Below are 72,089 nucleotides of genomic sequence, written 5' to 3'. Positions count from 1 at the left end.
TTCCTGTAATCTATACAAACCCTCCAACCGGTGGTGGTTCGTATAGGTATTAATTCACCTTCGTCATTCCATACAACATTGATACCTCCCTTTTTGGGTACACAATGGATTGGACTAACCCATTCGCTATCCGAAATAGGATAAATGATTCCATTGTCTAGAAGTTTAGTAATCTCATTTTTTACTACTTCTTTCATGTTCGGATTTAAGCATCTTTGCCTATCCGCTTTAGGTGGCTTATCTTTTTCTAAGTGAATTTTGTGCATTACAATACTAGGATTAATTCCTTTTAAGTCTGAAATTTGCCATCCCATACTTCCTATTCTATTTCTAACAACATCTTTTAATTTTTCTTCTTGAACCTGTGTTAGTTTGTTAGAGATAATTATAGGTAGAGAATCGCCTTCGCCTAAGAAAGCGTACCTCAAATGGTTTGGTAATTCTTTAAGTTCTAATTTAGGTGGAATTATAATTGAAGGCGGAACTGGTCCATCTTCTCGAATCAAAGGCTCTGGGTCCTTATCTTCTAATTCTTCACTCATTATAGGTTCTATTATTTCTTCTTTTTGAACAATGTCATTTACACATTCTTCAACTAAATCAAGTTTCATACAAGTGAAATCCTCCATAGGATATTTCATTGCTTGGTTCATATCAAACTCGATCTTATCGTCTCCTATTCTTAAAACTACTTTCCCTTCTGACACATCAACTAGAGCACGTCACGTGTTCATGAACGGTCTACCAAAGATTAGCGGACAATTAACGTCATACGCAAAATCTAATATAACGAAATCGGTAGGAAAAATTAATTTGTCAACTTTAACTAAAACATGCTCAATTATACCATATGGTCTTTTAGTGGTTTGGTCCGCTAATTGCAAAACCACATTGGTACGTTTGATATCTCCTTCTAAGCCTAACTTATTAAAAATTGATAATGGCATCAAGTTTATACTAGCTCCTAAATCACAAAGATAATTTGGGAATTCAATATCTCCCAACTTACACGGAATGGTAAAACATCCGGGATCTTTGAGTTTAGTGGGCAAATTACTTGACACAATTGAACTACAATCTTCAGTTAGTGAAATGGATGAAATTCCTTCCCAACTGACTTTCTTTGAAATTAAATCTTTTAGGAATTTACCATAATTGGGAATTTACGTAATCGCATCCATAAACGTTAAATTAATATGCAAATTTTTAAGTTTGTCTAAATATGTTAAAAGCTGTTTGTCATAGTCCTTATTTCGGACTTTGTGTGGAAAAGGTGGTTTGGGTACAAAAGTTTTTATACTCGAGTCAATTGGTGTATCTTTTTGGTTTAATGTATCTTCTTTGGATTTTGGTAAATCAGTTACTGGTAAGGTTGAATTTCCGGGCATTTCCGGACCTAAGTAATTTTTCCCTGAACGAAGAGTGATAGCCTTTACATGCTCTTTCGGATTTTCTTCCGTATGGCTGGGAAGACTTCCCTCTTTGCGGGATGGAATTGATTTAGCGAGTTGTCCAATTTGAACCAGAGAATGGTTAGCTTCCAATTTGATAAAACTGCTTGGGCTAATTGCTCCCAAGTTTCAAATATTGCGGCTGGCATAGAAGTTAACCATTCTTTGGCTCGATCCTTCAAAGTAAAAGGAAAAAGGCGAAGGTTGATTGCTTCCGCAGTCATATTTGGTATTTTAAAAGTGTCACAAATTTCTAAGAAATTTGTCAAATGGGTGTTAGGATTTTCGTTAGGTAACCCGTAAAATGTTACATTATTTTGCAACATATTAAACAATGCTGGCTTAATTTCAAATTGGTTTGCATTTATTTAGGGTCTAACTATGTTGTTTGTTACACCGGCCACTCCTGGCCTAGCGTAATCCATGAGTGTAGCCATAATTTCTGGCTCGGTAACTCTAGTTTTTATTGGAGTCTTGTTTTTGTTTTTGTTTTTCTTGTCTTTCTTGTTCTTTTTAAGAGTCCTTTCAATTTCTGGGTCAATAGGGTCTGGTGGCATGCCCGAACTTCGAGAACTGCGCATGAACCTGAAATTTTGCACGAACCGAAACTACCTTCGAAACAGAATTTGAAAAAATAAATAAATATGTTAGTAACTTAAAATAAATAAAATATAAAATTTTGAATAAGTATGAATAAACCTAAATTCGAAATAAAATACGAAAAATCTAAATTTTTGTAATAAAATTGGACGTTCCCCGGCAACGGCGCCAAAAACTTGTTGAGCGATTTCCGCAAATGCACGGTATACGCTTGTAGTAATAAAAGATATCGATCCCACAGGGAACGCTTTTTAACAAAAACTTATTTTGAATCAGTTAGATTTACTTTTAAAGTTTATAATATGTAAAATCGTTTAATTGGATTTGGTTTTGAAATTGCTAGAATAAGAATTAGATTATAGTATAACAAATGTTAGAAAATACTTCTGATTTACGGATAAATTTACAAAACAGGAACGTTTAGTTCTTTTAGAAAAGTAAACAAATGTATTCGTTTGCATTAAGCAAAGAAAACAACTTTAAACTTTGCATAAATTAAAACAATGAAATAAATGACGGTTCTTCTAATTTTAGGGCTTTGAACTGCAGTCAATCCTCCTACGGTCGAGTTAGATCGCTACCTTAACTAAATTGATACTCTACTGATGATATCAAATTGCCTAAGTGTTCAACAAAGTTTCCTTGTAAAGATTTGAATTTAACTACGTTTTAATGAAAACACCAGCATCCACTTCGGATCCTTTACCAAAGTGCTGCATAAAAATCTATCGAATGGAACAGACTTTATTAGATGAAATATAAATTTGATACAAGTTTACAGAGAACAAGGAGCATGAAAACATTCGACGGCGTGCAAGTGAACGGGTTGTCAATCCTTTCCTTGGGTTTCGTTTAGAGTTTGTCAGACTCAGGGGCGGATTCTCTACTTAATCTTCTCGCTGTAACTTCGTAATAGAGATGCGGTCGGCCTCTACCAAAATGGAAACTAATATGAACAAATCTAAACGCTACTGTGTTTGTAATTATTGAATAAACAATGTGTGTACATCATATTGCTTTTTACAGAAATGAAATCTAAATTCTGAATCACTTGACTCGGAATTTCTGCATTAATTCTATACTAATCTCTTTCTTCTATATCTCTCCAACTCTCCATCAACTCTTTATTTATAGATGTTGAAGAGTCGTGATTGAAGTGTCGTGTCCGTTGTGAAGAGACGTATCCTCTGCGAAGGGACGTTTCTGTCCACCCGAACGAATGCGTTTTGTTGAAAACGAAAGTGTGTGAATGGCTCTCCAGGTTTTGCTGAACTTACCGAGAATAATTAATTCTCGACCGAGAATGGGGGAGCAATTAATTGGTCTTCAAACGAAAGGAAGGGGCGCTGGACAACGCGTGTCGCGATCGAGAATTAGAGATTCTCGGTCGCAGCTTCACAAATTCTCTACCGAGAATTTGGTTTCCTCAACCGAGAATTTGGCATGTTTCTCTGTTTCTGACTTCGTCTTTGTCCTTGTTTTGGTGTAATTGATCTTCGTCGTTTTTTACTCCTTTTGTAGGGCTTTTTATTCTGTTTTTAACCTCTTTCGTTCCTATTTGGATTTTACCAAATATTTAGTTACGTTATAAGAAAGAAACATATTCAAATGTAAAAGTATTCTAAACAGGTATAAATAGCACAAATTCGTAACAAAACTGATGTAAATACTAATGATATTTTAGGTATATTTTGGCATTAACACAATATTAAGCAATTGAGAGTAATTGCAGAGGATATGCATATGCAATCTTGATTGTTTGATTCCTACAGACGTATTGATAGGGAAATGTTGTCATTGGATTCCTTAGAAGACAGCTGACCTATAATTTAGGCAAGTTGCATCCACTTGTTTTAAACTTTCTTGATTCTAGGCGAATCTGACAGGATATAGTCCGAGTTGGACTTGGAAATCTTCTTATTAGTCCACGTGTCAAAGGAGAGGCGGTATCCTTGTTTATTTGAATCTAATAGCTTCCAGTGCTCTAAATGTTTCTAGATGTCTAAGATGGTGATATGTGTACTGATACTAATCCCCATGTTATCAGGTGCCCCCTTGGACTCCAGAAGCTCTTTTAGGGCTTCATCCGTTTGGAAGTGTCCATAAGCCCCATTCAGTTTTCCCTAATGGGAGAAATGAAAATGATATTGTGTTTGTGTGTGATATGTAAATTTCCAATGATGGATCGTTAGACGAGATGACATCACAGTTGTAAGTAGGCGTGCAACCACCTCCCTAATAAGCATCATTATAGTCACCCTCTTATCCACTTAAAGCTTGACACATGTAATTGCAACGCTTCAGGAAAAGTAAGAGTAGGCAGAAGGATTTGTTGATTTCCAAGGTGCGGCGACGTAGATAATTATCATTGATGGCAACCTTTCCTTGTCTGAATGCCTTTAAACATGATTTTTATGGGTGTCCAGTTTTATTTTTTAGATTTCTGTCATTTCCTTTTGAGTGAATAACTTCAGCCATTTACAGCAATAGTAAATTATTTTCTTCTTCCATTTCTTCTTTTTTATTTCATGGAATCTCTGACACGGAAGAATTCTCGTAAACGGGGAAATCTGTCTCTTCTTTTTCTTCAAGTGATTATGAGAAAAAGGTTCCTCGAAAGCACAGTAAAGGAGGATCATATAAGGGGAAGAAGATACATGGTGAAAATAAATAGAACCCTAAAGCCTAGGACGAAGAATTCGAGTCTAACGGCAACCCAATTGCAGGATATATCAGTGGTATGTCCATTTTTTAGGTTTTAGCATGACATCTTCTTATCCCTAGATAATATATTAATGACGATCTCTATAAGGATGATGAGGCTTTTGTTGGTATTTACACTCAACACTTGTCTTATGGGATGGTTATCTCCAACTGTCTGGCTGGAGCTATTGGCCATTCACAAATTTTGTTCAGAGTTAGGTCTTATTTGAAATGGGCTTGTTTGCCGCCAAATATGGAGGCTCGTTATTCGATAGAAATCCTTTAGTGGGCGCATAAAAAAATCCTATGTTGGCGAATATAGAAATGGAAAGTTTTTTCCAAAGAAATATAAGGTCTTTAAGTCTTTAAAAGGAGGAATGGGAAGTTTTTCCAAGTGTAAGCAAAGTAAAAACACTTTGAATCATATGAGATGTATGAAAAAGAGATATAGATGTAAATATAAGGCTAACAATCTATACATACATTGAAATGGATCACAAAAACAAACATTGAAATGGATCACAATAAATTATGAAGGTCTTATTCGAGATCCAAACTGGCATCCATTTAAGATGATTACTCGTAAGGACGGGAAAGTTGAGGTATATATATACATTCCTACACCCTACATTTTAATTATTAGATTCGTGTATTATATTATGTTGTTACAATAAGTATGTAGGAGATAATCAATGAAGAAGATGAGAAGTTGAAAGAAGTGAAGAGTGAGAATGGAAATGAAGTCTACGAAGCAGTGAAAACAACGTTGATGGAATTGAAGGAGTATAATGCAAGTGGGAGATTCCTTGTGATGGAACTATGGAATTTCCTGGAGAACAGAAGAGCAACATTACAGGAGGCAATTCTAGCCATGAAACCTGATGATGAGCCAGATAAATGAGTCAAAACCTAATTGTTTTGTTTTATTAGGATGCTTTCAACTAATTTCTAGTGTTTTTTGTGATCCATTTCAATGTTATGTTCCCATCTACGACTTCTGCCAAAGGTTTATTGGCGAATATGAACTCCAAGGCCTCTTCGTATCTCTAATATTCTCTTGGGACTGATTAGAGAATCTTTATGGAATCCTCCTCAACAGCATTCGGAGTGTAGGATATTGGATGTTTGTACTTGGGATTCCCATTCTATGAACAAGGAAACCCGAGGGGCTCATTCTTAATCTTCCTTATGTAGAAGAACTCCCTTATCCGATCCTGGATGTTTGAATCCTTCTTATAAAAGGGTCTGTATCCAGATCCAGGTTTTTGGGTGAATGTACATCTTCTACTGCCCTCTGCATTAGCAAATGTAGAGCACAGAAAACCCTAGGTCCAAAGGGGACCTTAAGGTTATCCACTAGATACGAGTTATGGAGCAGATCTAACCATCCATTGGGATGAATTTGACCCACTGGGATCTCGTAAGAATGAAGAATTTCACATATCACCTTTGAAAGAAGATATCGAAACTGCTATGGATATGGCTAATGTATATGACAAATCATTCGGCAGGCGGATGTGATGGTCATTGGTTAGGGTTAAGTGCTACACATCCTAAATTCCTTAACCATGGATACACCTCCTTTAGCGTATCAATCATCTTTTGGGTCACTATAGACCCAGTAAAAGCCATCATAAGGGTCTGTGTTCCATTTTTCTTAGAGATAGAGGAGTTGGTATCCTCTATTTCACTAGAAGGTGAATCAAGGGCTTGGTCGGAGGTAGAAGAGGCAGGGGAACTAGACGGTTAGAATGGGTATTTTCAGATCCGTCACCAAACAATTCTCTGGTATCATCTTGACTCATACTAAATAAAGTAAAAATGCAAAGTAAACAGAAAGCAAAGAAGGAAAGAAGAATCTAAAAGAATTTAAATACACTTTCATTGGTGTGTAGAAGAGGGGAAGTTATCATCGCCGAAATTTGCAAAGAGGAGAAGTATTTCGTCAGAATTTCCTAGAAGAGAGAGAAATAGTAGAAAATATGTTGGGAAGTTCATATGTGTTGCCAAAATTCCTTTTAAAAGAGAGGAGCCATGATAGGGGTCAAAACCCCCTATCTTTGGGTACGGTTTTAGGACGATTTTTAGTGTTATTTCATGAATAAGCGAGCAATTCTCGCATTTATATGCTTTTGTGTGAGTTAGTTAGGAATTGGAAATGTTTTATCAACTTTTCATTGTTTAGGCTCGTTTTCTGATCATTTTAGGCAAATAAGGCCAAAATGGCATGTATGTTATAATTCCGTTATCTTTTATAGCTAATTGATCCGCCAAAAGTCGCACCAAACGGAGCGTTTGCTCAAAATGAGCGATTGGCGGGTCAATTTAGCCTTGAGACTAATGCTATTTGGAGTTTTCATGCATTCGCAGGGATAAGTTCGGGTGAAAATTACATCATGGGACTGGCCATGCGGGAATTGGTCAAAAATATCATTTTTTCCCCCACAACTCCACGACCGGTCCCACGACTTCCCACCTGCATAAGGACACGAAATAGGTCAAAAAGAGGGCTCGAGCTACATCTATAAATAGAACTTTTCCATTGTAAATTAGATATCTTTTATCTTTGTAATTTTCTTAGCTTTCACCTTGAGAAATCCTCTCCACCTCCTCCATATCCTTCAAACCTCCATTGAAGACACCTCCGAAGCTCCGCTCACCGAGGATTGCTCAAGCTCCATCCTTAAGTCCTAGGAAGACTCCTGCATTGGTAGACAGGTTCCCTGAAATGGATTTTTCTTCTTTTATATTCTGTCTAGCCTCTGATCCATGCTATGAATCCTAGGCTCATTGTATCTTCGTGACAATACTTTCCATCTTTGATATATATTATAGTCTTGTTTATTCAATTGTTTTATTGCTTTAATCTTTGTCTTACGCTTTGTCTGATTGGTTTAACTCATTCGATAATCCCAAAATTAAGTTGGCACATATTGCGAGCTGAATCTGACCTAGTCAGTGCCTATAGGATTGACGACCCTGTAGAAGATTAAGCCCAAATTGCTGAGCCTTAGAGCTAGTTTCGGCCTTATAAGGGAATCACGAACTAGGGACCTCAGGAGGATAGGTAGGGTTAATCGCCTCGGACACAAGTGACTTAGATTAGGTTTTAATTCCGTTGTCTAAACAATCTATTTTCATTATCATCGTATCCCTTCATATTCCTTCGGATAATTACATTGGTAAAAGATCACCTAGGAGTAGTTTAACTTAATTAGGGGTAGAGTAACTTAATTATGCGTAGAATAACTTAGTTAGAATTAGATAACTTAGCTAGGAGTAGTATAATTCAACCTAGGAGTAGATTAACTTAAGCAAAACCAAACTCAAAACCCCCAAAGCCTAGATAACACCTGAAACCAAGTAGCTTGATACTTGCAGAAATAAATCCTGTGGACGATACCTGGACTTTTCCAGAATTTTATTACTTGATAACGACGGGGTACACTTATCCCTTAGTGAGTCTTCTATGAAGGCGCATCAGGCCACGACGCTTTTAAAACTGGAAAACCTTGGTGATGTGTCCAAACCTGACTCGCATGAAGAATTGTTCCTGAAAAAGAGTAATAAATGCCCAACATATGCCTAACGAGATGAAAAACACACCTAAAAGGTGAACATTCCTAAAGAGCTTTTTAGTCTTTTAAGGGAGGCTTCTGATAATATCCAGATTCGGAAAAGATGTCACCAGCCATCAACAGATAGACAAGTACATGGAAGATAAGAAACAAAAGGAACATACAAATAGGACAAAAAAATCTGCATGAGGGATTCACCCCATAAGCCTTAACACGCTATACTCGCCATCTTGAGAGATGCGTCAAGTTATGCACATCCAGATCATTGTGAAAGTTTTTCTAAAGGATTCGCCATGAAACAATGACAAGAAGGAGCAGATGTACATTGCCACGATCATACACGAGTTAAGCAGTTATGAAGAATCCCAAAGAAAGTCTATATTCATTATAGAGAAGAATAATTACCATTAATAGGAGTAATGGCTATTAATGAAAGTAATGGTGCAACGACCAAATTAAACCCAATTAAGGCAAGTATATAATAAAATGGAGTATATATACCCCTTTAGGACATCTTTACAAGTAAGTTAACTACACTTTCCTAAGTACTTTTCAATATCCATTTATTCTCTAATATTATGCTCACTTTACGATCGGAATGCCCATGGCCGAACCCAACGATGCCTCCTAGAGAAGGAACAACTATCAATGAAGAAAGTGCAGTTATCAATATATTTATAAATATGGACAACACAAAATAATTAGGGGCTTAATGGAACTCCTTCTCCCATATACATATTAAGACAAGGGCGGAGGGGGCCTAGGCTCCCCGGCTACTGGAACCACCCTTATTATGAATGGTTTCACCACCCTGTTGGTCCCTTGTAAGGTTGCAAGTATAGTTCCAAGGGGGGGGGGGGGTTAGGAACTATTTTACCTTTTAAAATGATTAGGGCAGATTTCTTTTGTTTTAGAAAAGATTATATGACAGTGGCGCTGATCAATCGACAAGACACTGGCTTAGTCAACTAGTGACAAGGTCAGTTTCGTTGCTTAGATCAGGAAATAGCACTTAGAGTCTATTCCTGACTTAATTCGTTGGCAGCGCACAACTCAGCTTGACCTCTTTTACTTGGTCAGTTTTAGTTTGTTTTAAGCAAGCAATATAAATAAGGAGTTAAGGTTTAGAAATACTTCACTCAGCAGATTTATCCAGGTTCGGCTTCTTCTAAGCCTACGTCCTGTCCCCGGAACACTTCCGAGATTTCAAATCCTCTACTGAGCTCTTTAAAGGTAGAGCCTCAAACCTTTTACAATATCAGCAATTGAGTATGACAAGAGTACCTTCCTCTATACTTCTACTCAATCCTAATCTCTCCGCTGAGTACTTAAAACCGAGTACTCATCCTCTCCTTTCTATTCCTAGAAATGATTAAGATTTGTCCTAAACAACAATTGCTAGAACACCTTAGATGATTGAGAATCAATCACTCTAGACTTTTACACAAATGAATAAGCTTGTAGTGTAAGAATTTGCTTTGCTTTTGATGGAGAACTTTTGTACACGTTTGATCAGCGTAACGGCTTTTGCTCAAAGTTCTCTATGGAATGTGGATTATGAATGCTCTATTTATAGAGAGCTGTGAGAGCTTCTGGTTATTTCGAATTTCGAAATAACTGTTAGAGGGAAATGGCTACAGGTCGTTTTCACTCAGTCTGTCAGCAGTTCTCTTAGCCAATCAGATTCCAGCATCTTCTGTTCTTCGGTCAGTGTGACAGTATGTTCCTCCATTTTAGGTAACGTCAACCAGACAGCTTGCTGTGTCTTCTGATCTTTACTCGAAGAGGAAATACTTTGTCTGGAAGCTGTCTTGTGGTCAGTGGCTGTCTTGTACGTTTTGTCGAGACAGCTCAGCAGCTTCATACCGAAGTTGTCTACGTGGATCTTCTCGATCCTTCATTGGTGAGCTCTGTTTCAATACTCAACGGCATCGTTTTGAAATATGCGGGCTGAGTGATCTTGGGCTCGTTTGACTTGGGCCTTGACTTCCATATAGGGCTTGGGCCTTATGATCTTTATGTCTTATAACAATTATAAACTCAACATTGAACAAACACATTAGTAACAATAAATCAAAGCATTTAAACTTAATGTGTTATAGAATATTTAATTTCACTTAATTAATTTTATCAAATCAAAATCCTGTGAAAAGGTGTTTCAACAAACTCCCCCATTTTGATGTTGGCAAAACTAATCAGCAAGGAACTCAGCTTTGAGCTCCCCCATGATAGTTGACCTTTTTAATTAAGTGAACTCCCCCGTAAGGGCTGAGTTACTGACTTAGTTTTATTCTAAACATTCTAAGGTTTAATTGAATAAGTCTAAGATCAGTTTTCAGGTATAGGTCAGCTTATGGGACATATTCTATTTTACTCAGTATTCAACGGAAGTAATGTATAGTGACAGAGCATAGCGCTGAGTAATTTATTTGTTCAATGGTTTATATTAGACAAGTCCAAACATTAATTTTTAAACGCAGCATGCATTCAGATAATACTTGGCATTTGAAGGATGAATAACAGAAGTTATGATAGAGAGATGCAAGTATTATATTAGATAACATAGAATAGTCAACATACATAAGAAGAAGGAAATAACTAAGTATAGACTAAGTTTTAATGGACTATCTATTTCTTCTTCTTTTGCTGACAGCCTTCAGCCGGAGTTCTTCGCTGATTTTTATTCTCCCCCATTTTGCCAGCACCAGGTGGAGGCAACTTGAAAGAATCCAAAAGAACAGCTCGGGAGAGCTCGGCAGAGAAGGTCTTCAAACGATCAGCACTTTCGTCTAGGCCATCAAAGATAGGAGCACCATTGCTGAGGACCTCAGGACTAATATGGATATCAGCAGCACTGAGCATACTGAGTACATAAGCCTGTCCTTTTCCCAGCCATGTAATTGTGTCTGTCAGCGCAGCAAAGGAGTTGTGGAAGGTTTTTAGAAGTGAAGTATCGTAGTGCTCACGCTGAAGATTCGTATGTCTAACATGATCAAATATGTTCTGGGAAGTGGTCAGTATTTCATCCTGTTTAAGTTGATCGGTGTCCATTTCTTCTTTGTGAAGGTTTAGTAGACGAACGGCCTCACTTAATTGCTCCATCGAGCATTGAGATGTGTTTGCAAGCTGAGCATTAGTCTTGTTCTGTTCAGTGTGAAGCTGAGCAAACAACATCTTTAACTCAGAAGAAGTGATTGGGATTCACAGCTGACAGGTTCTGGAGCTGGGTAGATAGAGTAGTGAGGCATTGAATAGTGGTCAGCTGGATCTCTGCCAGTTTGGCAATCAAATCCTGCCTAGCTTGCTGGGCTTGCGAAGATAGGAGAATACTTAGCAGATCTTTAAGTTCCTTAACTTCATTGAGAAGTTGAGTTACTTGAGAAGGCTGAGCAGACTCAATGGGAGAAATGGCAGTAGTAAGAGGAGTCGAGTGTTGAATGTCTCGAATCAAGGCCTGCACTGAGTCAATGATTCTTTGACTGGACTCAGTGACATTTGTTGGGGCCAGAGAGATATCAGTTTGACCAGGTAAAGAAGAGGTTGCGGGGTCAGGGACTGGAGTTAGTATTGGGTTCTGCTCAAATGTTTGTTGTCCAGATGTTTGGTGAGCAGGGTCAACTTCAGTGGAATGTTCAGGTTGGATAGGTTCAGAGCTGACGGGTGCTATGTTTTCTTCTTGAGTTTGCTCGGTGTGGATTGTTGGATTGACAGGGTTAGGTTGTTCGGCATGTTCCTGTGTAGAAACAGAGGCTTGTTTTTCTAAGGCCTGGGAAGGCTGAGGAGTTGATGCAGAAGGAACTGGCTTCCTAAAGAAGGTCATCTTTACTTTGGAAGGATCATGTAACGGTGCGCTGACTGGTTGGTCTAAGATGTTGGCCTTTATCAGTCTTCTTCTTCTGGGCTTTTGTACATGAGGAAGATTAGCTTGATTCTCATCAGCTTGAGATGGAGAGCCTTGTATGTTCTGATCGGTAGGTTGCTGGTCAGTTTGTTCGTGATGTTGTTCAACTCCATCGACTGACTCAGTAGTAGCTTGATCAGCTTGAGCATTTTCACCGGCTGTCCTTTCAGAGTCAGCTTCCTCCGCTTGCTCCTGTGCATTCCCTTCATCCTTAGTATCGTCGTTCTCAAGCTTTTCCTTAAGCTGAGCGACGAAGGGTTCGTCTAGGTCCACCGCATTTTCATGTTGCTCAGTTTCTTCAGCACAATGCTGAGCATAATGTGAGTCCGACGTGACAATGAAGTCAAGTGGAAGAGCATGGATGGGTGAAAGGGTAGAAGTCGTTTGCTTCTTCTGAGCAGCACCAGCTGTACCCTCAGTTGCAGGCTCATCTTGCCTGCAGTGCTTTTCAGCTGACTGAGTAGTCTCTAAGTTTGACTCAGCAGCAGATTTGGATTTCTTGGATTGAGGCTCAGTTTCCTTAGATGGGGTGCCAGTAGGCTTCCTTTTTCTGATAGCAGGAGCTTTTGTTCTTTTGCCTTTTGCTGGAACAATCACCTCAGCAGGTAGTTCTTCTTCGACTTGATCTTCATGCAGCTCAACGAACTTTCCCTTCTTTAAGGGCTGATTGAATTTGAGAGCACGTAGTGAGGCTGCAGTGATCTCCGACCCCTTAATGCAAGTTTCTCCTTGAAGGTCAACTTTGTGATCAACTAGGATCTTAGTGATCAATGAGCCGAGTCGAAGATTGTTGGTACTGCGTAGAAACCCAGCTATGAGAAACACTGGCATGTTTATTGGTTTGTAGGTCAGCATGTGCCAGATAAAGCACATCTCGAAGTGTGATGCTGAGCTGGTGCAGTTGACCTTTTGTAGATTAGTTGAACTAGCAGGAAATAGGCCATCTTCTGATGCTGACCCATGGACGAGCTGGATACCTCTCCAATGTACCCAACAGGCTTACAGAAAGTTTCATTATAGTAGATGTCCTCCTGGTCACCGTTTCTTCTTAATTCGGCACCTTTAGTCTTGAGGCTGAGTAGGGATCCCAAGTATGTTGGGTTTATGAAGATGGTTTTTTCTCTGACTTCGGTGACTAAGTAGTTATGGTCTTTTACGTCAGCTTTGAGGTAATGGTAGAATTCCATAACCAAGTCAGGGTAGGTGGGAAAACGCAAGGAGAACAACTCGGTCCAGCCGTTGTTCTTTATCCAATCACAGAACGGTTGTTCTGAATCGATGAAGGTTTGAGAAACCCAGCGAGAAGCTTCCACTTTCCATTCCCGTACGTTCTCGAATACTCGAATGTATTGTCTAGGTTCAGCTGGTTTCCCCTGAGCTTGAATGGCTTTTTCTTTGCCATGACCAGCAGCATTGGAGGGTGAAGGCTGAGTTGGGGGATTGCTGTTTGTTTGTTCATCAGTGGTGGTCTGGGAACGACCGGCACCGGAGACGTTGAAAGAGGGTTTCGTCATCTTGGGAAGTTCTTAGGTGCTTAAGGAAATTCTGAAGCATTCTAAAGTTCAGTGCGCGTAAATAGAAGGTAGTGAGAAATACCTACTATTTATAGATTTTTTAATCTAGGGTTCCGTTTGAGTTTAAGTCGGTTTTGCCCTTGGGTTGTCCAATCGGCAGAAACCCTGACATTTATGACACTTTTAAGACGTATTCGGTGCATGCGCAGTACATGTGTCATTACGCGTGCGGTTGCATTAAATGCAAATGATTACCTTTACTCAGCGTTTGTTGGTATAAACGTTTCGTATTCTGAGTAGTCAGTTTTGTTCAATGGATAGTTGTAGAGGTTTTAGTTACTCGGCATGAGATAACTCACTCAGTGTGCATTTATTTCTAGGCATGTGATTTTGAATACAATCTTTAGACACACAGCATGGTATCACTCATTCATAGTGCATCATATCACATTTTTACTTAGGAATTTAAGACAGTGGATTAAACATACCAATGGCTTCTCTCAGTATGCTAACTTGCTCTCGTGCTAGAGGCTTTGTAAAGATGTCAGCAAGCTGCTCATCTGTTGGCACATAAGTCAGCTTAATTTCTTTCTTGAGTACATGATCTCTGATAAAGTGATGCCTTATGCTGACATGCTTCATCCTGCTGTGCTGGATTGGGTTCTTTGAGAGGTCAATTGCACTCTTGTTGTCGCATTTGACTTCAATTGTCTTTGTTTGAACACCATAATCTTCAAGCTGTTGCTTAATCCATAGGACTTGAGCAACACAGTTTCCAGCAGCAATGTACTCAGCTTCAGTTGTGGACAGGGCTACTGATGCCTGCTTCTTGCTGAGCCAAGATACAAGACAGCTTCCTAGGAAATGGCATCCTCCAGAGGTGCTTTTTCTTTCCAGCTTGTCTCGTCCATAGTCAGCGTCAGTGTATCCAATGAGTGTAAAGTCATGAGTATTTGGATACCACAAACCTGCATTTACTGAGCTTTGCAAATATCTAAGGATCCTTTTTACAGCTATGTAATGGGATTCCTTAGGGTTAGCTTGATATCTAGCACAATAACATACTGAGAACTGAATGTCTGGCCTACTTGCTGTTAAGTAAAGTAAAGAGCCAATCATACCTCGGTATAACTTGTTGTCTACTGACTTACCATTTTCATCAGCACATAGGACAGTGTCAGTGCCCATAGGAGTGGATATTGGCTTACAATGTTCTAGTTCATATTTCTTCAATATCTCCTTGGCATATTTAGCCTGACTGATGAATATGCCATTCTTTCCTTGTTTAATTTGAAGTCTGAGGAAGAAGTTGAGTTCTCCCATCATTGACATTTCGAATTCAGTCTGCATTTGTTTGCTAAATTCCTTGCACATAGATTCATTAGTAGCACCAAATATAATGTCATCTACATATATTTGTGCCAGCAGGGTATCTTTACCCTTTCTCTTAATGAATAAGGTTGTATCAGCTTGACCCCTGACATAATCTCTAGTCAGTAAGAAATTGGTCAGCCTCTCATACCAAGCACGTGGTGCTTGCTTGAGGCCATACAGAGCCTTTTTGAGTTTGTAAACGTGGTTTGGGAACTTAGAATCCTCAAACCCTGGAGGCTGATTGACATAGACCTCCTCGTTTATTACTCCATTAAGAAATGCACTTTTAACATCCATTTGAAACAATTTAAAATTCATATACGATGCATATGCACATAAAAACCTAATTGCTTCTAGCCTTGCCACTGGGGCAAAGGTCTCACCGTAGTCAATACCTTCTTGCTGACTGTAGCCCTGAGCTACAAGTCTTGCCTTGTTTCTGACTACGTTTCCTTGTTCATCCAGCTTGGCAAGCATGACATAATTGATCTTTTTGAAATTTAAGTTCAGGCAGTCCCTCAACCAATTGCTTTCTTGCTAATTTGGCCAGGAGGTCCATGCTTACATGACCAAGTCTCCTGTGCCATAGCCAGGAATTTTCTTCCTTTGTTACTAAGCACACAGTTTTTAAAAACTTTTTCTCTAAATCTAGCATAAAGACATTATCTATCCGAGGGGCAGTTAAAATTAACTCATTAGTTTTACCCTCGTATATTTTACATCCAGTAGTATCAAATATAACTTTTCTCCCATTGTCACATAGCTGAGCTACGCTGAGTAAGTTATATTTGAGTCCGCTGACTAGGAAGACAGATTCAATAGTAGGGTTACCTCCGATGATTCCTGAGCCTACTATCTTACCCTTCTTGTTGTCTCCAAAACTTACACTCCCTCCTTGTTTAGGTTCAAACGTGATGAACTGAGTTTCATCACCCGTCATATGCCTTGAGCATGCGCTGTCAATATACCACATCTTTGACTTCTCGGTACATCTCAGGCTTACCTGCATTGTAACTAGTTACTTTTAGGTGCCCAATTCTTTTTGGGTCCTGACTGGTTAGGTGCAACAGGCATAGCATCATATTTTATTTTATGGCGACATACATTGATAGTATGGCCATTCTTTCCACAGAAGTCACAACTGACCTTCTGCTTAGGATTTTTTACTGACTTGTCAGCACCCCAGTGCTGCGCGTGCCAGCACACTTTAGTAGTGTGTCCTAACTTCCCATAAAAGTCACATTGGACTTTTCGCTGGGGATTTCATCTCTGCTGAGTACCTTGGTACTGTGTACCTTGATACTGAGTTCTCAGCGGAAAATTGTTTTTGTTTGGAACCTTTAATTGGTTCTGAATGGTTGTGACATCCTTCCTCAGTTTCTTTGAAACTGACTGGACTTCAGAGACAGACTCATGAATGATTTTCATATTTTCATGCAAAACTGAGTTGTCTTGAAGAAGGTATCTGAGGTCACTCAGTTTGACCTCTTCTACTTCATCACAGCGCCGGCTGAGTGCTTTAATCTTCCTGTTACACTTTTTAACAAGTGTATAGAGATCACTCAGGGCGTTACCCATTTCATTTCTGAGTTGAGAGAGTGAGATTACCTCATTAGATTGCTCTTCATTATCTGACTCATCAGATTGGTCAGCATGCTCAGAAATGCATTGGTAGACAGGTTCCCTGAAAGGGATTTTTCTTCTTTTATATTCTGTCTAGCCTCTGATCCATGCTATGAATCCTAGGCTCATTGTATCTTCGTGACAATACTTTCCATCTTTGATATATATTATAGTCTTGTTTATTCAATTGTTTTATTGCTTTAATCTTTGTCTTACGCTTTGTCTGATTGGTTTAACTCATTCGATAATCCCAAAATTAAGTTGGCACATATTGCGAGCTGAATCTGACCTAGTCAGTGCCTATAGGATTGACGACCCTATAGAAGATTAAGCCCAAATTGCTGAGCCTTAGAGCTAGTTTCGGCCTTATAAAGGAATCACGAACTAGGGACCTCAGGAGGATAGGTAGGGTTAATCGCCTCGGACACAAGTGACTTAGATTAGGTTTTAATTCCGTTGTCTAAACAATCTATTTTCATTATCATCGTATCCCTTCATATTCCTTCGGATAATTACATTGGTAAAAGATCACCTAGGAGTAGTTTAACTTAATTAGGGGTAGAGTAACTTAATTAGGCGTAGAATAACTTAGTTAGAATTAGATAACTTAGCTAGGAGTAGTATAATTCAACCTAGGAGTAGATTAACTTAAGCAAAACCAAACTCAAAACCCCCAAAGCCTAGATAACACCTGAAACCAAGTAGCTTGATACTTGCAGAAATAAATCCTGTGGACGATACCTGGACTTTTCCAGAATTTTATTACTTGATAACGACGGGGTACACTTATCCCTTAGTGAGTCTTCTCTGAAGGCGCATCAAGCCACGACGCTTTTAAAACTGGAAAACCTTGGTGACGTGTCCAAACCTGACTCGCATGAAGAATTGTTCCTGAAAAAGAGTAATAAATGCCCAACATATGCCTAACGAGATGAAAAACACACCTAAAAGGTGAACATTCCTAAAGAGCTTTTTAGTCTTTTAAGGGAGGCTTCTGATAATATCCAGATTCGGAAAAGATGTCACCAGCCATCAACAGATAGACAAGTACATGGAAGATAAGAAACAAAAGGAACATACAAATAGGACAAAAAAATCTGCATGAGGGATTCACCCCATAAGCCTTAACACGCTATACTCGCCATCTTGAGAGATGCGTCAAGTTATGCACATCCAGATCATTGTGAAAGTTTTTCTAAAGGATTCGCCATGAAACAATGACAAGAAGGAGCAGATGTACATTGCCACGATCATACACGAGTTAAGCAGTTATGAAGAATCCCAAAGAAAGTCTATATTCATTCTAGAGAAGAATAATTACCATTAATAGGAGTAATGGCTATTAATGAAAGTAATGGTGCAACGACCAAATTAAACCCAATTAAGGCAAGTATATAATAAAATGGAGTATATATACCCCTTTAGGACATCTTTACAAGTAAGTTAACTACACTTTCCTAAGTACTTTTCAATATCCATTTATTCTCTAATATTATGCTCACTTTACGATCGGAATGCCCATGGCCGAACCCAACGATGCCTCCTAGAGAAGGAACAACTATCAATGAAGAAAGTGCAGTTATCAATATATTTATAAATATGGACAACACAAAATAATTAGGGGCTTAATGGAACTCCTTCTCCCATATACATATTAAGACAAGGGCGGAGGGGGCCTAGGCTCCCCGGCTACTGGAACCACCCTTATTATGAATGGTTTCACCACCCTGTTGGTCCCTTGTAAGGTTGCAAGTATAGTTCCAAGGGGGGGGGGTTAGGAACTATTTTACCTTTTAAAACGATTAGGGCAGATTTCTTTTGTTTTAGAAAAGATTATATGACAGTGGCGCTGATCAATCGACAAGACACTGGCTTAGTCAACTAGTGACTAGGTCAGTTTCGTTGCTTAGATCAGGAAATAGCACTTAGAGTCTATTCCTGACTTAATTCGTTAGCAGCACACAACTCAGCTTGACCTCTTTTACTTGGTCAGTTTTAGTTTGTTTTAAGCAAGCAATATAAATAAGGAGTTAAGGTTTAGAAATACTTCACTCAGCAGATTTATCCAGGTTCGGCTTCTTCTAAGCCTACGTCCTGTCCCCGGAACACTTCCGAGATTTCAAATCCTCTACTGAGCTCTTTAAAGGTAGAGCCTCAAACCTTTTACAATATCAGCAATTGAGTATGACAAGAGTACCTTCCTCTATACTTCTACTCAATCCTAATCTCTCCGCTGAGTACTTAAAACCGAGTACTCAGCCTCTCCTTTCTATTCCTAGAAATGATTAAGATTTGTCCTAAACAACAATTGCTAGAACACCTTAGATGATTGAGAATCAATCACTCTAGACTTTTACACAAATGAATAAGCTTGTAGTGTAAGAATTTGCTTTGCTTTTGATGGAGAACTTTTGTACACGTTTGATCAGCGTAACGGCTTTTGCTCAAACTTCTCTATGGAATGTGGATTCTGAATGCTCTATTTATAGAGAGCTGTGAGAGCTTCTCGTTATTTCGAATTTCGAAATAACCGTTGGAGGGAAACGGCTATAGGTCGTTTTCACTCAGTCTGTCAGCAGTTCTCTTAGCCAATCAGATTCCAGCATCTTCTGTTCTTCGGTCAGTGTGACAGTATGTTCCTCCATTTTGGGTAACGTCAATCAGACAGCTTGATGTGTCTTCTGATCTTTACTCGAAGAGGAAATACTTTGTCTGGAAGCTGTCTTGTGGTCAGCGGCTGTCTTGTACGTTTTGTCGAGACAGCTCAGCAGCTTCATACCGAAGTTGTCTACGTGGATCTTCTCGATCCTTCATTGGTGAGCTCTGTTTCAATACTCAATGGCAGCGTTTTGAAATATGCGGGCTGAGTGATCTTGGGCTCGTTTGACTTGGGCCTTGACTTCCATATAGGGCTTGGGCCTTATGATCTTTATGTCTTATAACAATTATAAACTCAACATTGAACAAACACATTAGTAACAATAAATCAAAGCATTTAAACTTAATGTGTTATAGAATATTTAATTTCACTTAATTAATTTTGTCAAATCAAAATCCTGTGAAAAGGTGTTTCAACACACCCTCCCTCGGTCGTTAGAACTGTTGAAATACATTTCCACACTAATTTTGATTTGACAAATCTATTTAAATTAGAATTAAATCCCTAAGATAAATTTCCAACACATTAAATTTAAATGCTTTGATTTATTATCACTAATGTGTTTGTTGAGTTTTTGTGGAGTAATTAAAAATATAAGTACAAAAGATATTAAAGACAAAAGCCCAAGTCCAATTAGCCAAGTAAAGGCCCAAACAAAGTCAACTGGATCAAAAGACTTTTGATCCACTCAACCCAGCATGAAGAAGGATCCAGAAAGATGCCTAACTCCTTCACAACGAAGCTGCTGAGTTCAACGGACATGTAGACAAAGCAGAAGTTGACCTAGTAAATTTAGGGACAAAGGCTATCCAAATGAGGAAAGGTTCAGACGCAACAGAGAAGTTACCTAGGAATCTTTACCGAAAATGGAGAGACAATCTGATGCTTATTGACTAAAGCAACTGAGGCACTGATCAAACAACAGAGAAGACTACGTTCTCATTGGCCGTGACACTGAGCACTGAGGTTGAAAGGGATAGCAGAGCCGTTTCCCTCCAACAGTTATTTTGAAATTCAAAATGACTAATGGCTTCAAGTGTCACTATAAAAGGCCTGTCATTTACTTCAATCAAGTGGTTCTTCAACAAGTCGAAACACTGAGCAAATTCTCTCTTGAAGTTCCTTGCAAAAGCAAAGCAAAGACATCTTACACCAACTCTCATTTTTTGTGTAAACGATTAGGTTAGATCTTTCAAAGTGTTCATTGTTATAGAATAAACAACCTTTTCAATTATCAAATTGTTAGAAGACTCTGAGTTGCTCGGTATTTAGCATTCAGAGGTAGATAGTGTTGAGTATAGGTTATAGAGGACGGTACTCTGTAATACTCGTTGACTATTGTAAGGGGTTTGTGCTCTATCCAAAAGAAGTGGATTAAAGCTCGGAAGGATTCCGGGGACTGGATGTAGGCAGGAGGCCGAACCAGGATAAAACTGAGTAACCTTTTCTATCTCTTAACTCCTTTATCTGTTTGCTTTTATTTTGCCTAGTAAACGCTTAACTTAAAGCATACTGAGTTGTGTGATTTGGTGCTGAGTTCAGGAATAGACTCCCAAGTGCTATTTCCTGACTCAACGTTAGAAGCAATTTAGTCGTTGATCAACTAAAGTTGCTTCTGACTAAACCCAATATCATTGTGCTGAGTATCAAGTGAAAAACTTATTCTTGTATCATAAGGGACCAACAAGAACTTCTATTGTTATGGATGGTTTTAGTCTATTGTTTGCGACAAATTAAGATTCAGAGTGGTTAATTAACTCAATGAGTTTCTATTTAATTACAAAATCCAACTTGATTTTACAGTGGTACGTAAAAAAATTGAGAAATTTGTTCAAAACGACTCAATCTTATTTTTATAGTCTTAACCGTAATTTTAAGAAGGTTTACAATGATGCATAAAAATGGTTCTAGACCACTCAAATGATAACATGTTTGTACGGAAAAAAAAATGAACGAGCCGGATTTAGTGGAAAAAAATATTCTTTTTACACGAACGTATAAAATTGACCCGATCGAACCTTTCCCCAAATACCCCAGGAATTTTTTGTACGTGAAACTCTAAGAACCTCATATATAAAAATCAATATTTTGGCCCTGTTTGGGAATTAGCTGTTAGCTGATTACATTAGCTGATTTGACTAGCTGATTTGATTAGCTGTTTGTGTAGACTTGTTTGGTAAAAATTAGCTGATTGATAATAGCGGTTTGTGCAAAAAGACGAATAAGGGCATTAATTTTGGCGCAGGAGAAGAGGGAGTCTATCTATTAGGGTTAAAGAAGTCCATTAATTTTAATATTGCAAAACGATAATTGAAAAAACTCCTTTTAAGAGCTTTTTCTAAATTAGTGTTTTCATCTCAAAACTGTCTTCCAAACCTCTCTCCACCAAACACTCTAATTAGCGGTTTCAGTGGTCAAACTTCTAAAGTTGGTCAAAACCGTTCTTTTTATCTCAAAACGCTCCTTACCAAACATGGCCAAGATATCATGGGATCACAGCACAAATATTTTATTTTTATGATGCAGCTATTAATGTAGGTTTTTCCGTTAATTTGATTGTATAGGAATATTCAAAAGGAGGTGGATTGGATATTCGAGGTTTGACTAGATTTGTAGAAAATAGGACCCTAATTTTCAATGTTTATTTTTGGAAAGTTTATTAGGCCAGGGATGGACCACTTTTGACTTTGCCCTTTCTCCTCTCGCATGGGATTGCTCATCTTTCATACATCATATATCATCTTACTCTTCACACTATTTTTATATCAATACAAAAATAAAAGGAGCAAATTGCAATTTCGCCGGGTGGTTGAAGCAATAAATTTTGGCAAGGAATGGATAATATTACACAACCCCACATGTGTATGTCGGAAACAAGAAATAAATTTGAGAACTTTTTTGTAAACGGTGGTAGTGATTTTGTTGCATCAATTTAGGGGTTAAAGATATTTGTTTGTTAGGGCCCGTTTGTTTTGTTTGCTGTTTGCTGTTGGAAAAAACTGTTTTTTCAAAAAGCAGAGATTCTCTGATTTTGTAAAAGGTTGTTTTTCAGGTGTAAAAAGCAAATAGGAGGTCATCAACCAAACACCTAATGCTGCTTTTCAAGTGTAAAAGGCAAACAGGAATGTCACTAACCAAGCACCTAAAATTCTCCATTTTGAACTGAAAATGCAAACAGGAGCACGAAAAGGAGCACCCAAACACCCCCTAATGGTGGTAGTGATTTTGTTGCACAAATTTAGGGGTTAAAGATTTATATGTTAATTTCTTCAAAAAAAAAAAAGATTTATATGTTAATTGATTAAGGTATACCAAAATCAATTAGAACCTTAAACTATTAAAATCATCAATTAGATAAAAATCATCAATTGTGTCTTTATTCTAAATAAAAATCATCAGTTGAAGTCTCATCGATAACCTAGCTATCCTATCTATTTGTATTTGAGGTGCCTACCAACCAGTGAATATAGATTAGTTTAGTTATGGACATGGCTTAAAAATACCGTCATAGTGATGCAGATCTTTCAGGATTACCTCGTGGTTTGATAAAAAAAAAGAAATAAAAGTTTTTGAATATATTATCCATATCAATGTTAAAAAAAATTATTTAAAAAATGGTTAATACACATATTTGCCCATGTATTACAACGGAAAAACAGATATGCCCTTATATCAAATAAACTCATAAAACCACCCCTGAATTTTTCATAAACCTGCAATTATACCCTAAACTAACAGACATGTGATGTGTCATAAACGGCGTCCATCTTCCCTTTCATTCCACCCAAACATGCATCTTCTACTCTTCCACTTTCTATCTCTCTCCTTACACAAAAGAATTCCAAGCTCTCTCTCTGTTAGAAATAATAAATTTATAATTAATAGCCTTTATGTTGATGGTTATTAAGTTACTTTAGAATAACTTATGAGAAGTTATGTGATGTTAAGTTACACTCTTAATTAGTGATTAAGGGTTATTAAGAGTTATTTATTAGGTTTGTAATAGTTACATTTTGATGTATTATAAATAGTTATCTTGCATAGGCTAAAAGTGAAGAAGCACAAGTTAAAGAGAAATAAAATTAAGAAAAGCTTCCTCCTATATTTCTTTCACTTCTTATATTCTTTCTTTTCTCTCCAACAAAGTGGTATCAGAGCCAGACAAAAATTCTCTTGAAAATTGAGAATAATGGTGAAAAGAGAAATCGTCATTGATTCGTGGGAGACCAAGTCCCAGATTTGGAAAGCTATGCGCTTATGCATAGATGACATCAAAGAACAAGTTGATTGTTTGACCTTCGAGGAGATCAGGAGGGTGTTGGAAAAAGATTTGGGATTGGAGAAATATGCTTTGGATGGACAAAAGAAATTTGTTATGCAATGTTTGGAGGAATCCTTAGAAAATGATGATGATGAGAATTCTAAGGATTTAGGAGAAATTGGTGAAAGAGATGATAAGGTACAAGACAATGTATCTGATGATGAGGAGAAAATGGAAGATTCTCCTATGATTGGTCTTTTACCAGAAATTGATCCGGTCAGTAAGAAGAAAGAAGTTCCAAGTAAGTTCAACATTAGCATGGCCATGATGAAGAGAGCTTCCTATATTAAAGCTAATTATGAGGAACTTACAATGGTCCGTCTTTATCGACTTTTAGAGGAAGATATGGGAATTGAGAAATTTGCACTTGATCCATACATGAAATATATAAGCGATCATGTAGAAGGCGTATTGCAATGGGCTGATGAGAATTCGGAGTCTTCAGACAGAGAGATTGATGAAGACGACGAAGATAAAGATGAAGTAAAACCAAAGGATAAAATTAGTGAAAAGGAAATGGTGCAAAATTGTGAAGATTCTAAAAAGAGGAAGATGCTTGAAAAAGAAATCAAAGCATCACACAATAAGCAAAGCAAGCATGTGGAAGAAGAAGCAAAGGACAACAGTGGTGCAAAAGGCACTCAAGATGCATCTAATGATAGTTGTTCTCAATTATCTAATGTCAAGGAAAAGGAAGTTTCAACACCAGCGTATGGTAAAAATGTTGAGAACAAATGTGAAGTCGAGTTAATGAAGGAACCAAGTGAGATGTTTCCCAAAGACATCACTGAAGTTGAAAAGAGGAAGGAAAGAGTGAAAGAAGTCCAGGTAATTGACATGAGTAGTATTATGTCAATGTCATGTAGAAGGTGCACTACAAGTTATGTTCCACATCCAAACCCCAAAATACCAGTTGACAGTGATAATAGTAATGGTGATGGTACTGATGATGATGAGGAAAACGACGATGAGGACAAGGAAGAAGAAAACAATGGAAATAATAACGAAGATGATAGAAGCCAGAGTGAAGACGTCAATTATAATGAAATTCGAAGAAAAAGATGGAGATAACAATGAGGATGATGGCTTCTAAAGTGAAGAGGTCAACAACGTTGAAGTTTGAAGATTTCAGCAGATTAAGAGTTATTGGTAAAAGATAAAAAAAAAATTATAAATTTAAGGGGGTGTGTTAGAAATAATAAATTTATAATTAATAGTCTTTATGTTGATGGTTATTAAGTTACTTTAGAATAACTTATGAGAAGTTATGTGATGTTAAGTTACACTCTTAATTAGTGATTAAGGGTTATTAAGAGTTATTTATTAGGTTTGTAATAGTTACATTTTGATGTATTATAAATAGTTATCTTGTATAGGCTAAAAGTGAAGAAGCACAAGTTAAAGAGAAATAAAATTAAAAAAAACTTCCTCCTATATTTCTTTCACTTCTTATATTCTTTCTTTTCTCTCCAACACTCTCTCTCTCAACCTCTTTCTATCTCTTTCTATATCACCTCCAATTCTTTCTCCATTCAACTATTACTCTCCTTTGTCTGTATTTTCATCTCTAATTTACATTATTGTATGGAAACAATAACTCTCTCAATAAGTTGCAGAAAAAGCAAAAATGGTTCCTTCCCTAAAATATATATTACAGCTCCTTCTCACCCATTAAAAAACAAGCCCCACTTTACCATTAATTCAAACAGATTAAATATATAAATATACAAGAAGCTCCAAAATTGAATTCCTCCCATCTCCACTACCAATCTACAAGACACTGATTCTTCACTACCCTTTTGTTTTTTCACCCATTTCAGCCATTAAAACACATAAATCCTTACCAATTTCAGCATAGACTTTGAACTTGAACTTTGCAGCATAGATTTTGTGTTTGACGTTACCAATTTATGTTTAATATCTGATTATTGGGGTTTTTCTTTGCCCTATTTTCTTCTTTTGGATTTGCATCAATGGTAACTGCTAATGAATTACTAGAAAGAGATAAAAAAAAAAAGGTTTAAAGAGAGCATGAAAGACACATAGAAGGTGAAAGAGGTTTAGAGAGAGAGAGCGTGAAAGAGAACAAGGTTTAGAGAAAGACAATGTGTAAGAGGTTTAGAGAGAGAGAGATAGGACGTGAAAGAGGTTAGAGAGAGAGAGCGTGAAAGAGAAAGAGGTTTAGAGAGAGAATTTGTAAACGCTGTTTGTGCCAAATATGCAAATCTGTTAGATTAGGGAATAATTGTAGGTTTATGGAAAAGTCAGAAGTAATTTTGTGGGTTTATTCGATATAAAAGGATATATCTGTTTTTTCGTGATAATACAGGGGCAAATATGTGTATTAACCCTTTAAAAAATTAACGAAATGAAGATCCACATAAGTTAACTCCATCATTGACTCATCAAAAGGCATAGCCCAGTTGATACATTCGAAGATCATGACCACAGCTTGAGATCAACTCTCCGCTTCCTTAGAATAATAAATAATGACATGTAATTTTCTTAAATTTTTAGAATTACTGAAATTGTTATTAATCCAGTGTTTCTTCTTCCTACTATTTCTGCAGCAGTTTTTTTTATTATAGCAGTTCCTATACACGTTCTGCTTTCTATTCCTTAACTATGTTCAGTTATTTTCCTTATCTCCATTCGGTTCGCTTCTTTCTCTTCTTCCAATTTTTTGATTTCTTTGCTTCTTTGCTATACATGTTCTGCTTTCTTTTGCTGCATTTGCCAATAGGCTCTGTAGGATCTCCAAGAGGATAATCAAACTCAATAGAAGTACTCATTTTTTTTGACACCAATGGTTAGTTCATTTTTCCATTATCTTCTGCTTGATTTTTGATAATTTCTTCTCTCTCTTACCTCTTTAATTTTAATATTTTTCTTTGGGGTTTCCTCATGTCATTTGATTTTTTGGGTTTTATATGGTGTGGATTTGCAATTAGTTGGTGCATGTTGCTCTAACGAAAGATTAATAAAGTTGTAATGTTAGTTCCCTCTTTACTTTTCATTTTGTGCAATTTGCAGTGTCTGGTTTAATGGAGGTCGGTATAAGAAAAGAAACTGGGAAGAAGGGGCAGAAGGGGTAGAAGAAAAAGAATGATAATATAGGTTTGAGAATATACAATATGATGAGCAAGAAAGTTGAAGAATGCAATGCAAGCTTTTTGTTCTAGGGAAGGTGGGCATGTACCTCTATGGTGTCACAACCTATTATTTCAGCCACATGTCATTGACATATTAATTCAGCTCGAACTTGGATTTGAAATTCACCAATCCAATTGGAAGCAACCAGAAAGCTTGATTCAGGTGTTCAATTAGCTCCAACAATTTCGTTGTTCCCTTTTATTGTATTAGTCTTGGTATTATTTGGAAATCTGTTATTAACATCCAACCATGCACCTGTCATTTTTAGGCTAAAAGGTTTTATTTGATTTTTGAGATTTACTTTTTCAAGCTGAGGGTTGTTTCAAGTTTGAGATTACAAGTTGCTTATGCTTAGTCTTTTTAGTTGTTATCTTAGTTCAATTTCTTGTGGATGCTAAATGACCATATTTTTTTTGTTCATTCAACTTCCCCTTTTATGTGATACCATAGCTTAAATAATGTTGGCACTAATATGGTTGGTGTTGTTTTGTGCATTGAATCGAAATTCTGCTGGTGTCTAAAACATTTTAGGATATGAAGTTACTTATGTGCGCAATTTCACAGATATTGACTATATGGTTTGATTCCAAAATTGTAATATTTACCTTTTAAAGCTCAAATTTTACGTGGCAATCCATAACCATGAGTTCAATTTCTCTGTGTTTTAATTTTTTCTGGTACAGATACAGTTGAACATAGCTATTGAAAACCCTCAGATTTAGTGCGCATTGTATCTGGTTTTCAACAGATCTAGAATACATTATTAGTTTATGTTAGCATCAAATTATTCATTCACATGTTTTCCGAAAGTGTTTCAATTAATTGATGCATGAAATTATAAAATAACTAATATTCTTGATAAAGTGATGCGTCTTCAATAATAAGACAATGGAATTTCTTAGATTCTTTCTAATAAGTATCCCAATATATGTCCCTCCAATTATTTTAGGTGAATAATTGTGCAATTTCAGTTTCTTCTTTTTTAACTCAACTTAAATGCAACTATGTCCAAACATGATGATTTGAGTCTCTTAATTAATTTCAAAAGCATGAAAATGGTTTAAACTTAAATTGTCTAATTGTCTAATAATGATGGCTTTTTTCTGTATGTTGCTGGAGAGATGGATTAGTAAAGGCCATATGAATTGAAGGTATTAGAATCATTTGGAGACCATATTCTTTATCTATCATCCCAATGGCCATACCATTTCAAGACTTGGTAAAAACTTCTTCCTTCATTTATCTTTTCCTTATCATTAAAGAAGCATTAAACTTGGTTACATAAAACTTTGTAATTTTGAATTTTGATGCTTAGACTAGATGCAATAGTTAGTTACATAAAACTTCTATCATGCAAATTATCTAATTAGTGTGATTGAGCCTTCTATGCATATTTATAAAGGAACTAATTTTTGGGGCATTTAATTTATGTCCCACAAGGATGAATTTAGATGAGAGTAACAGTGCCTACATTATATTTCTGTTAGTCTTAGTTAGCCCAAACTTACGCATGTCCTTAGTACTTCTCCTACCAAGATATTACTATTTCTCTACAACTCTTTTTTATTTGGATTTAGAAGAATTTGCGTGAAGTTTTTAACATATTAATATATTTTTTCATATTAATTTAATATATTTAAAAATATTGTACATACCGTGCATCGCACGGGTACAAAGCTAGTTAATTACTAATCTAGTACATTTAAGGAGTCTATTAACATATTTGACATATTTCTCTTTCATTTTACTAAATTAGATACTTTCATCCATTCTAGATAAAAAATACTCTAATCTCCTCCAACCTCCTTCTCCTTTTTATTTCTTTCAAATTCTTACAACAAAATTCAATAATTCAACCTAAGATTTAAGCATATTCATACATCATTCAAGTTCATTTAAGTATTTTTTCTCCATTTTACATACACATTATTCAAGTATGCAATTGGTTAGTTGAATCTTTTTGCGTTGAACCTGTCATTTCTGATTTTCTCTATTTTTATCGCATCGATAGTTTTCCTGTCGCATTTGCGATGAAAGCTGTTGCATTTACGCCAACAGTTGTCGCATTTACGATAGGAGCAATTTTTGTCGCAAACAATTTGTCACAAATACGACATAAGTAGTTTGTCGCAAATGCAACAACTGTTGTCGCATTTGCGACAAATTTCGTTGCAAATGCAACATCAATGCGATAAAAATGGAGAAAATCGAAAATGATGGGTTCAACGATAAAATATTGAACTAATCAACTGTGTATTTAAATAATGTGTATGTAAAAGGAAGAACAAATGAGATGGAGAAGAGAAATCGTGAATGGAGATAGTAAATCATCCGATGGATTTTCCTTGCGTGCTTTCATCCATGTAGTTTTGAATAATTTTAAGACAATTTTTGAGTTTTTTTCTGCTTCGATTCCGAACATTTTTGCAATCCTACATAAGAAACCGGAATAAAGAAGGCGTTGTAGCGTTGCTTCGGTGGCGGTATCGATGGCAAGAGCAAAAGGATTTTCAAGCAAATCATGAGACAAAGTTTGAGAGTCTGAGGAAGAAGATGAATTGAAATAAGGGTATTCTTGTTCAAAGTGGATGAAAGTGTTTATATTTGTAAGATGAAAGGAAAGTATATTAAATATGTTAATAGACCCTCAAATGGACTAAATTAGTAATTAGCCAAAAAAAATATGGTAACTGATTTTAATGCTGGTATAATATTTTATACTAAAATATTATAAAAAGTTAAAAAGTTGTAAAGTAGTAAGAACCAAAGTTTGTGGGTTCTGACTTGGAGTGATAAGTTACCCCAACTATTGAAAAGCTTATTAAATTATCAGTATTCACCTTTCAACATCATCTACCAATATTTATATTCTATATGTCGTATTTATATTAAATTCTATACAATTATGGCTTCAAGTACATACCATCACCTAACTTGTCAGTTTAAAATAACAAAATCAATATTTGTATCAAATATATATATATATATAGAGAAAAAAAGTAAAAAAAAAAGTTTGAACATCTCAATAAAAATAATTAAAAAATTATAATCTAGATGTACATAAGAATAAGAAGAGTTTGAATCTGCATCTTTAATATCATATATCGTGATAGAGCAATGATAGATACTGTTTGAAACTGTTTTTAGCACAACAATTAACAAACTCTACTCATAATCGACTTCATAGTTTTTTCTTTATAAATGACTTTATAAACTCTTTTGTTCTTTCACGAGAGAAAGCATGGTAACACTCGTATAAAGAGACAACCTACAACCACCCATAGAGAGAAATACAAGAAAGAATAAAAATACTTCAAATAAAAGAAACTATCAAACCTACAATAGTAGTAGATTGATCAAAAAAAATATTCAATAAAGAGAAAACTAAAACAAAGTAAAGAAGAGACTTATATTTCGAATAAGCCAAAAGAAAACCCTAAAATCTGGATGAAGAACTTTATCAAAATATTCCTTAAAACTGTTGTTACTTAGAAATTATTATTATTGTAACTTATTTGGTGTTAGCTAGTAACTGTTAGCCGTTAGTTAATTGATAATTGGTGTTAAGAAATAAATGCGTATAGTGATATTTTTTTATTGGTCCTATGCATTACACCGGGAATATTGTAGAATTTCTCACATGTCTTACAACTGTACATTCATGTTGAGGGGAGTTAAGATTAGTAATCAAGAGGAAGATAAGGATAGGCATTGTTGGGCCCTGACTAACAATGGAGTTTATTCTTGCAAATCTGCCTTCGAAGCCTTTACCCTCAACTGTTCCGACCCTCTCTCGGATACTTGGAAATCCATTTGGGCCTTTAAAATCCCTTACCGTATTAGGAGCTTCCTGTGGTTGGGAGTCAATGATAGGTTGCTAACTAATTCGGATAGGCACAGACGGCATTTGGCGGATTCAGGAGCTTGCAGTAGATGCAGAGGCCATATTGAAACTCTGTGCCATGCTCTTAGGGACTGCTCCAAAAGTAAAGAGGTGTGGAAGAAAGTTCTCCCACACCACATTATCCCTTCCTTCCTTGCCCACCCTGAGAAGGAATGGTTCTCTGATGGGGTTAGTGGGAAGTTACTAGCTAACATGGAGCATGGTGACATCTTCTTTGCTATTATATGCCACCAAATCTGGAAGTGGAGGAACGAGGAGATTTTTGGTGAGAAGACTGTTTTTATTCAGAACTTACCTGAGTTCTTCTCGAAAAAGCTCCTTATTATTACTGAGAGCTTCAAAGGGGATGCCCTTGCCAGGTCTACCCAGAATAAAGAGATCCACCTTGTTGGTTGGAGTAAGCCAAAGGAAGGGGTGGTGAAGTTGAATACGGATGGCTCCTGCCTCAACAATGGAAGAGTCGCGGCCGGTGGTATTCTTAGGGATGCGGGGGGCGCCTGGATGTCTGGGTTCACCCATAACCTGGGGTTGGGCTCGTCCTTTTCGGCGGAGCTTTGGGGTATTCTCTCTGGTGTCAAGCTTGCCAGAAGTCTGGGTATTAAGAGGCTTTCCGTAGAGTCGGATAATAATGAGGCCATTAATATGATTTCTGATAATCATGCTATTTGTCTTAATAGCCAAAACCTCATCAAAGCAATTAAAAGGCTTGGCCCTTCCTTTGAGTTCTTAGAGTTCAGACACATCTTTAGAGAACAGAACCGGATTGTGGATCTCTTGGCGGCGGCTGGGCATGAGGGGATGTTAGGTGTTACCACCCTTTCTGATCCTCCTACCTTTCTTTCTTCTCTTCTTTTAGAGGATATGATTGTGGTTAGCTTTCCCAGGCTGATCCCAGGCTAGTTTGTTCTTTTTGTTTTCTTTCCTTTCCTGTTTCTACCAAAAAAAAAATGTTGCACAAAATAAAGAGTATTACAGAAGAATAAGAAGAATAAGTTGCTTAAAGTTTCTTTCCAATGCCAAAAAAATGGTCTTTTGTAAAAGATAGAAGAAGAATGGATGAAAGTCTTTTAATAAAAGAAGAAGACTCAGATAAAGAGGTTGAAGAAAGGAAGAGTACTCGAATGAAAACCCTTAATAATAGAAAGTAGTGGTGGTTCCGCTCCTAGTAGTCCCCCAGCCACCAGCTCAACCATTCAGTAGCAGTGGTTCCGCGCCTTATAGCTCTCTAATATTAGTTTATACTTATCCTATGTAGTAACATTCAATATTTCAAAGTGGTTGAGTTGGTTTAAAATGGATGTTTTAAGTCTCATTTTGTTTTAGAACTTTTGTATTTATTTAAACTTTATTTCCAAATAATTATAGAAATATGTTACCATTATTAATTACTTTTAATGGACTCTTTATTTTCGTAACACTTTTGAACTTATTATTATTTATCTTTTTAACTTAATATATGATTTATGAAAATTATAAAAAAAAATTATAACTAAAAAATTTTAAAATATAATTTTCACAAAATTAAGTAGGAAAGGTATGAGAAAACGAACACCACAAGTGGAGACTAAGATTAAGTGGTGGAAACTGTAAGGGGAGAATCAACAAAAATTTGTGGATAAGATGGCCAAAAAAGATATTTTGACTTGTAATATGGATTTAGATTTAGATATAGATTCGATATGGACTAAGATGGAGCATAGTATAAGGGAAGTAGCGAAGGAAGTTCTAGGAGAATTTAAAGGTAGCATGCCACATCGGGTAAGGACACATCTTGGTGGACAGAAGAAGTACGACAAGCAGTAAAGAGTAAGCGAGAATCCTATAAAATATTAGGGAAGTGCAGGAGTGATGAGAACTACGAAAAGTACAAAGAGGCTAAAAGGGAAGTAAAGAAGGTCATACGAGATGCTAGAGCAAAGGTGAATCGGGATCTGTACACAAGATTGGATACGAAGGAAGGGGAAAGAGACATATATAAAATTGCTCGGATGAGAGATAGGAAGACGCGAGATCTCGGAAAAGTTAAATGTGTGAAGGATGTGGACCAAAAAGTCCTAGTTGGAGATAAGGATATCAAGGAACGATGGAGGTCCTATTTTGATAACTTATTTAATGGAGATCGCGGACAAGAGGTTGGAGATATAAGTATCCCTCACGATATGATAAATCGTGAATGCATACGGAGAATTCAAAAGAGTGAAGTTAAAATGGCATTAAATAAGATGAGATTGAAGAAATCAGTAGGACCTGATGGCATCCCTATTGAAATTTGGAGATGTTTGGGAGAGAGAGGAATCGAATGGTTGACGGCGTTCTTCAACAAAATTTGGAGAAACAATAAGATGCCATCCGAATAGAGGAAAAATATCCTAATCCCGTTGTATAAGAACAAAGGCGATGTCCAAGATTGTGCCAACTATCGAGGAATCAAATTAATGAGTCGCACTATGAAACTGTGGGAGCGAGTGATCGAACAAAGGCTAAGGAGGACGGTGAAGATCTCGGAAAACCAGTTTGGCTTTATGCCGGGAAGATCAACTATGGAAGCTATCCACCTAATGAGACAATTAATGGAGCACTATCGAAATAAGAAGAAAGACTTGCATATGGTTTTCATTGACTTGGAGAAGGCATATGATAAGGTACCAAGGGAAGTACTTTGGTGGGCTCTAATAAGGAAAGGCATTTCGCGGAAATATGTTGACATCATAAAGGACATGTATGAGGGAGCATGCACGAGTGTACACACCAGTGTTGGGAAGACTGAAGAGTTCCCTATTACGATTGGAGTGCATCAAGGTTCTGTACTAAGCCCATTTCTTTTTGCCATTGTTATGGATGAACTAACGAGTTCACTTCAAGATGGTATACCATGGTGCATGTTGTTTGCGGATGATATTGTGTTGGTTGATGAGACGAAAGAAGGCGTGGAGAGGAAGTTGGAACTATGGAGACAAACTTTAGAATCTAGAGGCTTTAAGCTGAGCCGAAGTAAGACAGAATATTTGGAGTGTAAGTTTAGCGGCGATATGAGTAGGGAGGCAGGGACAATCACCCTAGATGGGAGAGTTGTTGAGGCATCAGATTGCTTTCGGTATTTAGGATCTATTATCCAAACGGATGGAGAAGTAGATGGAGATGTTGCTCATAGGATTAAATCTGGTTGGACGAAGTGGAAGAGTGCTACAAGTTGAAGGGAAAATTCTACCGCACGACAATCAGACCAGCACTGTTATATGGTACGGAGTGTTGAGCAGTGAAACACTATCACACTCATAAGATGTCGGTGGTGGAGATGCGTATGTTGATATGGATGTGTGGTCATGTTGGTGTGCCCTAGTTCATAGGCATTGGTTCTTATAAAATGTATTTGTGTCACATTAATAAAGGCATTAATCTAGTTCATTTATATCTTGTGCTATAATATGAATAGAGAATCCATTGATTGATAATCGTAAAACCATATCCCAAGTCTATTCTATCATGGGAATGATTAGGACCACAGACTTGTATATTCGACGACTGTATGGTAGTAATTGATACTAGCCATAGCACTTGATAAGTCAGTTGTGAATATGGGTACATATTGTATACATGTGACTGGATCGATCCGCCCGAGAAAACTACATGGTGGTTGTGTCATTAGTTTTCTTAAGTAGGTCTCTAACTGTCTTCAGACCAGATTTCATTATAATATCAATGTGGGATTCGGTTCACTTTGACATACGCCTAACAGGTCTGTAACAAGATGCCAAATACGGGTATGATTGGGTGAACAGGTGAACACATTAGTATTGATAGTGAAGTGATGGAATTACCACTCACATAATAGTGAGATGATATCACAGGTCACTTGATAAGTGAGATTGATAAGTGTGTGGCCACACCCTGATAAGTACTTTACTTATCTGATTCATTAATCTACTTAAGATCAAGAAATATCATAAACATCAGAGAGGATGACAGCCGCCATGCCTCTAGTTTATAATATCGATATCAAATGGTAAAAGACGTTAAGAGATAACTACAGGGTCTCTGCATCTTTAGACTGCTGAAACTCTGTCTCAGTTAGGGGCGGTAATGGTTTGCTAGAACCCACTTACTGTCTGTGGGCCGTGAGCCCACTGCTAGCTAAGGACAGTCCCATAGGATCGTGCACATCGAACATCTGAGTTAGAACTTATAGAACGGTACATTGGAGAGATGAAATTAATTAATTGATTGATAGTAAAAAAATCAAGGTAATTAATTGGTGGTTAATTAATTGATTAATTGATACTTTGTATCAAGGTAATTGATTAATGGTCTTAAGTGTTGAGTATTTAATTGATTAATTAGTTTACGGGATGTAATTAATTAATTTGTAAATTAATGAAATTGCATTCGGTGAATAATTTATTAAACTAATACGTTAATTTATTAATTAGTGTTGTTTGTTTAATTGGGGTAATTAAATTTAATCTAATCATAATTAATTGCATAGAATAAATATTATTGGTATTTATTTATGTAATTAGATTATGATTGGATTAGTTTTGTAATTAACCAATTAACCCTAAACCAATTAGGTTTAGGAATACACTATATATATATAAATTAAAACACTAAAAACTCTAATCAACTAATTCATATGATTCGGCCAACCACTTATTACTTTGAAAAGCAATAGATTTTTGCGGCCACTTATTCAAAAGTGGAGAAGCTATATTTGCAAATTACACCATCTCTTTTGTTCTTCGTTCGTTCTTCGGCTAGCACCGGTTCTGGCTCGATAGATGTTCGTGCACCTAACTACGGAGATCTTACTACTTTGTGGATTCTTCAGCCGTCTCTAGAAGAGACAGTCCGGGTAAGTTTTTATCCCTAAACGGATCCAAAAGGTTTTATTCAATTAATGGTTAACGGACAAAGATCAAACTAAAGGGATTAGAAATAAATTTTGAACCGCAATTCCGCTGCGCTACAGTTGATTAACTGGCTATAATCCCTAACAGTGGTATCAGAGCCATGGTTTAGTCCGTTTTGATTGATTGAAAATTAATAAGATTTGGTTTTTATTATTTTTCCAAATCAAGTTTTGAAATTTCCTATTAATTCTCGTATAGAATTGTTCTAGGAAGTTTTCTAATTTTATTTCTGTCTGTATTTTGTTCCGTTATGAGATTATTATTTTTTAAATAATAAATTAATTAAAATACAGCAGCCATTTTTTTTAAAGAGAAAAAAAAAATAGATTCGGACACGGAACAGTAGTCACGGGACTGCTGTCCGCGAACAGCAGCCCCGTGGCTGCTGTTGGGCGGACAGCAGCACTACTGCTGTCCGCCAGACAGCAGCCACGGCGCTGCTGTCCACGGACAGCAGCCCTGTCATTGTCCCGGGTCCGTCGAAAATTCAGAATTAGTTTAATTTTGGATTTAACGGGACTGATTTTAATCTTTAAATTTTTCATGGGTAATGTAATAAAATCAGGGCCCTAATATCGTTTAATTTATTAAACGTGTTTTGAATAAAAAAAAATAATTGGAATTAAAATGTTTTTGTTTGGCATGCATATTTAATTTTAATCGAATTGATAATTTGTGTAAAATTGAATATGGTTAATTTGTGAAATTGGCCCAATAGACCGTGACACCGGTTTAAATTGGGAGGGCTAAATTTTAGATATGTGACGATCCTAAAATTCAGTGGGAGCGAAATTGTAATTTTACATACAAATGGATGTTAACCGTTTGGGCCTTTATGGACCTTAGTCACATATGGTAAAATTGGCGATTTCACCCTAAGTAACTCGGCTTAACTTTATTAGATGATTTTGGAATGCCATGATCATGCATTATATTTATATGTCTTATCGTGCAGCAATGTGTTATAGAGTTCTATGGGCCCTAAAATAAAGTCGGTTTGTAATTTAATTTATTTTGGAAAAATATGGCCTGCGTGCCATTCTTTCATTAATGTAATTTTAGAATAGGTTATATTCATAAAATTGTAATTGGTCGTGAAGAAGCCCAGATGGTCCAAGCCCATGGTGGGAGCCCAAGGAGACTTGAAGCAAGCCCGTGAAGATTAGATAGTATATCTAGTTTCACTAGGGTGTATTATAAGGCCCATAGAGTCTCTATGTTTATTTTAATTATACAATTGCTTAGTATAACATGAAATATAAGTAGCAACGATCACCAGATCATCACCCGCGATAATTATATGTTAAAGCCGTATCACTTAATTAATCCGGATAATGAAATATTGAGTCGTTTAAAAGTGCTTTCCAGATTCACACCTCTTCCTCTCAGGTAGTGCTACAGTGTATGACGTGCCCTAGTAGGTATGCTGTAGTAATTAGTGGGCCGTCGAGGGTTAGGATACTTCGGTATGGCTAACACGTGTATGGTGGTTGGACTCAACGTGGGTAGCATTAGCTCAGAGCGGGCCCTAAGCACAGATAGGCTAAGTGTCACAAAGCCCATCAAACCAAGAGTCCTCGTGGAGGATTGGATAGTTTATCCTACCAAATCGTCAATGGTCGACGGCGGAGCCCTAGCTCGGTCGATTGTTGATGGATTGTGGATCTTGGTCAAGATAGCCAAATAAATATCACCAATAACGAATTAAAATGGATTATTAATTTGATCTTTGGCTTAAGCCCTTTATTCTAACTCTAATGTAATTTTTTCCACATAGATTAAACTCCACATCAAAATTACACGAAAAGAAAATTAAATGGCTGCAACAAGCAACAACTCACTCAGACCACTCCTGGAAAGGGAAAAGCTTTTAGGGACTAATTTCCTTGACTGGTCCAGGAACTTGCAAATAGTTCTTAGACACGAGTCGAAGGAATATGTGCTGATTGCTGCCTTACCAACAGCTCGTCCTACAGGTCGGGGCGTAACCGCTGATCAAATGGCGGAGTACGACCGACATGTTAAGGATGATAGAGATGTGTCATGCATTATGCTGGGTACCATGGTTCCTGATCTTCAGAAACAGTTCATGGAGCAGCACGCCTTTGAGATCATGGATCAACTCAAAAGGATGTTCCAAGATCAAGCTCGTCAGGAAATATACTTGACAACAAAGGCGCTATGCAGCACTACGATGCAAGCCGGGACTTCTGTTAGCACACATGTGCTAAAGTTGAAGGGTTTTATTGACACATTGTCAAGGCTTGGCTCACCAGTGCCTGCACAACTAGCAGTCGACATCATTCTTGGATCACTTCTGGCATCCTACAATCAGTTTATCATGCACTACCACATGCAGGGCGTTGATAAGTCTGTAGTAGAATTGCATGGCATGTTGAAACTTGTTGAGCAATCCTGCAAGAGGACTCCAGAAGCGTTGCTGGTTAACAAAGGGAACGTACCTAAGGGAAAGGCCAAGTCCAAGTCCAAAGCGAAGGCCCAAAAGGCCAAGCCCAAGGCTAGGAAGGCGGCAGCTTCTAAAGGTAGGTTGGCCTCAGCAGATGATATCTGCCATGAGTGTAATGAGAAGGGACACTGGAAAAATGCATGTCCAAAGCTAAGGGAGAAACAGAATGACGAAGCTTCTGGTTCAAGTATTTATGTTGTTGAATTTAATCTGGCTATTTCTACATCTTGGGTTGTAAACACTAGATGTGGTACTCACATTTGTTGAAATGTGCAGGGATAAAGAAATAGGAGATTGTTGGGATCTGGTGAAGTGGATCTTCGAGTCGACAATGGTGCTCATGTAGAGGCCTTAAAGATCGAAGATTATTCTTAGAGATACCTAGTGGATTAGTTTTAGAAATTAGAAATTGCTATCTTGTACCTGCAATGCGCAGGAATATTATTTCAGTTTCTATGTTGGATATTTATGGTTTTAATTTTAATATTGGACGTGGTATGATTTTTATACATCGTGGCAATATTGTTTATGGAACCGCATTTCTAGAAAATGGTTTGTATATCCTTGATCTAAAACATAACGAATCAATCTATAACATAAAAGCTAAAAGGATTAAGACTAATAAATTGAATCCTACATATATCTGGCACTGTCGTCTTGGCCACATAAATGAGAAACGCATAACTAGGCTTTACTCTAGTGGAGCGCTAGGGTCATTCGACATACAGTCTTATGACACATGTGAATCTTGTTTAAGAGGGAAGATGACAAAGGCGCTTTTTCACCAAAACTGGTGAAAGGGCCATAGAGCTGTTGGAGCTGATACACTCAGATGTATGCGGTCCAATGAGCACCAGTGCTGGATCTGGTTTTCTGTACTTTGTTACCTTCATAGATGACTATAACCGATACGGGTATATGTATCTGATGAAACATAAATCTGAAACTCTTCTGAGATTCAAAGATTTCAAAAATGAAGTAAAAAACCAACTTGGCAAGAAAGTAAAAGCGCTCCGGTCTGATAGAGGTGGCGAATACTTGAGCCAAGAGTTTGTCTCATTCTTGAGAGAGTGTGGGATTGTATCCCAACTCACTCGTCCTGGTACACCCCAATGGAATGGAGTGTCAGAAAGGAGGAATAGGACCCTGCTCGACATGGTCCGCTCAATGATGAGTCAAGCTTCTCTCCCTATCTCCTTTTGGGGATTTGCTTTGGAAACTGCTGCTCATATAATTAACAATACACCGAACAAGGCAGTTGAAGGAACGCCATATGAATTATGGATGGGCCGAAAGCCCAACGTTTCCTTCATGAAGATTTGGGGCTGTGATGCATATGTCAAGAAATTGATAAGTGGCAAACTAGAGTCCAGATCTGTTAAATTCCAGTTCGTGGGTTACCCTAAGGAAACTAAGGGTTATTACTTCTACAACCCAGCGAAGAATAAAACATTCGTGGCTAGGTTTGCAATCTTTTTGGAAAAAGGAATTCCTTTCCAAAGTAGACAGTGGGAGTGATATTGATCTCGTTGAGATTCAAGACTCACAAACTCATGCAGCTTATGCTGAGGATGCTTTGGGAACCGATATAGATCCTCAAAACATTGAGGAGGCTACACCGGTTATACAGGTGGTGTTTCAAGTAGATTCGTGCAGAATTCTGATGAACCCTGTGTGTATATGAAATTCAGTGGGAGCATATCCACTTTCCTAATATTGTATGTCGATGACATACTACTCACTGGAGGCAATATATTAACACTGCAAGATCAAGCAGTGGTTGAGTAAATGCTTCATAATGAAAGACTTAGGAGAAGCCGATCAAGATCTATAAGGTTAGATCCAACCGACTTCTAGGCTTGAGTCAGGCATCGTACATAGACAAGAATCCATCATGTACTATATGTTATGTACATGGCCAGATGTTGTGTGTTGCACCAAACATGACTAGTCGGTACTAGTTAGATCCCGATAAGGAACACTAGAAGACAGTCAAGGCAATCCTAAAGTACCTTAACCGTACCAAGGATGGTTTTCTTAGTATTTGATGGGTAGAAGGAATGGAAATATCAGGTTACGTTGATCGAGACTTTAAGGATGATAACCAGTCACATACTGGTTATGGATTTCTTCTGAATGGTGATGCCATTAGTTGGAGATCCTTAAAGTAGCCAACCATTACCGATTTTATGACGGAAGCTAAGTACATGGTTGCATGCGATGATACAGAGGAAGTAGTTTGGATTAAGAAGTTCATAACTGATTTAGGAGTAGGTTAAACTCTCCTAAGATCAGTTGATGTTTTCTGTGACAATAATGGGGTCATAGCACAAGCGCTGGATCCCATGTCACACAAGAGATCCAAATGCGTACTTAGATAGTAACACCTTATCCGGTGACATTACATTGTAGAGGGTTGACACTGAGAACAATGTCGCTGATTAGTTTACCAAGGCAATTGGTAGTACTAGATCTATAGTGTTTAGGGCAATACCCGCTTGAAACTAGTTCAAGTAGGAGACTGTTGGTGTGCCCTAGTTCATAGGCATTGGTTCTTATAAAATGTATTTGTGTCACATTAATAAAGGCATTAATTTAGTTCATTTATATCTTGTGCTATAATATGAATAGAGAATCCATTGATTGATAATCGTAAAACCATATCCCAAGTATATTCTATCATGGGAATGATTAGGACCACAGACTTGTATATTCGACGACTGTATGGTAGTAATTGATACTAGCCATAGCACTTGATAAGTCAGTTGTGAATATGGGTACATGTTGTATACATGTGACTGGATCGATCCGCCCGAGAAAACTACATGGTGGTTGTGTCATTAGTTTTCTTAAGTAGGTCTCTAACTGTCTTCAGACCAGATTTCATTATAATATCAATGTGGGATTCGGTTCACTTTGACATACGCCTAACAGGTCTGTAACAGGATGCCAAATACGGGTATGATTTGGTGAACAGGTGAACACATTAGTATTGATAGTGAAGTGATGGAATTACCACTCACATAATAGTGAGATGATATCACAGGCCACTTGATAAGTGAGATTGATAAGTGTGTGGTCACACCCTGATAAGTACTTTACTTATCTGATTCATTAATCTACTTAAGATCAAGAAATATCATAAACATCAGAGAGGATGACAGCCGCCATGCCTCTAGTTTATAATATCGATATCAAATGGTAAAAGACGTTAAGAGATAACTACAGGGTCTCTGCATCTTTAGACTGCTGAAACTCTGTCTCAGTTAGGGGCAGTAATGGTTTGCTAGAACCCACTTACTGTCTGTGGGTCGTGAGCCCACTGCTAGCTAAGGACAGTCCCATAGGATCGTGCACATCGAACATCTGAGTTAGAACTTATAGAACGGTACATTGGAGAGATGAAATTAATTAATTAATTGATAGTAAAAAATCAAGGTAATTAATTGGTGGTTAATTAATTGATTAATTGATACTTTGTATTAAGGTAATTGATTAATGGTCTTAAGTGTTGAGTATTTAATTGATTAATTAGTTTACGGGATGTAATTAATTAATTTGTAAATTAATGAAATTGCATTCGGTGAATAATTAATTAAACTAATACGTTAATTTATTAATTAGTGTTGTTTGTTTAATTGGGGTAATTAAATTTAATCTAATCATAATTAATTGCATGAAATAAATATTATTGGTATTTATTTATGTAATTAGATTATGATTGGATTAGTTTTGTAATTAACCAATTAACCCTAAACCAATTAGATTTAGGAATACACTATATATATATAAATTAAAACACTAAAAACCCTAATCAACTAATTCATATGATTCGGCCAACCACTTATTACTTTGAAAAGCAATAGATTTTTGCGGCCACTTATTCAAAAGTGGAGAAGCTATATTGGCAAATTACACCATCTCTCCTGTTCTTCGTTCGTTCTTCGGCTAGCACCGGTTCTGGCTCGATAGCTGTTCGTGCACCTGACTACGGAGATCTTACTACTTTGTGGATTCTTCAGCCGTCTCTAGAAGATACAGTCCGGGTAAGTTTTTATCCCTAAACGGATCCAAAAGGTTTTATTCAATTAATGGTTAACGGACAAAGATCAAACTAAAGGGATTAGAAATAAATTTTGAACCGCAATTCCGCTGCGCTACAGTTGATTAACTGGCTATAATCCCTAACAGGTCATACGAGAAAGGATCGGGTGAGTAATGAAATAATTAGAACAAAATTAGGGGTTACATCTATTGAGAATAAAATGAGGGAAAACCGACTAAGGTGGTTTGGCCATGTAAGACGAAGAGCGCTTGATGCACCGGTTAGGAGGACTGAAGAGTGGCAAAGGGATGTAGTAGTGAGGGGTAAGGGAAGACCTAAGCAAACTTGGAGGAGGGTGATCGAGAGTGATATGAGTGTATTGGAGATTGAGAAAAATATGGCACTGGATAGGAAAGAGTGGAGGGAGAGAATTTGTGTCGCTGACACGACTTGATTTCACGGTTTTATATGATGGTTCATGTTAGCCGACCCGAATCATTTCGGGAGTAAGGCTTTGTTGTTGTTGTACTGTTGAAGTTATAGAAAATTAAACATATCTACTACAAAAATATAGGACACTTTTAATTTTGGAAAAAGTCCAAAAATAAACTCATATGCTTTTACTTTTTGTCAAAATGGTATCTATAAAAAAATTGTCCAAACGGGACCTGGGGTTTTCATTTGCGACCAGTGGATGACCGGTGTTTTTCACTTTATTAAAAACAATGATCTCAAAATTAAAATGACTGTTGACGATCTCAAAGTTGAAACATTCAAAGACTTAATGATATTGTAAGAAACTTTAATTCTTCAACTTTTTAATTTTGATGTCATTTAGGTGTTGTTTTGTGAGAAGATAGAAAGTGAATATTTAGAGAGAAAAATCTCCAAAAATTATAATTTTGAAAATAAAAAATTTAATTTTATAATAAATGTGATACTAAACAACTTTAATTCTTAGAATTTTCTATTTTAAAATCGTTAACGGTCATTTTTATAATATTAAACTAAATGACCATCGTTTTTAGCAAAACGAAAATATAAGACCCATTTGAAAAAATACTTTACAGATACTAGTTTGATAAAAAGTGAAAACACGTAGATTTTTTTTAAGATATTTACCTTTAATGAAATCTCATGACATTATAGATAAATGTGAGAAAAATTCCCTCCTACTTTCATTCATCCCTAGGATAAAATATTGTTTATTTTATTTCAAAGTAGATCCGGTAATTTCGGAACCCAATACATGTAACTAGAACTGTATTGGTAAGTTTGGATAGTAGATCAATCATGTCATGTCATGTGGTGCCTCATTTTCTGGGCATCATAATAATAAATTAAATAGATCAAATCAAAATAAAATTACAGGTTAAAAATTCAAATTTAGCAAATAACAGACCTAAAAAGTCAAGGGTAAAATTAATTAATTTTAAAGGATTTTAGTGACCAAAACATAAAGGAAATGAAGAATTGAGAAAACAGTGTGCGATCAGAGAATAGAGAGAAAAACGAGATGCTCATGGATGATTTTGAAATTGGGAAGCTAGATTAGTGGACTAGATAATTAGAAAATAAATCATCCGGAACTTGTAAATTACAGACCTGCCGGTTTGGCTAATTTAGTAATTTTACCATTTAGACTGAACAGACTGAAATAACTAAAACCGAACAGTATAGACTGAAAAACCGAACCGAATAATCATATTTCATCACTTCAGTTAAATTAATGTGCCAAGTTCAAAGTATAATTCGGCAAGAGTGCCAAATTCGAACTAAAATTTCTGCTTCATCTAGCAAACAAAATGAACAATAAAAAGGCATTTTGGAATTAAGATAGGCAAAATTAAGTAAATAATGATAAGTACCTGAACCTAATGAGAATCATGATCTGCTGCCTCACTCAAGGATAACAATAGAATATAAAATATACATGATTTTCCAGCAAATGATTCTGTAGTAGAGTATCATCAAACGTGAAACTGATCAGAATCCAATCAAGATTCAAAGCATCCGAACTCACTCGGACATGTAATATTCTGCACCAATTCATTAAATTAGTGAGCACAATCAATATGTTTGAAAATACATCTACTACAACATGGTTGGTTAACAACAAGCATTTTCTCTCAGGTTTTCACCAGAAATTTTCACATAATTTCTGGCAGATTTCAATCAGAAGCCAATTTGCTTATCTGAAATATCACTCTTCAACTTAGATGAGTGTTGATCCACTCTGCAGTCTCCAAGTTCATAAACCATACTCACTTTACCCGTCTCCTTCTATCCCTATCCCTATCCCTATCTCTGCCGTGATCATCTCGCTCTCTACTTCCACTCTTTTCACGGTGATTTCTCTCTAAATCATGAACCCTATCTCTATCCCTGTGCCTTTCCCGATCCTTGTCTGGATCGTTCTCCCTGTCCCTGGTTGATGTTTTCCGCAGTGGGCTCTCACTTCTGCTCTGGCTCCTGTTTCGCTTTTTTGAAGATTCATGCCTATCATCTCTCCGATCCCTTCTTTCCATAGATGCTTTCTCTGAAGTTCCAAAGTCCAAAGATTAATTTACTTAAAACACATGCAAAACCTACAATAATTTTGTAGCTGGTCTAAACCATGTATAACCTTAACAACAATCAACAGATAGACATATATAACCTTGAGCTCAAGAGTTTGAATGATAACCACCACTCTGCAAGGATATATATATTTTTTATAAAAAAAAAAAAAAAAAAAAAACCCTAGGGAAACAACTTTCTGCAAGACTCTTAGAGATGTACTTATTAGCTTCAGTAATTTCTAATTCCTTCGGAAAACTGGAGGTGCCTGAAACTCTTGCTTATCTTTCACAAGTTAAATAACTAATCTACAATGTTTCCCACTTAACTGCACAACTTTCTTCATAATTAATCATTAATGTGATTCATAAGTAATCATTAATCTAAATATGATTAACAAAACCAAAAGATAGAAATAAATAGGACAAGAATGTATTTATAAAACAAAAACAACACATCAACCCTACATATGGAAATCCATATGAAAGATTCAAGTAGGCTTGCATACTAATCACTTACTTCTGTTCACAGTGACATCTTGGGGAGAATCAGACAATCCATATTCTGATTGCAGCCGTTTCCGATGGATTGCAACTTTCCTCTCAATTTCTTCTGCACTTTTTACCCCACGCTCCTCAAGGGATTCACGATATTCTATCAAAGCAACCTCCAAACGTCTCATCTTTTGTCTGCAATATCATAAGCCAAGTCAGTTGAAATATAAACCTGGTAATAGGACTAGATTGCATATGCTATTGACTGACTGATAGGATCAAAATGCCACAAAAGAGAAATTAGCTGCACAGGACAAATAGCAACTCGGAGAAAACAAAACAATTGAGACAAATCAATTCTGAGTGCAAACAAAACAAGTTTGGGGCTTGCATGCACTAGAAGAAAGCAGGATTAAGGCTATGATATAGTATTATACCTCTGCTCTTCATTCATCCCACTGTCTGGTTGCATGGGAACACTTGCGTCATTAGCAACCTCTGTTTCATCCTCAGCCTTACCCAAGCCATCACCAGCATTTTCACTTCCAGAAGATGAGTAGCTCAATCCGAGACCTCTAGCACTTTTCTTTTGCTCATCATCGCTGTCATCATCATCTCGAGCCCATTTAGATGCTGGAAGAAAAGGATCATTTTTCTCTCTCTTTGTGAAGGCTTTTAGTTCAGGTTGTGGTATTGGGAGAGTTGTTCCTAAAGATGCAGAACCTCTGTTTTGAGACTGCATCTCATCATTGCCATAAGGATCCCACTCTGACAATCCGACTGGCTCTGCTTCAATATTTGTTTCTCTGCGTCCACTTGAAAATTTAGTAGAACTCGAATGGCTCTGGGCATTTTTCAAGTCATCATCTAAATCATAGCCCCTTTGCTTTTCTACCTCTTCAAGACTAAGCAATCGTGCAACCATCATTTCTCTATCACCAACAAGAGACAAACCATTATGTCTGCAACGTCTTTCCAGCTCACCAAGAGGAAGACTCAATAGCTCCTGCATAGCTGCTCCTTTGCCAATTGCCAATGCACCATCTTGGTTGGTCTTTCCCCCATCACCTGTATCTTCTGTGCTAGTCTTTTTCTCTATTTCTGGTGCATCACCACATATGGAATGAAAAGGTACAACACCAGAAGTACTAGATCGAAGAAAAGTCGCTCGTAATCCATTCACATATGCATCTGAAAACAGAAACCAGTCTGACCATACTTGCAATACTTTCATGACTCTTTCCTGTTGGTACCCACAGATAGAAAGCTCAATTTAGAGAAGGCAAGGAAGAAAAGAAATATTAAGAACTGAAATTAAACACAACAGTTCTAGTAGGCAGTCTACCTTGAGGGCCTCAGCAGTAATCCTTCCAGTAATACTACGATACAAATCATTAAAGCTCTCCATTATGTCAGGCAGCGTCGCTTCAAATTTAGTGCGGTATGCAGAAGCATTTTTAACAGGAGCACTGCTATTATGAAGAATATCAGAGACGAGCATAAGCCTTGCAACTTTGGTTGGGATGGGAGTTTCTTTAAGAGTTAGAGACTCTGTTAGAACTTCGACTACCTGCAGTTCAATTAAAAATAACCAAATAAATAAAACGCATGCAACAATGAAGCAAGTTCATCATTTATTCTTTTAATCCTTCCACTTCCTCATGGATGAATTCTGCTTCTGTTCAAAGTGAGATGAAGTCTCACTACTAAATACAGCCTGATTAAAATAATCAATGGGCTAATATCAATTCGAACTCGGTAATAACAGTGATCAAAAATACTTTTTGCTCAGTTTATTTGGATTGTAGGTATGAAGGTCGATAGAAGGTAAGGTAAGAGGAGATAATTAAAATCGTGTTTGGATGCAAGGTATCATAGAAGGATTGTAAATAGCCTTTCGTGTTTGGTTGCAAGGTAAGGTTAAAGGGCGGCCCGGTGCACTACGTGTCCCCGCTGAGCGAGGGTCCGGGGAGGGGTCCCACCACAAGGGTGTACTGGGGGCAAGCCTTCCCCTGCCAATTGATTTAGCAAGAAGGCGAACAACACATAAAAATTAGCCTTCCAATGGAAATAACTAAAGGAACAATTTGGTGTACGAAAACTAGAGCATTTTGAAGATTCTCAACTGATGAAATTACCCTAAGAAAACCCTATTCCTCCCAACAACACATTTTTCCAAACACCAGTATCCCAATTTACTATATTTTGCCCAACCCTTGTGAACCCCTGCCCAAACAAAGGATGGCCTACTGGAAATAAATTAAATTAATCAAACAAATGTACTTGCAACCCATCGAGCATAGAATGGTAAACAAAATGAAGTGATGAGAAGCACCTCTCCGGCAGCATCAGCATTATCCAGAGCAAAACCCATAGCCTCTTTTATCTGACTTCTTTCTAATGTTAATGCACGCAGTATATCCTCAAACTCATCCCTCTGTGGGTCTGTCAAGGTTCGCTCTGGGTCGATACGCTGCAAAAGCTCAATCCAGTAAAAAAAGTTCACTCAATATTGTAAAATAATATTACCACTAGAAATCACAATGGTTAACATACCCTGCTTTTTCCTGCAGCATATGTGTTACCAGACTCCTTTACATGCTCTGGGCTCTTTGCTGAAGGCAGAGTAGGAGGAATCCATCTGTAGGGTGGGAGAAGCAGCATAACGTTATAATTGCCCTCCAGCCAAAATTCCAATAAATTCCCATGCCTTCCAAATAACTTTATAAATGGAGAACTACTGAACGATGAAATACCTGCCACTGCCAGTTATCATGATAAAGGGTTCTGTTCGCCACCTTTGAAGAGCATCACCCTGCATTCCAAACAATGACTTAAAATATCAACTCGCATACACAAAAATGTGACAACAATAGCCTCCTATTGATTAGAGATCATAGTACTATAGAAATTACTATGAAGCAGATACCACATCTGACTATCCTGATAACATAAATGTTCCTAAATGATAGTATTACTTGTCATATAGGAATTAAAATAATGCCATTTATTCCAATTATATCATCCAAAAACATGTGAAAATGCCTACAAGAGGATTCACCTGAGCAAAAGAATAGAGCCTCCAAATATAGTATGTATGCTCCTTTGAACCAAGCTCAAACAAAAAGCTGAAAAGAGGATTGCCACGACCCCTCTCCATGATAGCTTGTTCAAAAGCACATCCTCCATCCAAAACATACAATGCCATAGTATCGATCACATGGCGAAGATGATCATTATCCGGTGGAAAAACCATTATATCAGGAACATTTGGAGTAAGAACCTATAAAGAAATTCAAAATCATCAAGAGATATACAAACACTAAAAACAAATTGAAACTTTCATCTGAAAAAGAAAATATAGATCAAATCTTCTCTTAGGTAAATGCACCAATCCCAAGCATCTCGGGCTACTAAAGTAAGAAGGTAGCTAGCAGCTTCATAGCTGTCTGGGATCAAAAGTCCGCAACACCATTGGGCTATCAATAATAAAGGGAGCGGTAGGTTATGGAGGATGACTAGGCAAGCGAGATGTGAAAGATGCAGCTACAATGCACATTGGTGTAGTGGAAATATAATGGATTTGTTTACCAATCTAATTACTGTAGATTCAGCCGAAAAGCATAAAAACGAAAGACATGTTATTCTTCTCTCCATTACATTATCAGCTCTACACTTGATTTTGTACAAAAATAGAAACATCAATTATTGATGTCAATGCTGAACTACAAATTACAAATTCACGGCAATAACAATAAGTACCTAAGATCCAATCAGGTTGTTATACCACAATAAAGATACAATGGCTCTGAAAAGAATCCAAGCATTGAATATGGTACATTTCATTTCCACGAGGCATAGATAGCTTGAATATAAAGTGAAGCAAACAAGCAAGTAAAATAAATAGGATTAACTTACGAGTTCAGAACTATGATTTGGAACTGAAGTTACAGGTGGGCCAGACGGTCCTGAGAGAATTACAGTGGCACCCTATCAAACATAAAATAGATGTCTCAGAATCAGATGAAGCCCAAAAGAGTCAGAGCTGCCAGTTTAATAATATATACATCATGAAATATTCAAGCCTTTATTTTTCAAATCTAAATATAATTCATTCAGCAAGTACAATTATAGACTAAATATAACAACTGGTGTAAGAAAATTTAATATACCTCCTTACTCCTGATGGCCATATGTCCTGGAGGAGGAGCAGGTAAGGCTTGTGATGGAAGAGCCACAGATTTACCCCACCCAATCTTTAACTCATATTCATACACAACCACTCCTGTGACATAATTTATTTCTCTTAAGAACTTTGACTGTGATTTATTGAAACTTGAAGTTTGAAAAGCAGTTTTTCTACAATGACTTTCAATTAAAAAGAAAATCCATAATCCAGTGAGATTATCAAATGACGATACATAAGTGTTGATTGGCATTCCGGATTTCAGAAATAAAAACAATCATACCCATAGTAAACATCATTTTAATTTGCAGCATTCAGAAGACATATAAACGTCAATAATAGAAAAGAATCAGAAACCAAATCATGGCAATTGATTTTGCATGACCGCTGAAACACAACTAATCTTGTTATAGTTAATCCAGTTTACACATTTGTTCTCTTTTAGCTTCCCTAATTGCTTTTCTTTTTCATGTCAGATATGAGAAAGCCACACCAAAAATATTGGCGTTGCTAAGGTCATAGTCCATTCTACAAATGGCACATGTAACTTAGACAAAATGAGAAGTCAAAGTAACAAATAGCCCTGGTACAGTCTATGAAGCACGGACACGGGTGCGGACGCGGGTGCGGACACGGCAAACGGCATTTTTAGAAAATATGAGACACGGGTGCGGCGGGGACACGGCAAATTTTATATAATTAATTATATATATATATTAGATATAAAAATCTATAAAAAACATGCTAAATCACAAATCGGAATCGTGATGTTAGGAGAAGAACCCAGGAGAAGAATAGCAGCGCATGAGAAGGAAGAACCCAGGAGAGAAGAAATTGTTTCTGATTATTCCCAAACAAAAACGAAATCCTGATGTTAGGAGAACTGCGATGTACGCAGCACAGGGGTTGAAATTGCGATTTGTGCAGGAAGGAGAGAAGACCTAATTCTAATTCGTGCGATAGAGATTATAATTTAGGATTTTTGACAAATTGCATAATTGATCCTTAAATTTTATAAAAAAATTAAAAAAAAAAACCCTAATTTTTAACTTTTTTTTACCCCAGCCGTGTCCCCCCGTGTCCCGCCGTGTCCCCATCCGTGTCCCCCCGTGTCCCGCCGTGTCCCCATCCGTGTCCCATTTTCCGGCCGTGTCCCCGCCGTGTCCAGCCGTGTCCCGCCGAGTCCCCGAGTCCGGCGAGTCCGACTCGGCCACGGCGACCCCGGGGAAGAGTCCGTGCTTCATAGGGTACAGTACACTAAGAGATAGGGTGGCCTCGTAAGGCAAGGGAGAGCTCTCTGTTTTAGCTTCTCCTTACCTACTAGATTCCTAAATTCTTATTTGTTTGGTGTAGATAGACAGATGTCGGAGAATCTGTAAGACATAGCGGACATCACTAACTGAAATTAGCTCAACTCGTAGACCTCTGGGTACTTGAAGGGAGTGTCATGGATTGGCAATGAAAAGAAGGGTAACAAAGACATCAATAATGCATTAATCAATGTAAGTGCATTAACAGATACAAGTAATGAACCTTGCATTTCATCTTTTGCAGCCTGTCCATCAGCTCTATTCATAAATGAAACAAATCCACAATTTCTCTGACGCCGTCGCTCTTCTTCTGTTCTGGGCCACATTATCTTCACACTAGCAATAGGCCCAAATCTTCCAAATGTCCGTAGAAGAAAGTTCTCATCAACCTAGGAACAAAGCATGCTTATGAAAGCATAAAACATATCATTTATGAATCATGACATGAGTATATTTATATATCAAACCTGAGGAGAGAGATTTCCAACATAAAGATTTGTAGTTTGCGGATCACCATCATCAAAAGATCCCTTCCCACTTGGATCAAAGTCATCCGGTAGTTCATCAAATCTAGTGGATGGCTGGAAACAGAGCAACCTTATTATAGCATTCATTTATGTTCTAAGAAGGATGGAAGAAAATGACTAAATAACAAAATTCTATCAGTCATATCAAATATAACAGAAGTTGCTTGAGATAATGCAAGGCAATTTTGAAGGGGAAAAAAGATTTTGTATGTCAATTGTCAAATGAAAAATAAATGAATACTGTGTCATGCTATTAGATCTTGGTTGCCACTATTTGGTTGAGGAAGAGGATATATGCAGAAGCTTACAGCAGAACTCTCTACAGTGCGCCCATCACGCCAATGTTCGCGTTCCTGATTCCGCCTCTCCCTCATTTCATGTTCATGTTTCAGCTCCTCCATAAAATGGTCAATGTTTCGCGCCTTCCCTTTTTCCCTTTGCTTGGGTCTCTCCTCTTCCTTCTGGATAATAAGATTGGAGTTAAGTACACATAACAGAAGAAACATCCAAAAACATTATAACATCGATTGACGTTGTACAAAATTACCTTCTTCTCAGATTCCTTTCCCTTGAGAGCCATTGGAGGTGGCAAAAAAGATGGAACATACCTGCAGAAGAATTTTCAAGATAATTTGGTATTATAGCCAGCATCACTAACACCTTTGTGCAAAAGGATGATGCTCATGTTAACATACACTCATTTTATTGCATGATTGAGGAAAAATCATGACACCACCAGCTCAACTATGAGTCTAATATTCCCTCCATTTCAGTAGATATAATTGAACATCTATGTCATATATCAGCGTACAAAGAAGAAGAAAAAGTAGGACTGAATGTGTAATTCAGGTTCCTTAGATAGTAGTTAAAATTCTGTTATTCCTATTATGTGGTTATTTCTGCATTATTTTCTTTCCCTAAAGCTATAGCAGCTAAATAGCTAGGTTGTTAGCTATTTTGGACTCTAGTGAGTTAGTTATCCAGCTGTACAGAATTACAGCTATTTTCTGTAACCGTTTCTGACCTCTCTATTAGAGTTCATGCATTGTCCGAAGGATTCTATTCTGAAAATTAATGAAATCATCTTCTCCTTCCTATTCTTCTTCTCTTCTCGCTCTCTCTTCTCTTCTCTTATCTAAATTCTTCTCTAATCTGACGCCAGAACTTAGGTTCTGACATTGGTATCACATACACTCGTTCTTTGGCCATTCTTGACGTGTATGATCAATAACACCACAAAACAAACCAAAGCAGCAATAAAGAACATGGATACTCTTGAACAATAAATCCAGGCAATGAACACCCAGATGAAGCAAGCAGAAATCACAGCAATGCAACTTGACTCCATGAAAGCTCACTTCCAAGATGTACAAACTGCCCAGAACCAACGTTTGAAACTCTCATTCAAGAGCAAACTCAGCTCAGGATGGAGCAATTGAATTCCATCTCTTCCTTAAACCAATTAATACGCGCCAATCAGAGTTCCTCTCCTCTTAACAATGATAAAGGGGTCTCTTCCACCTCTGGAATCAACCCTGGCAGGGGAATTCTAAGAAATCCAAACTCTGGTGATACCAATACCAGAGCTCCATTTTTTAACCAAATGCTTCCAAAGTGCGATTGCCTACATTCAATGGAACTGGAATAGAAAACTGGTTGAGCAAATGTCTTAAATACTTCCAACTTTTCGAAGTTGCAGAAAGAAGAAGCTAGATCTGGTGGGCATCTACTTGCAAGGGACAGCTGACAAATGGTTCAAGAATTGGATCAAGGCAAACGCTGAGGCTAACTGGGATGAATTCAGTAAGGAAATCATCAAGAGATTCCAAGAGACTGAAACCACTGATATCGTGGAGCAGATGGCTCAACTCAAACAAACCACCAATGTTGTTGAATATCAGGACCAATTTGAAGCACTCAAGCTCAAAATAGAGGATGTTCATCCTACTATAGCTGAATTTTTTTTATGTAAGTAGTTTCATCTCTGGATTAAAACCAGAACTATGATATGCAGTCAAATCTTTTGAACCTCCAGACATCTATTCTACAATTAAGAAGGCTAAGCTCTAGGAAAGTCATGTTAATAATATGATAGAGGAACTCAAGACTAAATCTACCTTCAAATCTCAAACCATTAATAGGACATAGAATCCTACATATACTACATCCACAGCCCTAATACCTAAACCACCTGATCCTAATTCCAGCCTCAAAATTATAAGAAAGCCCCAGGAGCTTGTTGGAAGTGTGGTGAAACATACTTTCTAGGTCACCAATTTACAACCAAAAGACTCAATATGCTAAATATGGAAGAGGAAAATGAAGGGGAGGGAGAAATAGTTAAAGAACTAGAAGCAAACTCAAATGAAGTATTGATGAATGAGAATGTTGAGTCCATCTCATTATTTGTTAATGCCTTGGATGGTGGTGTTAACCAAAACACAATGAGGCTGAAGGGAATATTAAACAAGGTCATTATGATTCTCATTGAGAGTGGAAGCACACATAGCTTCGTGGAACAGAAGATAACCATGGAGACCAAATTGCCCTTACTGCAAGTGAAAGTTGTGGCTGTAGCAGTAGCAGATGGGAGGCAACTCATTCTAAGTACTAAGTGTGATGACTTTCATTGGTCCATGCATAACTCAAGGTTTCAATTTACTGTAAGAGTGTAAGAGTATAAGAGTGTTAGAGTTAGGTGATTATGATTTTACATTGGGTTCAGACTACATGAGGAGTCATACTCCATTCACTTTTGACTTGAGTTCAATAGACTTATAATTCACAAGGATCATAAACCTTTAGAACTGCAAGGAATGGCATAAGAGACTAAGTTCAAAATTATATCTCCTAGAAACATAAATCAACTTGTTGAAGAAAAGGGCTATAATTAACAGACTGGCCCACCCCTACTTCACTCAAAGGGCTTTGAGGATTTTTGGGCCTCACTGGGTATTACAGAAGATCTATTAAGGGCTATGGCTCCCTTCTTGTTGAAGAAAAACAATTTCAAATGGCCTTAAGAAGTTCAAGTGGCTTTGAACAACTCAAAAGTATAATGACTCAAGCACCTATACTAGCATTACTTGATTTCGACCAACCTTTCACATTGGAATATGATGCTAGTGGTATTGGAATTGGAACAGTTCTAATGCGGCAAGGAAGACCTATCTACTATTTATCTAGCAATTTTGTAGGCTTGTTCAACTTGGAGGCATTATTTGGAGAAGTCTGCTTTTATTATCAAGACATATCATGAAAGCATCACCTCCTAGACCAGAAGCTATTTACCTACTTACAACATAAAGGCATCCCAAAGCTTTTACGGGTGGATTATACCATTCAATACAAAAAGGGTAGTGAGAACGAAGTAGTTAATGCTCTCTCTAGACAGCAAGAAGGCCTGGAGATTACTATTTCTAAACCTCAAGCCCTCACCATGATTGTTCCTACATGGATGGATGATATACACCAATTTTATGAGAAGGATGAAATTGCCTCTAAATGGATTCCCAAATGATGGTGCAATCCAGTTTCCGCTCCTCTTATTCCTGCTCCAATTGCCTTCTCACGTATAACTCTAGACTCTATATTGGCTCCTCCACAGACTTGAGAAACAAAATTATAGAAGTCGGTCATAGCTCCCCAATGGGAGGCCATTCTGGCATCAAAAAACGCACTCTGTCTCATATACAGCAACATTTTTATTGGCCTAACCTCCCTCCACCGATAACTAATTGAATAGCACAGTGCGACACATGTCAAAGATGCAAAGCATACCATTCTACGTATCCTGGGTAACTCCAACCACTTCCCATTCCAGATGGTGCATGGAAGGATATAGTTATGGACTTCATTGAGAAGCTCCCTAAGTCCTATGGCTATGACACTAATATCCTTGTTGTGGATAGATTTTCTAAATAAGGCCATTTCATTGGCTTGTCTCATCCACTCAATGATGCTACAGCGGCTCAAGTGTTCTTAGTCAACATATTTGAACTTCATGGAATGCCTAGGTCAATTGTATATGACAGTGACATAATCTTTACTAGCACGTTTTGGAAGGTGTTACTAAAAATTTTGGGCATTCAACTTCTCTTTAGTAGTGCTTATCACCCACAAACAGATGGCCAATCTGAGAAGCTCAATCAATGTTTGGAAAATTATTTGAGAAGTATGTGTTTTCTAGTGCCTAAGCAATGCTCTAAATGGTTGAGCCTGGCAGAGTATTGGTACAATTCAACTTTTAGTTGAGCTATTAAGATGTCTCCTTTCCAAGCTCTACATAGAGTAGTCCCTCAGCTTCCAATCCTTCTCAATCCTCAAATGTAGCTGCTTTAGAAGAGTTATTCCTAGAGAGAGGGAGAATGAGCCCCTTCCTTAAAGAATGCTTGTCCTCTACTCAAAACAAGATGAAGCAATCAGAAGCGGACTGATAGAGAATTTGTTGTGGGAGACTGGGTGTTCTTAAAACTTCAACCCTACAAACAAGTCACTCTTGCTATGCGAACTTCTATGAAGCTTTTTGCTTGTTACTATGGCCCTTTTCAAATTATAGCATGTAATGGCAAGGTTGCATACCAAGTACAACTTCCTTCCACCAATGGCATACATGATGTTTCCCACATCTCGTTACTTAAGTGGAAGCTTGATCCAGCAACTTCACCTCTCACCAAATTATCTCCTATTTCAGCTGGTGATTTTGTCATTCAACCAGCTAAAGTGTTAAACTCTCACAATGCCATAATTGAAAGAAGTGTAGTTCCACAATTACTTATTCATTGGGAACGCTTGCCTGCTATTGATGCTACTTGGTAGAATCAAGTTACCGTTGCAACTCAATTTCCTGAGTTTTATCATTCTTGGGGACAAAAATGCAGTAAAGGAGCAGTATTCTCACAAATCAGCATACAAAGAAGAAGAAAAAGTAGGACTGAATTGTAATTCAGGTTCCTTATTATTCAAATAGTAGTTTAAATTCTATATGGTTATTTCCTTTCCCTAAAGCTATAGCAGCTAAATAGCTAGGTTGTTAGCTATTTTGGACTCTAGTTAGTTAGTTATCCAGCTGTACTGAATTACAGCTATTTTCTGTAACTGTTTCTGACCTCCTCTCTATTAGAGGTCATGCATTGTAGGAAGGATTCTATTCTGAAAATTAATGAAATCATCTTCTCCTTCCTAAATTCTTCTTCTCTTCTTCTCTCATCTAAATTCTTCTCTAATCTGACACAAGAACTTAGGTACTGACAATCTAAAAAGCAACGAGAACAATCTAATGATTACAAATAGTATATTAACAGGAAAGGCCACAAGGATCGCATAAAAATGCATTGAAAAATACAAAGATCCAAGCACTCCTATCACTTGTTTTAAGCTCTTGAGGCTTACACACGCGCACACACATATATGTATACACAAAATTAATATTAGTGATCATTTGACATTTTAAAGGCAAATATATGTGCTCGAGCGATGCTCATTCATTGCAATTAAAGGCAGCACCAATTGTTAAAAGTAGAACCAAATAGACCTACATTAACTGCTAAGAGTAAATATTCTAGGACAACTTAAGACATGCACCATGCAGGAAGCTTGTGGGTACATAAAACATTACATACATATTGACAACATGATGTGAATTTGTCTCTTCGGAAGAAAAATATTTATGATGTTATTCTCCATGGAACTTCAAAATACAAAGAAAGTAACCAGAATACTCTTAGGCAATAGAAAAACGTTTAGTGTGACTAACGTTACATAATAGTAATTATATCAGCATCTGTTGTAAGCTCCACAAAGCAAAATCATCCGGTTGAAAATTAATTGTATAATATTAAGGGGTCAGTTTCCAGTTTCACACAATCCAAAATGGAAGCAAATAATTATTAATATATGCACTGAAATTAAATTTCTGAATAAAAGCTCAAGGTTCAAACATGTAGCTATTAAGCATGTAACATAAACATTCCTAAGGTTTAGAAATGTATTTCTTAATAGGATTGACAGAATGATATACTGCATTTCATGTATTCTGAATTATTAACAAACATCTCATAGCATCAACATGAACAACAGGAAAAGTCAAGAAAAGTCAATTGCAAGTACCAGTTGATGTCACTCTGAATTATTAACAAACATCTCATAGCAGCAGAACCGGAACAACAGAAAAATTCAAGAAAAGTCAATTGCAAGTAGCAGTTGATGTCACAAGAACTTTGGCTCACAATGAAAACCACAAACTTCAAAATACAGTTATCATAGACCAACATAATCAAAGACATGCTTCATCTTCATTTCCCTTGAGTGAAAGATAATATCCATTGATGAAATAAGAGTACAACAGATCAAAGGCTCAAAACAAGTCAAACGTAGCCCCATATACTACCTGAGCCAATACATGAAAGTTCACTAGCCAACTAATTTTACAGCCAAAGAAAGAAGCACTCCCTTAAATGCAGTTCAATCCACCTAAGACTGCACACACCACCCATGAGAAACTTATGCACCACAACTGAGAAAGTTCCGCTGAATAATGGAATCCCATTGAAAGTCTAGCCTTGAGATCCATCTCCAAGCTAGGGCCTTTCTAGCAGAAAAGACATGTAATTTTGTTCACTTCACATCAGGGGAAAAGAGGGATATTGGAGAAGTATCTCCCTTAGAGGCATCAATGGCTTAAACTCCTCCAAGCACCACATAAAGTACTACATCAGATTTCCGGTAAATGATAATCCAGGAATCAACCATCTAGACCATAAGAAACAGCTCAAATAATTGTCTTCAGTCACTTCCGAATAATAGAGAGGGTGAGCTGTAAAATGCGGAGGCTGATAGATCTCTGTTTCAAAACAAAAATAGGTGCCCTAGGGGATCTACAAGGCCATTTATACACTGAAAGAGTGAGGGAAAATAGATCTGAATCAAGATCCATCTCAAGCAAAACGAAGATGGATGAGTAAAACAAGTATACTAGGAGATTATGGGTAATGGAAGCAAAGGTATGGCAGGGGAATAATAAAAAATCAAACTAGCAAGGAGATGAGACTAAAACGCAAGACCAGCAAGGGAGGTAAAGAAAACCATGACTGGGACTGTTTTGAAGAGAGAGCATAGCATTGACTGTTTTTCTGCTTCTTGTCTGGTTGTCTCAAAGCATACAACAATTGAATAGTACAGTTTTGCATATATGAGCAACAAACTTAATAAGCAGAAAGTAATAGTTGACAAAGCATTTTTAAAAAATATCCACCAGGATAGCACAATTTTATAAAAGCATACAATAATAATTCCATATTTTATTTTACTATCACAAAGATAATACTAAAGTCACTATTTTGCAACACCAAGTCTAAAATCTCAGAAATAGAACCGTGGCCTGGAAGTTCACACTAACAACAACCTTCCACATTCAACAACGAAATCTATGCCTACATCATAGTTGTTAAAGGCACGCCTCAGTCAAGGCTCAGGGTCTTGAGCCTTGAACCTAGAAAATGAGGCTCGGTACAAAAGGCTCTCGCCTTGTGCGCCTTGCTCGCGCCTGGGAGCCTGGAGCCTGGTGTGCCTGGTGGTTTTTACTTAGATTTTTACTTAGATTTTTATTTTTACAGTTTTCTCTAAATAACTGTTTGATCAATCTCAACCACTGATCTAACTTAAATAAGATTAATCTTAACCCTTAATTTAAATAAGAATATCAAGAGTCTCAGTCATAATTAAATATATAAAAGTTAGAGAAAGATTAGGAGAAGAAGTCACGTAAAGAAAGAAGTATCCTCCACTCCAGACAAAAACAAACTTCCACAGACACAGAGTGATGACCTTGATGATGATGATTATTAGTTTTTGCTGTGTGTGTTCTTTTTGATTGACAATGAATGGTTATTAGTTTAATAGCATTAGTTATAGTTAGGTATTTTAGGTTAAGACGTTAAGTATACGTTAGTGTCTCTATGAAGTATGAACTTAATTTGGTGTTTTTGACATTTATGATTTAGTATTATGTTTTTATGTGGTTTTGTTTGTGTGGTCATACGTGTTTTTCTTTTTATGCTTAACTAGTAAAAGAGTATATATTTTATTTTATTTTATGCGCCTAGGCTCAAGGCCCCTTGGAGCCTTAGCGCGCCTTGCGTCTTTAACAACTATGGCCTACATGAAACTCAGTGACAGGAATTTTCAATTAAATCAAGTTAGTGAAACCGAGACAAGTTCAAGCCACCTTTCCAGACTATGCATTTTATCTGTTACTTACCAAAACATATTAGAAGCTGAGAAATATCTGCTTTTTGCAATTTGAATAAGTGAATGCTATTTATATAATACAATACATCCTAACTTCTAGATGGGAGAACATCAAAAACTGAAAAAATAAGCGAAAATATTCCATGTTCCAGGATCATGGATGGAAATTTGCAATCACACCCAAAATCTAGGAATTGGAATATTTGGTGAAGCTTCTATTTCCCATAGTTTTGAGTCAAAACAGATAATTCTATTATTTTGGAAAAATTGATGCCTTCAAGCAGAACTAAACAAATAACTCAATACATCTTTTCCGAAAGTTACAAGCCTAATAAAAGAAAACTACATCTTAAAATATCAGCACCAATGCACCATGTTATTGTCCTTACTCTATGTGCCTTATGAAAGAGCATTATAACATAGTTAATCAATCAAAAGCATTTATTTACCTACTCCCCTTTTTCGGAAGGGATACCCCATCTTTGGACTTTTCACCTGCCATTTGTGAATGAATAAAAAAGGTCCATACTTTTATTAATGTGTTCAGAAAATAAAAGAAAACTACTAATTTATCATAGTGTGAAACAAATATGAAATAATTATAAAAATGGGAAAACAAACTATCTTATAAAATCAATAGGAAACAGAAGAAGCTGTTTAGAGCTGACCTTCAGCATCGGCTTTTAATTTCTCATTGGGATTTATAGTTCCACCCCGAACAAAAGTCTTAGACCCAGGTGCATTGTCACCTTGAAATGACTCCAAAAACTCAGCATACAATCTAGCTGTTTCATCATCCTCTCTCTTCAGGGAAAGAGAGACAAGGAAAGAAAAATCGAATCATTAGTGAAACTAGAAAATTTAAGTCACAAAATAACTCAGTCATTTTCACTAGTTAAATAAAATAAGAAAAGAGAGGAAAAACTACCTTCTTTTTTGCTTCTTCCTCCTCTCTATGCTTCTGGAATGGTGTCTTTTTGCGAGTAATTGAGAAGGAACTCATCGTTGCATGGATTTCTGATAAAATCATTGTCATAAATTCAAAAGGACTCAAAATTAATATAAACATCAGAAATAAACTTAAATCCAGCACGGATTGAAAATTTCATCCAAAGTAACCATCCGAAAAAAATAATATCCTACTGACCAGATTGAAGCTGAAACTCTGAGAGGGGTAGGATTGTTCGTTCCAGTACCTGAAAATAAGGGTTCGCACGATTTGGGTATTCAAGATTTTGCTTCCTTTAATACGGGTCAGTGCCACTCGGGTTACTTCGTTTTTTTTTTTTTTTTTTTTTTGATGGAGGGTTACTTCGTTTTGGCCAAACCGCAAACGCCCCCGAAATGTCCATTTTATTGAAGAGGGTTGGGTTGGGTTGGGTTGGGTTGGATTGGATTGGATGGAATGGGCTGTAGTAGCTCAATTTAGTTGTAGAAAAAAAAAAGGGTCAATTACATGAATATCATAATTAAATACAAAATTACAACTAAGTCATATCATCAAACTTAATTCTTAATATGTTATTATTCTCTATATATTATGATTTTACATCATAATTTAAAAAGTCTAGATTCCAATTCATAAATCATAAATCCTAGAAAATTTATTCTAGACTTCTAATTTATAAATTCTAATTCTTAAAATATATTAAAACTACTGATTTTATTAGTTCGATATAATCCAAACTTATGACTTGATATAGTTGTAAATAGTTTTTGAAAAATGAATTTCTGTGTAATTTTCCCAAAACAAAAATAATAATAATAATAATTGGGAGAGAAGTATTAAAGGTGCATCAACCATCTTGAACTGAGTAGTCATATTATTTATTAATATTATTTTGTAAAAGTCAATTGAATACACATTTTTTAGGGTTAATTCTATTCCTTGAAGTATTAGAAATTGAAAGTTAATAGAAATATCTCTCTCTCTCTCTTGCCTAGGGTTGGTGAAACGGGTTCAGGATCGTTCGAGGGAGAGGGGGGCGGCGGGTGGCGGATCTGGTGGGGAGCAGGGCGTGGATGGGCGGGGCGGCCAGGTTGAGGGGTGCGGAATGGGTAAGGAAGGGATAGAGGAGGGTGGGCGCGCGAGGGATCCGGTGGTGGGAGGGGTTTCGGGAGGTGCGACTGGGGGGTTGGGGGTGTTGCGGGCCGAGGGTGAGGCGAGGGGGGCAGCAAGGGGCCATAAGGTGGGCGGCTGGGGTTTTGCGGGCCAAGGGGAGGCTAGGGGCGCGGCGCCTGCGGATCTAGGGCGGGAGACCTGGGCAGGGGGCAAGGCACCGCCGCTCGGTTGGAGTGCCGAGGGGGCTGGGCGGGGGGTGCCAGGCGCCGGGTGGAGTGTGATCGGCGGGCTTGGTGCAGGCAGTGCCGAGCAGGGGGTTGGGGGCGGCGCAGGCTGTGCCGAGCAGGGGGCTGGGGGGGGCGCAGGTTGTGCCGAGCAGGGGGCTGGAGGCGCCGGGAGCTGTGCTGGGCAGGGTGCCGGCGCTGGGGCAGGCACTATGAGCAATTCCCCGGGCAGGCTAGGGCGACGGCTGGGGGCCAGGAGGCAGTGGGTCAGGGGAACGCAGTTTCTCTTAGATCTAGGGTTATTGTTAATGGGATTGGGAAAAGTTCTTGGAAAGACACTGTTATGGGAGTAGTAGAGGAGGAGCCTTGTATGGAGGAGGTGATGATGGTGGGGGAATCCGAGGATCTGTACTCGGATTCTGATGATGAGGAGGGTATCCAAGACGATCCTCTTTGTCCTGTGATCAGACTCTCTTCAGCCGAGAAGAGGGAGCTTAGAGAGAAATGGAAGGTATCCTTAATTGTTACGGTGCTTGGGAAGCGAATTAGCTTTAACTATTTTGCCCAAAGGATCCAAGCTCAGTGGGCAAGGAAAGGGAAAGTCAGTATTACTGACCTGGAAAATGACTACTATGTCATTAAATTCACCCGGGTTGAGGATTATAATGCTGTGATTAAGGGGGGCCCATATATTATTTCCAACCATGTTTTGGCCTTAAGGCCTTAGGTTCCTAATTTTAATCCTCGCGATTGTTCTGTTAACAGGATTTTGACTTGGGTTAGGTTACCGGGCCTTCCCATTGAGTATTATAGCGAAAAGTTCCTCAGCAAGATTGGAGGTCTGGTTGGAAAGGTCCACCACGTGGATAAAACTACTATGGGAGCTATTAGGGGCAAGTTTGCTAGGGTTTGTGTTGATGTTGATCTTGCTAAACCTTTGTTATCAAAATTCTGTGTTCAAAACAAGGTGTTCTTTATCGAGTATGAAGGGTTACATAACATTTGTTATGATTGTGGCATGTATGGTCATTCTCAGGAGGGATGCCCGAAAAGGGAGAAGGTTATAAAGGAGATTGTGGTGGATGGTGTGGATAGATCTGAAGTGAGCCAGGGGAATGGTGGGAATTTTGGGCCATGGATGGTGGCAAAAAGGACTAATAGACGAAAAACACAACCTTCAGTTGGGCAGAATCGTCCTCCTGATATTAGCATTAACTTGAAGGCCTCCTCTGCTAAACCTCTTGTTCTTCCCAGTATCAAAGAGAAACCTATCTCTAATGCTAGGGAGGAGCCTGGAGCCGGTTCAGCTTTCATGTCAGGATCTAGATTTGGGGCCCTGATGATGGAGGAAGTTCATGATCCTGACTAGGGGGATGTTCAAAGCATGTCGGGTTTGGAGTCGGTTGAACCATCTGAGAGGGTGGTTGAATCTGTTAATCCCCTCTTTGTGTCTAAATACGAAGCCCGGGGGGGTCATTGGCCATGCCTGGCCATAGTATGAAGAAGATTAATGAGGTTAGTATTCCTATTCTTTGTGGTGATCCTGGGAATGGGAAATCAATGGGAGTTACTAAAACTAGTCTGAAAAAGCAGATTAAGGGTAAACAGAAAAGTATCCAAAATACTTTGGGCTTACCAGAGAAGAGAGGGCCGGCAGGTACCTCGGCGAGGCTCTCAGGAGCCCCTAGCAAATACCTGGCTTAGGGGTGTGGGTGTGGGTAGTTTTCCTCCTTTCTATGGATTTGTTGTGTTGGAATGTTAGGGGTGCGGCTAGCAAGGCTACCCGTATCCATATTAATGATCTTATTAAACAGTTTAATCCTTATTGTTTTGCTTTATTGGAAACTAAGATTAGTGGAGATAAGGCAGATGAGGTGGTTAAAAAGTTTAAAAACTAGAATGGTGTTAGATCGGAGGCAACTGGCCGGGCTGGTGGGATTTGGCCTTTCTGGAGGCCAGATCGGGTTCATTTTGATATTATTAGCATGGATAAGTAGTTTATTCACTGTAAAGTGAGTGTGTCCGGTAATAGTCCTTTTTTTATTACCCTAGTGTATGCTGACCCTATCTTAGCTAATCGAAAACGACTTTGGGAGGTTCTCTACTCTATGAGTGTCAACATTTTTGAGCCCTGGTTCGTGGCGGGTGACTTTAATGATATCACCTTTATGAGTGATCAAAGAGGGGGTTCTAATCATTATGTTAATCGCTGCCTTCATCACAAGAATAGTATGGATTTATGTGGGATGTCCGATCTGGGGGCGTCTGGTCATAGATTCACTTGGAAACGTAACAATACCTTTGTTCGTTTGGATAAGGTCTACGCTAATGTTTTAGCTCAGACTTCTTTCCCTGAGAGTTCTGTGTTAAATCTCTCGTTCCGTCATTCGGATCATTGTCCTATTTTATTTAGGCTTTTGAGAGGTAACCGCCCTAGAGGAGAGAGACCGTTCCGGTATCAGTTGGCTTGGGAGTCCCATCCTAAGTTCAAGGATTTCGTTCAATAGAATTGGAAACCTCATTCGAATGTCCTTCAAGCTGCTGAAGGGTTCAGGAATAATGTGCTGGGGTGGAATAGAAATGTTTTTGGGCATATTATTAGAAGGAAGACTAAGTTATTAAATAGGATGGAGGGCATTCAGCGTAGGTTGGAGGTGAGGTTTGATCACAGTTTGGATGGCCTCCTCATAACCCTTCAAAAGGAGCTAGAAGTTGTGCTCAGGCAGGAGGAGCTTCTCTGGTTTCAGAAATCTTGGAAGTCCTGGATTAGAGATGGGGATCGGAATACCAGATACTTCCATCTTTCTACCATGATCAGGAGGCAGAGGAATAGAATTGATGCCATTAAGGACTCTAATGGTGATTGGGTGTATGAAGATGAGGAGATTCGGAAATTGGCCCTGGAGTTCTATAAGGATCTGTTTAAAGAGGAACCGGTCCAGCTGGAGAGGGCTCACTCTGTCGCTACCTTTCCTTTGATCAGTGTGGAAAGCAGTCAGGATGCCTTTAAACCTATATCCCGTAAAGAGATAGACCAAGCCATTTTCAGTATTAGGGGCTTCTAAAGCTCCTGGGATTGATGGTCTGCCTGCTGGCTTTTACCATAAGCATTGGGAAGTTGTGAAGGAAGGTATCTATAATTTTGTCATAGGTGTGTTTAATGGTTCTCAGGATATTGAGCTGGTGAATAGAACCCTTCTAGTTCTGATTCCTAAAATTGATAAGCCTCCTTCCTTTTTGCATATGAGACCTATCAGTCTTTGTAATGTTCTTTATAAGACGGTTACAAAGATTGTGGCTAATAGAATCCGTGGCATTTTTCCTGCGATCATTTGTCAGAATCAGGGTAGTTTTGTGCCCGGTAGATAAATGATGGATAATGTGGTGATTGCCCAAGAGATGGTCCACACAATGAAGATTAGGAAGGGGAAGAAAGACATTGTGGCTCTGAAGCTGGATTTGGAGAAGGCTTATGATCGTATCAACTGGAATTTCCTGATGGAGAGTCTGGAGAGAGCTAGGATCCCCGGACAGCTGGAGAAGGTTAATTAAGGTATGTATCTCTTCTCCTGTGTTTCAAGTTATGGTTAATGGGGATATGTTGGAGGAGTTCTCCCCAGGCCGGGGAATCCGTCAGGGTGATCCTATGAGTCCCTTCCTTTTCGTTATTGCTATGGAGAGGTTATCTCACCTGATTCAAGATGCAATTGATAATGGGAGTTTCCACCCGATAGCTATCAATAGGTTCTATCCCTAGGTGACTCGCTTATTCTTTGCAGACGATGTCCTTATCTTCCTAGAAGGTAATGAGGAGCAGTTGAGTATTATTATGGATATTCTTGATTGCTTTTGTTCGGCCTCTGGGCAGAAACTTAATATCCAGAAATCCAAGATGATGTGCTCTAAGAATATGAAACCGAGAGTCTATAAAAGGTTAAGTGATCTTTCAGGTATTCCTCTTACTGATTCTCTTGGGAAGTATCTGGGCATTCCCCTCCACAGTGAGAGAGTGTCTAAAGTTTCCTTTAAAGATACTTTGGACAAAGCTAATATGAAGTGTGCCACATGGAAAGCCAAGACTCTTTCTCTCGCTGGCCGCCTCACGTTAATTCAATCAATTAATTGTGCAGCTCCCAATCACATTATGCAGGCTTGTCAGCTTCCGGGTCTTGTTCTTAATGATCTTGATAAGATCAACCGTAGGTTCCTGTGGGGGGAAGCTGCGGAGGGAAGAAAGATCCATCTAGTGCCTTGGAGTGAGGTTTGTTAGCCGAAAGATTCTGGTGGTCTGGGCATTAGAAAAGCGAAGGATAATAATAAAGTTTTATTAATGAAACTCCTTTGGTGTATGTGGCAATGCCCCTCCTCTCTTTAGGTTTGCCTTCTCTGTGGTAAGTATAGGAAAGACAAAATCTTCGGGGGCCCTAAGGAGAGAGTTGTCAATTGTTCCTTCCTCTTGAAAGGGCTTAGCGCCGTGTTTGCAGAGTTCTGCTTGGGGGTTGGTCTGGAGGTGGGTAATGGTAAGGCTCAGTGACAGTCGAGAAGAATTGGAACTGAAGCTTGGTAAGGTCAGTGATGGGATCTCTGAGTGGGGAGTCATCCATTAGATCAATGAGGTTTGTCTTTTGAGACTTGCGTTTAAAACGCTTATTTGAACCTTTCTTAGAGGATTTAGTTGGTGGAGAGGGATCAACATGAATAGACTTAAGGGATTCAGAAGAGAGGTTGAGGTCAGTGTCAAGGCCTTCCACCACCTTGTCCTTCACTGGTGACTTCGCACGATGCTCAGCCTGGTCAGTATCAACTTGTTCATTTTGCTCAGCATCACCCAACTTATCAGCTTGAGACTGTCCCTCGGCATGTCCCAGTTCTTCCTCCTGGTCAGTAGGAGTCTTCTCAAGGTCAATTTCTTGACTCCGCACAAAGTGTGATTCCGAAGTGACCATGAAGTCAAAGGGGTTAGCTTCAATTGGCGTCAACCCAGATGTTTTCTTCCTCTTCAAGGGCATTTCAGGGGTTTCCTCACTTTCTTCCTCAGGCTTAACTTGCCTTTTCTATTTCTCTGCTGACTTAGGTTCACCTTGAGCTTGCGCAGCAGCAGCTTTGCTAGAAATTATTCTCAGCTTCCTTGAAGCTGTGTTGACATCCTTTGCAGATTGGTCAGCTTTCCGATTCTTGTCCTGTCTAGTTCGGTCAGCGGGTTCAGCCATTACCTTCTTTCCTTTCTTGGTTGGAACATCCTATGCTGCTTCAACCATATTATCCCCTTCTTCATTTTCTTCTGCACCTTTTCCTTTCTTGGATTTAATCGGCTGGTTATAGGCTAACCCAAATAGCAGTGCCGCTATAATTTCCGTACCCCAAATTTCAATTTCTTCGACGGTGCTCACCTGGTGGTCCTGAAGAATTTTTGTAATGAGGGAGCCCATCCTGAGTTTCCTAGTACTCCGTTGGAATGCGCCGATAAGAAAGACGGGCATGTTGAGTGGGATATAGTTCAGCATGTGCCAGATGAAGCACTGCTCGAAATTGGAAGCCGATGAAGAGGAGTTGACCTTAGGGAATATGAAGTTGGTCAGGATGTAATGAGCCATTTTCTGAGGCTAACCCATGCAAGTGCTGGCTATTTCCCCTTTATGGTTTATAGGTTTGCAGAACTCAACAGGGTAGTCAATCTTAGAGTAGTCGTTCGTGGTCCTTAGTTCTGAACCTTTGGCGGTCAGTTTTAGTAGAGTTGCGAGATAGGTCGGAGTGATTGTGATATCCTTGCCCTTGACTTTGGTGACTAAGTAGTCAGCATTATCCTCGACAACTCTGAGATTTGCGTAAAATTCTCTGACCAACTGTGGAAAGGTATTACCGGGGAGAGAGAAGAGTTTGGTCCAGCCGTTTTTGGAGATCCACTCACAAAAAGGTTTCTCAGCCATCACAAAGCTTGGGGAGAACCAACGGCAACGAAGTACCTCACAATTCTTTACGATGTTGTATATAGGAATGAATATCTTCTCCTTAGGTGGCTTGTTCTTCTTTTCCTTCTTCTTTTTTGAAGGTGTTGCTTGGTCAGCTTTAGGGTTTTTGCTAGCAGTGGTAGCCTTAGATTGGTCATGCTGACCATGTCCTTCAGACTCAGTTGAAGTCTCTTCATAGTCCTGCTGAGCAGGGGAAGGAGGATTTGTTGAAACACCTTTCAACATGATTTTGATTTGACAAAATTATTAAATCTCCATGATAAAAATATTCCAACACATTAAATTTAAATGCTTTGTTTCATTTGTACTAATGTGTTTATTCAATGTTGAGTTATTTAAATGTATAAGACATTAAGTTGTATGGCCCAAAAGCCCACAAGAGAAAGTCAAGCCCAAGTCAACATGTCAAAGCCTCACGGCCCAAGAAGATCAAAACGCAGGTCACACTGAGTAAAACGCAAGCCCAGCATTCGGAAGGATCGAGAAACCTTCGACCAAAAGCTTCAAGACGAAGCTGCTGAGTTGTGCGACAATATAGTCAGGTTAGCAGTTGGCCTGGATAAACTTCGAGACAAAGTATTTCTACTTCGGGTAAAGTTCAGAAGACGCAGAAAGCTGTCTAGAAGACTTTACCGTAAATGTGGAAACATTTTGTTCTGTCTGATGAAAATCTACTGAGCGCTGCCGAAGACAGAAGATACAAGATTTTGATTGGCCGAAGACGCTGAGCACGTACTGAGTGAAAGCGACAGGAAGTCGTTTCCCTCCAACGGTTATTTCGAAATTCGAAATAACCTGTGCATCAAGTGTCACTATAAATAGGCCTCTCAAATGCTTCATTCGATGCAGATCTTCAATCAAGTCGAAACGCTGACCAAATTGATATTCGAAGTTCTGTGAGAAAAGCAAAGCAAATCTTACACCAATTCCAATCTTGTGTAAAAGTCTAGAGTGATCTTATTCATCTAAAGTGTCTTAGCAATTGTTGTTTAGGACAAACACTTATCATTTCTAGAAGTATAGAAAGGAGAAGCTGAGTACTCGGTATAGTACTCAGTAGTAGAGATAGGAGTGAGTAGAGGAATAGAGGAAGGTACTCTTGTATACTCAACTTCTATTGTAAAAGGTTTCGTGCTCTACCTTTAAAGAGCTCAGTAGAGGATTCAAAAAGCTCGGAAGGAATTCTGGGGACTGGACGTAGGCGGAGAGGCCGAACCAGGATACGTCTGCTGAGTAACATATGTCTAACCCTTAACTCCTTTATATAAATTGCTTGCTATAAAACTGACTAAGTAACGGACTCATGCTGAGTATAGTGCACTGAGAAGCTGAGTTCAGGAATAGACTCAAGTGTTATCTCCTGACTCAAGAAAAGAAACAGACTTAGTCACTAGTTGACTAAGCTTGTATCTTAAACTACTTAGCACCGATATGTAAATCTTCTCTTAAGGAAAAGAAGTCAGCCTCAATTGACAAAAATTTAGAATAGTTCCTATCCCCCCTTTGGAACTAATCTTGTCACGTTGCACGGGACCAACAAGTGGTATCAGAGCTTAAAAGCTCACCGAGCAAGATATAACTATCTTGAGCTGATCCCTACAATGGCTGAGAATAGCACTAGTTTCTTCCCAAGAAATCAGTCAACTCAGATTCTTCCTGAGGGATTGTCCATTACTCGGCCTCCTCTGTTCTTTGGGTCTAACTACACCTTTTGGAAGAACAGAATGAAAAATTTCATTCAGGCAACAAATATGAGTGCATGGCTTTCTATAGTCCAAGGCCCATTTGTTCCTGTTGAAATTGTTGACGGCCAAACGGTTGTTAAAGCTGAGGCTAAGTGGACAGAAGATGACCTCGAGAAGCTACAAAATCATGCTTCGGCTATAAACATGCTTCACTATGCGTTAGACGCTGCAGAGTATAACAAAATTTTAGGTTGTGAGTCAGCACAGGAAATCTGGAAGAAACTGGAGGTCACCTATGAAGGAACCAGCAAAGTTAAGGAGTCCAAGGTAAACCAGCACATGAGGTTATACGAGCTGTTTGAAATGAATGATGGTGAAGGAATCTCTGAAATGAACTCAAGATTCACCAACATAATCAACGAGCTCAAAAGACTTGGCAAGATCTTTACTGAGGAAGAGCAAGTCAAGAAGGTACCGAGGAGTCTTCCCAAAAGCTGGCAAGCCAAGAAAACTGCTGTTGAGGAAGTTCAAGACTTGACCACCTACAAGTATGATGAACTAATTGGATCTCTGCTGACCCATGAGATCTCAATGAAGAACTTTGAGGTGAAGGAGAAGTTTGAGGACAAGAAGCAAAAGTCTCTTGTCATGAAAGTTGACTCCACTGATGGGAGCTCAACAGACGATGAAGAAATAGCCATGTTCACTAGAAAAATGAAAAGGTTGTTCAGAAAGAATGATAAATATTCCAAGAAGCCTTACAAGAAGTTTGATAAGTACAAAGCTGAGTCTAGCGACAACAAGTACAAAAAGGACAGTTCAAAGCCCATCACATGTTTTGAATGCCATCAAACTGGCCATATCAAATCAAGTTGTCCTACCTTGAAGAAGGAAAATAAGAATAGCAAGAAGGCAATGGTGGCCACCTGGAGTGACAGTGATGAGTCATCATCATTAGAAGTTGATGCCACCGAGCCAGCAAAGATTTGCTTCATGGCTGATGAGCTTGCTGAGCGTTGTGTTTCTGAGCATGCTGACCCCTCCATTGCATCTGACAATGAGGAACACTCAACTGAGGTAAAGTCACTACCCCTGCCCATAAATGAACTGATAAATGCCCTAAGTGACCTCTACACACTTATCAAAAAGTGTAACAAGAAGGTTAGAGCACTCAGCAGGCGATGTGATGAGATTGAAGAGGTCAAACTCAGTGACCTTCGATATCTTCTCCAAGACAACTCAACTTTGCATAACAACATGGAAATTATGCACAAGTTTGTCTCTGAGGTCCAATCAGATTCTAAGAAACTGAGAAAGGACATCACATCTATTCAGAACCAATTCAAGGTTCCGAATAAAAGAAATATTCCTTTGAACACTCAGTACCGAAATACTAGTCAGCAGAGATTGAATCCTCAGCGGAATGCCCAGTGTGACTTCTGTGGGAAGAAAGGACACACCAAAAAGGTGTGCTGGCATGCTTAGCATTGGGGTGCTGACCATCCAGTGAGATATCCCCAACAGAAGGTCAGCTGTGACTTTTGTAGGAAAAATGGGCACACTGTCAAAGTGTGTCGTCATAAGATTAAACATGATGTTTTACCTGCTGAGCCTAACAAACAAGGACCCAAAAAGACTTAGGTACCTAAAGATAACTAGTTATATTGCAGGTAAGCCTGAGGTGTGCTGAGAAGTCAAAGATGTGGTACATTGACAGCGCATGCTCGAGGCATATGACTAGTGATGAAACTCAGTTCATCACACTTGTGTGTAAACGAGGTGGAAGCGTAAGTTTCCGAGACAACAATAAGGGTAATATAGTAGGGTCAGGAACCGTTGGTGGTAATCTTACTATTGAGTCAGTCTCCCTAGTGAGTGGACTTAAATATAACTTACTGAGCGTAGCTCAACTGTGTGACAATGGCATAAAAGTTATATTTGATGACACTAGATGTAAAATACTCGAGGGAAAAACAAATGAATTAATTTTAACTGCCCCTCGTGTTGATAATGTCTTTATGCTGAATTTGGAAAAGAAATTTTCAAAAAATACATGCTTAGTGTCAAAGGAAGAAAATTCTTGGCTATGGCACAGGAGACTTGGTCATGTAAGCATGGACCTCCTGGCCAAATTAGCAAGAAAGCAATTAGTTGAGGGACTGCCAGAACTTAAGTTCGAAAAGGATCAATTATGCAATGCTTGTCAGTATGGAAAACAAACTAAAAAATCTTTTCACAGTAAAAACATTGTCTCAACCAAGCGTCCACTAGAGTTGCTACACTTGGATCTCTTCGGACCAGTCCAGCCGTTGAGCTTGGGTGGTAGGAGATTTTCCTTGGTCGTTGTAGATGACTTTTCTCGGTACACTTGGATCATCTTGCTGAGTAGCAAGGATGAAACCCTTGAGACGTTTTCAACATTAGTAAGAAAACTTGAAAATGATAAAGACCTAAAGTTAGCTCACATCCGAAGTGATAATGGTGGAGAATTCAAAAACCAACAGTTTGTTGAATTCTGTGAAGCCAACGGCATTGACCATCACTTTTCTGCTCCTAGAATGCCTCAACAGAATGGGGTAGTTGAGAGGAAAAACAGAACTTTGGTTGAAATAGCCAGGACAATGCT

General features: G+C 38.1%; 1 protein-coding gene across 2 annotated transcripts; it reads right to left on the bottom strand.

Annotated features, from left to right (window-relative positions):
- Positions 1-44,031: 44,031 nt before the first annotated feature.
- On the bottom strand, positions 44,032-60,827 carry LOC136218791 (protein RRC1-like). Of its 2 annotated transcripts, none has more exons than XM_066005895.1 (18): positions 60,671-60,827; positions 60,452-60,540; positions 60,192-60,327; positions 59,973-60,018; positions 51,824-51,884; positions 51,585-51,737; positions 51,217-51,330; positions 50,973-51,138; positions 49,426-49,538; positions 49,172-49,243; positions 48,315-48,536; positions 48,010-48,068; positions 47,810-47,894; positions 47,589-47,726; positions 46,599-46,823; positions 45,691-46,496; positions 45,279-45,448; positions 44,032-44,739 (listed from the first exon to the last, which is right to left on the bottom strand). In XM_066005895.1, the coding sequence occupies exons 2-18, from the start codon at positions 60,524-60,526 to the stop codon at positions 44,465-44,467; spliced, it is 2,916 nt and encodes a 971-aa protein (XP_065861967.1). In that variant the 5' UTR covers positions 60,527-60,540; positions 60,671-60,827; the 3' UTR covers positions 44,032-44,464. The 2 variants fall into 2 exon arrangements, with proteins under 2 accessions (XP_065861967.1, XP_065861968.1); XM_066005896.1 differs by having other exon boundaries at positions 51,585-51,734.
- Between the last annotated feature and the right edge of the window lie 11,262 nt (positions 60,828-72,089).

Source organism: Euphorbia lathyris, chromosome 2 (genome assembly GCF_963576675.1).
Source record: "Euphorbia lathyris chromosome 2, ddEupLath1.1, whole genome shotgun sequence".
NCBI lineage: Eukaryota > Viridiplantae > Streptophyta > Magnoliopsida > Malpighiales > Euphorbiaceae > Euphorbia > Euphorbia lathyris.
Note: the sequence above shows the minus strand (reverse complement) of the source record. Positions and strands in the feature narration are given on the sequence as shown.

What these genes read in the sequence shown, in the direction of transcription:
- LOC136218791 (XM_066005895.1), bottom strand. Translation starts at nt 60,526, where the DNA reads ATGAGTTCCTTCTCAATTACTCGCAAAAAGACACCATTCCAGAAGCAT. An exon ending in CTTCCGAAAAAGGGGAGTAG is followed by an intron (nt 51,885 to 59,972) that starts GTAAATAAATGC and finishes ATTCTTCTGCAG; the next exon opens with GTATGTTCCATCTTTTTTGC. An exon ending in TTACTGCTGAGGCCCTCAAG is followed by an intron (nt 46,497 to 46,598) that starts GTAGACTGCCTA and finishes GGGTACCAACAG; the next exon opens with GAAAGAGTCATGAAAGTATT.